General features: G+C 36.4%; 2 protein-coding genes and 1 non-coding gene across 3 annotated transcripts; 1 reads left to right on the top strand and 2 right to left on the bottom strand.

The window, feature by feature from the left end:
• Nucleotides 1–40,751: 40,751 nt before the first annotated feature.
• Nucleotides 40,752–40,823, top strand: TRNAH-GUG (transfer RNA histidin (anticodon GUG)). Its single transcript has one exon. It is a non-coding gene; the product is annotated as a tRNA-His (tRNA).
• An 869-nt stretch (nucleotides 40,824–41,692) lies between these two features.
• On the bottom strand, nucleotides 41,693–46,273 carry LOC145087204 (auxin response factor 8-like). The gene is made up of 14 exons (XM_079025112.1): nucleotides 45,678–46,273; nucleotides 45,395–45,507; nucleotides 45,159–45,257; nucleotides 45,008–45,064; nucleotides 44,766–44,921; nucleotides 44,595–44,679; nucleotides 44,416–44,506; nucleotides 44,168–44,332; nucleotides 43,969–44,091; nucleotides 43,816–43,891; nucleotides 43,582–43,729; nucleotides 42,540–43,507; nucleotides 42,276–42,466; nucleotides 41,693–42,177 (listed from the first exon to the last, which is right to left on the bottom strand). Exons 1-14 carry the CDS (start codon nucleotides 45,718–45,720, stop codon nucleotides 41,985–41,987), a joined length of 2,508 nt encoding a protein of 835 aa, XP_078881238.1. The 5' UTR covers nucleotides 45,721–46,273; the 3' UTR covers nucleotides 41,693–41,984.
• An 8,245-nt stretch (nucleotides 46,274–54,518) lies between these two features.
• Nucleotides 54,519–55,007, bottom strand: LOC145089722 (uncharacterized). Its single transcript, XM_079028120.1, has one exon. The coding sequence runs from the start codon at nucleotides 55,005–55,007 to the stop codon at nucleotides 54,519–54,521; it is 489 nt and encodes a 162-aa protein (XP_078884246.1).
• Between the last annotated feature and the right edge of the window lie 17,082 nt (nucleotides 55,008–72,089).

Raw genomic sequence — 72,089 nt, 5'->3', positions numbered from 1 at the left:
AGGTCCATAGCGTGTCAAATCACAAGATGCAGTCAATATATTATCACACAATTACCACAACATTAGAAAAATAAACAATATCCTAATTTCCATCAACAATCCACTAAAGAGATGTAGTATTCGATTATGTATTATATTAAGAATACTATCGAGTCCCGATAGGTTTTTAATAAGAAGTGAATCAATCCCCCAACACAAATACATAACACCCTAAACAAAACGATATTCCAATGAGAAAACAAGCATCAAACAATAAAAGGACACCACATTGTGATGAAGACGCGACACATGCACGAGAAGGGGGCGTCGCCTCGTGTCGATATGGGACAGGACCAAACCAACATATGTGTCGTTTTCATGATTTCATTTCACAAATTCCAGTCGCGATCGAACAGTTAGATGCATTGTATATATTGGATGGACGTTTCACATTCATGCAACAATGTATAGGCCAATCACGAAAAGCCCATCAACGCATCACATCCGAGGCATTGACGCTCTGAGTTAACCGTTACATTTCATGTGTAGGAATTATGAACCATAGTCATTCCAAATCTCAACCAAACCCTCTTTAGCGTATTTTTAATCATAAGGAACAATCCATAGAGGTCTAGATCGTTCATGCACTAAAATTGAACACAATTACACTAAAAACGTCTTATTTGTGTATAAGCTTACTATTTACTAGTTTTTACTGAACTAAATCAGAAATATAATGGTTAGAGAATAAATACTAACATTGTGTAACTTTAGATGATGCTAAGGAAACAAGATGATGAGAGATGAACCAATCACCATATCACCAAAATCTACAAAAATGCAACATTTCCTTCACTTGAATCACCATTTAATTTCAAAAATGGAAACCTCACTTGGAACACTCTCTCTCTCTCTCTCTCTCTCTCTCTCTCTCTCTCTCTCTCTCTCTCTCTCTCTCTTTCTCTGTGTGTGTGTGTGTGTGTTTGGCTGCAAATAGAGTAATAAACTCGAATTCTAGGGTTAGCATCCATTAAATAGGTCTTAAGTTCCATTTTAGCCCCTCAAAGTATGCCAAAATTCCCCTTAGACCCATATATAGGTTCAAGGTTCATTTAATAAACTTTTAGCCCCCTAAGAACCCTTTAACATAGAGCAAAGTTCAATTTACATAAAAGACACTTAAAACTAATTTTGAAAACAAAAAGAAATATGGGTCGTTAGAAGATCAATTTGAGTAAGTCCAATCTATCTATCTATATATCTTATAAAGCAAGCATTTTTCCTTGAACTTCATGCATTTGAAATTTCCAAGACTATTACAAATTAATTTATGACTAGTTGAAATATTATGATTTGTAACTCCCAAAACTCTTCGAATCATGCTATTTAATTGATGAGTTAAATTAAATATTTAGCCTATATAAGAAATTTGTAGATTACATATTGTATGTAGGTCAATACAAAATGATGGATCATATTCGTAGGGTTTGAAAAATTATGTGAGTGGTTCCATGGATGTAAGAAAACAATTGCAACTTTTCCAAATATAAATTCATGTAAACTCAAAGTAGGTGTATGTAAAGTTTTAGATATTAACCCAACTTCAAATTTAGGTATGTTTGTAAATGTATATTTGAGATCATTTTTTAAATTTATGTGTTATGCATCTTTCTATAATTACATGATGATGAAGTGGGACTGATAATTACTTCTCATGAGCTTTTCGGAAATCGACCTTCAAGTTATTTATCAGTTAGAGCAATTAACTGTGTTAACATGTATATATCTTTATATTGTCTCTCTTTTTAATGTTAAGAAAATACATTTTATGTCCAAGAGAACATTATCCAACATGTATTTTATGCTATTATAAGTTATATATTATGTTAGTTTCTATCGCTTATTTTGTTGTAAATAACATTGATATATTTTTTTATAATTGATTTTGATGAAAGGAGTTTACAATAATTATTCCAAATAGTTTGTGATAATGACGAATTAGAATAATTGATTTTTAATATGATATGACTTTCTTGTTGAAAACCAATGATTATGTGTGTTATAAAAATGAATTCTTTATGTTCTATCAAAACTTATATGGATGTATCCATTTTAAATGTTTTTATAGTAATAAAAATAAATTATTATCTTATTAGATTTGTTATATTCTGTTTTCCCTATTCGTTCTTTATCGTAAAGGAAAAGTAAAATAAATAAAATATTAATATTTTCATAAGAAAATATAAGTGATAAAAATATATCTCAAGTGTAACACTCCTCCTCCCCTAACCCACTCTTATCATTTTTTTTTAAGATTTGTCGCAGTACATAACAATTACTATAGTTTTAAATTCAAATCACCATTTTATTTAGACCGTTTATTCTCTTCCAATATTTCATAATGACATTTTTTTTTAAATATAATAATGAAAATTTTTCAAATAAGTAGTTTTTAATTAAGTAAACAATAACAATTGTTTAAAATAATGTAAAACTAAAGAGTAGATTATATTATATTAAAACAATATTTTTATTTGAAATAATAATAATAATAATAATAATAATAATAATAATAATAATAATAATAATAATAATAATAATAAGAGTAAATTACTCGAATGGTCCCAATGGTTTGTGATAATTTGCACGTTTGGTCTCTAACTTATTTTTTTAACTCAGAAGGTCCTTTCTTTTTATTTTTGTTACGCATTTGGTGTCACACCCCCAAACTAGAATGGCGGAAACGTTCGGGGGCGGAGGACGTCATATTCAGTATCATAACAATTGCATAGTAAGGAAAGTACACACCACCATAATATATATATTTGAAAAGTTTACATGATTGAATGTATTACATGTTTGAATATCAAATACGATATGGTGATCCAAAATATGTTACTAACGCCAACGCGGTAGTCTTCAAAAGTAGATGCTACCTGGTTTTGCGGTTTCCTGAGAATACAAGTCATTTCAAGAAAAAGTGTCAACAATTAAGTTGGTGAGTTCATAAGTAGTGTTGTGAGAAAATGTATGCCATTGAAAGTTCGTGCTTGTTTTCCAAAAAATTCCTTATTTTCTTATAGATGTATGCAATGAGTATGAAAGATCGTTGTATGAATTGTAAATAGTTGAACCAGGAAAATCCCTTATTTTCCAATTGTGAATAGCAGTCTTAAATGTCTAAGACCGTAAAATGTAAGCAACTATAACATGCTTAAAAAGATAGAGGTATAGTTTTATATAATAAAACTATATGAAGATCGAGCTTGAAAAATATGAAAAATAACATTAATACTTACTTTCCACCGAAATCATAATACCATAATAATTATCTATCCGGTGAGTTGTTATAGCCATACTATCATAGTTTTGCCTGTGGCGACGTTCTTCAGGTGTCGAAATGTTATGACACTTGCCACCCAAAGGACTGTAGCTAACTGTCAGGATGTGGGATCATTAGTCCCGTATAGATCTATACACACTTATCACATTCCCCAAACGGGAGATTCTGGTTATAAACATGACTTTTGTTGGTACCTTTAACAAAAGGTAGAGTGAAGGTGAATCGTTTCACGGATTCTCAACTAAGTCGCATATTGAAAATGATGAGTTTGCATGCAATGATTATCCTTTTTAACAATGTTAACAAAGGCATAATTTGTGTTTCCTTGAATGCATAAAATAGTTTAACAAGAGTGGTTACCCTTGATATAATGCATTTGTATAGATGAGATTCGTAATAGTATAGTTTTGTTTCTGTTGGATTAGTGTCTAAGTCCATAACTATTTTGGTATGTACTTGACCCGATGGTGCATGGTCCTTTTGGGTTGCCTTCACCAAAGCAACTTGATAGGATGAATTATGGAGAGAAAGGATTAAATATGATATATTAATATATTATGAGAATAATATATTAAAGGAGAAATCATATTTTTTAATTAATATTAGTCAAGAATTAATAAGAAGTAAGTTTGTGACTAAAAGAGATTAATTAAACTTAAGGGACTAGAATTGTAATTATAAGATAATTGCAATTGGGCCATGGATTGCCTTATATTATAAGGTTAGACGAATTCTATGGGGAAATCCATTAGAAATCGTCCAAGGCCTTTAAGGAAAGGAGTCCATGGGTTGCTTAGAGCTTAAGCATCCAAATTAGGGTTTCCTTATTAGATAACCCTAATGGCCTCACTATATATAGAACCCTTATGCCCCAAAAACGTGGTGAACTTGTTCTCTAGGGTTTCCACACGTTTTTGGGCAGCCTCCTTCTCTTCTCTTCTTCATCCTCTTGCTCTTGGTGTTTGTGAACCATTAGAGGAGTGACATTTGTGACTCTAAGCTTTCTAAAGTCATTACAAGGAGGAATTGTGATTGTTGTTGCTACATAACAATCAAGGTAATATCTTAAACCCATTCTTATGTTAATATGATTACTTGTATGCTAGAATTAGGGTTTATAGACTTGGATAACTTGCATGTACAATAGAGAAACCTAGATCCAAGCATTAGGGTTTGTATGAGCACATAGGATGTTCTTATAGCTAAAACCCATCAGTGGTATCAGAGCTTTGATTGGTTTCTATTGTATTGATGCCTTGTATGTTTGTTCAAGTTGAAAAAATTCGATTTTTGTAAAACTGCCTGATGAACTCGGCGAGTCCCATTGTGGACTCGGCGAGTAGGCCCCTACTCGGCGAGTCCATATGGGTACTCGGCGAGTTCGAGCGTCAGAAAGAGGGGATTTCGGGATTTCTTGCTGTTTTTCTCATGGATACTTGTCTTATCTGTTTTAGATCATTAAAATCCGATTTTATTCATATTTTTTAGTATATCCTTGATTAAACAAAAGATAATTACCAATTGATTAGATAATAACTTCCTTATATGATAAAGATTGGATTATTTGTATTAATTGGGTAACTTATTTTGCAAGAAATGGAAAATTAGGTCAAATATAGATAATTATGAAATTAATTGTATAATTTATATTATTTGTTATTTGATCCTTGTGTTAAGAAAAGTTTCAATTTTCCCCTTTAGGTTTTATACTTTAAATTTAAACTCAAATGTTTTGTTTTGAAATTTAAATAGTTGAAACCCTAATGTTTTGAAAAGGTTTCAAAACTTGCCCTCAAGTTTTGGAATTTAAATTTTGATTGAAAGTTTAATTTTGATGTATATTTAAATTCTAAACCCTAATGTTTTGAAATGTTTCAAAATTTGCCCTCAAGTTTTGGAATTTAAAAGTTGATTAAAAGTTTAATTTAGGAATGTTAAATTCTAAAACCCTAGTATTGTTTTGAAAAGTTCAAATCACACCCTTATGGTTTTATTAATTAATTAAGGTGTATAATTAAAAGAGGTTTAATAAATCCATAAAAGTTTAGGTTCACAATATAATTGAATTAAAAGTATAATAGTTAAATTTGACCTCCTAGTATTTTAAAAGTGTAAAATACACCCTATACTATATATAACATTAAAAGTCTAACATTATATATATGTATGAGTAAAAGTCAGTCTTACCGTTAGTAGGCCTCATTCACGAAGCTAGTCTATAAGGGGTGTTTAAGGACATTGCCTATAAAATGGCGATTGAATGGGTATCCACTCTTACCCACCGCACTCTTGACTAGTGGAGGGTCGTTAGCCGAACAGGTAGGATAGGACAGAAACCTCCATTATAAGTATAATGAAGTACAAAAGTAACTAAATGTTTTACAAATTCCCAATCTTAGTTACTTAGGCAATAGTGAATTGATGCAATTCCATGAAATTACACTTTGTGCCCTTGCGAAGATGTTATTGGAGCGTGTGTGGTTAACCGGCACACTAAATGGTTCTAAGAAAAGGTAGCAAAGGGTGACTCAATGTTTGTCATAGTTCGGTGGAGCGTGTGTGGTTTACCGACACATCGAATAGGTGACTGTAACATGTGAGGGCACCATGTAAGTTTGCATGGTTATTCACACCCGCTTTGTGATCATCGGCATCCCAGTCACAAACTAGAGGGGCATATCGAGATTTAAACATGCCATTGAAAATTTCAATGAATCTCAAAGGATCTAGGAGTTTTCATAGGTTTAAAACTTAAATTTCTTTTTCGTTTTTCATGGTGGAAATTAGTGAATCGTCATTCACTTACCTTCAAATATTCTGCAATTAGATTACGACATCCCTTTTCTAGGTTGTAGCATATTGTGTTGGGTCCTAGCCTTAGTATCTCATTTGGGTGATTTACTAAGGACTCAATCAATCAACTAACTTGAATTCATTTTCTCCCGTTTTGTAGATGTCAAAGTACGACAACTATGGTCTTCCCAAATCCCGTGGAACAAGCATTCCACATGAAGATGATATTCCACGATTCGATCGAGGAACAAGAGATCATGCTTCACTTCCTCCACCTCCTCCAATTATTCTCCCTAACCCACAAGTTCGAAGACTTGAAAAGTTCAAGCTCACTCAAGCCCTTTTGGCAAGTAAACATAAAGAAGGAAAGTTAGTGTGTGCACACATCCTAGGGATGAAGTCACACGTTGATAGGTTAAGGATGTTGGGATCCGTTGTCTATGAGGAGATGGTTGTTGATTGGGTTCGTCAGTCATTTCCTAACTCATATAGTGAGTTCGTAAGAGAGTACTATATGATGAACTGCGACGTGACCCTTATAGATCTCACCTATATGTTTATTGTCGCTGAATCAGCAATGGTTTGGCGCAATAGAAAAGCAAAGTTGATTGGTGAATCTGCCTTCAAGACCTCTATGGATATAGACAATGGCAACGAAAGACATGCCATGATCGAAAAGTTTGATCATAAGAGAAAGGCAATGTCTGAAGTAGTTCCATGTCCTGTTCCAAAAGAGTCAATTTGCTTTTATTGCCAAGAGAAGGGGCATTGGAGACGAAGCTGCCCTATTTACCTAAGAGATCTAAGAGATGGGAGAGTCAAAACGTATGGCTCTGTTTTAGGTAAAATCCATTGACTAACTCTTTTAAGCTTCTATTCTAGATTCTTAATACATAATGTGATAAGATTACAATTGATGTTTTGTAGGATCGAAGAAAAGAAAGGAAGCTTAAGGGAAGAAGTGAGCAAAAATTGCTAAGAAAGATGTATTAGCATAGTTTTTCAAAGAATTGCATTGTAAGGACAAATTTTTCCGCAATAAAATAAATTTTGATTTTATATTATTTATTTATCCTTGCAATGGCGTGTATAAAAATTGATGTTAGAATGTTTCTATTATTAGCAATAATGGATTTGATTCTTAGTTATGTTATTTGTGGAAATGTCGAAAATTTACCGAATATGAAATGTTTCTCATCGCCCAAGTTTCAATTGGACAGAAACTTGGAATCATGCAACTTGGTTGCACGATGAATGAGAAATTTCATATTTGGAAATTAGACTAATTCATTGACAAAGTGTCGAGTGAAGGACGAGTAGATCGAGTACACAAAGTTGTGTGCTGATCAAGTCCACCACAAAAATAATAAAGATATTCGTCATGATTTACTAAAAGTTTAGTAAATGTGATTATACTTACAAGATTAAGTGTAATTCTGAATTGATTAAAGGGTTTAGATCAATAGCATAACGAATAAGAAGAATCAAGTAGGCAGAAAGATAAAAGTTTCTCTATTCTGAGAAGAAGGGAGAGTGCCTTTTATGTTTTATGATATGTCTGAATGATTAAGAACCATATCTCAATTGATTCTCTATGTGAGTCTTAGTACAATTGTATGTCTGAGAATAGAAATCAAGAATTGAAGAAATGGTTAAATCAGAAAGTCAATCATACTTCGTTCCAAAACAAGTCTTAGAGTTAAGATGGTGAAATTGAGTGATAAGTATTAAGAAGGTTTATAACATTCATCAAATATGGAAATTTGTGATGTCTTGGATAAGACAAATACCAACTAGGACCAATTTATGAAGTGTTTTGTTAAAAACTACACTAACTCTTGAATATTTGTTTGTCAAGAAATGTTTATTGACAAGAGAATCTTATATGTCAAGGAGTCAGTGGGAGTCTTAATGGTCTTGAAAGGTTTCAAGAACAAATCAAAATAGACCATATCGATCATCACTAGCACACGAGTTGAGGTTTACAACATATCGTGTTGACATTATTTTGTTTCTGTGGCGTTCCAATTAAGTTAATTATGCATGTGAGTTCTATGAGTTCTCATTTGAATGCATAAAAGGCAAGGACCTTGATCAATGAAAAGTACATTGATAGGAAAAGGTGAGCTGCTTAACTACTTGGAAGACATGGTGGGCAGCTGTGTTACCATAAGGCAAAGAAATCAAGATTGAGAAAGTTCGGTCCATATGAGTTTGAATTTGTCGTAAACTTTGGTTTTAACAAATTCACATGGATAGGAACACATACACCATTAAAATCTAAGTGTCATAAGATTCCCTCCTTCATGAAAATGACTGTGAGGAAATGCTTTCACTAATAGAGATTTTAAGAAGATAGTGATTGTGAAATTGTATTCTCGAATTCGATTATGGTTACGGTATCCCTTTCCATGATTCGAATTGTGAGATTTGGCAATTAGTCTGAATTGTTTAGACACACATATGAGCTATCTAAGGGAAAGGTGTATAATCTTAGATAAAGGATTATCAAAGCATTAAGTATTAGAAACATGAACTTAAGAAATTCAATAAGTATTGTTTTTCTGGAAGTTAAGTTGGCTTCTGAATACATGTCAAAGCTAGTGGGAGCATAAGTGTTATGTTTATAATAATCATCATGATAGTGGGAGCATAAATGTTGTGATTGTATGATTATTAAGGCAAGTATTGCAAGTTAGCAATATTAATTATAGAAAAACAAGAGTTACACCTTGCAAAGTCGGTAGGGTTGTAAAGTTGTTTTGCTATAATTAAGGGAGAGAATATTATGCTTCATTTCAAATCTAAAGGCTTAGGTTGTGGAATGTTAATAATTTAGTCAAGGAAACATAGTGCGTTCTTAAAAATCCGATTATGATTACAGCATTCCTCTTCATAGTTCGAATTTTGAGAACGTAGAACATAAAATATTATGGGAGGAGATTGATAAAGTATCGAATCTTCGTGTAAGACATTATGCATCGTGTCCCATACGCTTTAGGTATAGGATTGATTGCAAATGCTATAATATTTAACCATTCTAAAATTTTCCAAATGTCTAGCGCATTTAGAGGGAAAAAGGACAAGAATCGGTTTTGACTAAGATAATTAAACAACTATCAAAGGACAATCCAAAGTTCGCCTAGGATTGGTCGCTTGTGAGTAGTTGGAAGTATAGTATTGGATGGACCATATCGACATTATTATGAATAGATAAGATTCTATTGAGAATGAGTTGTCATATGGTAAGTATGGAAAGGTTTCCATATTGGGAGTTGGATATTGAGAATCAATGTCTAGATTAGAAATTTTATGCAAAATGATGTTCAAAGGAATGTGCTTTGAGTGAGAGACATCACATCTAAGGAATTGTATTGTAACAATCTCCAATAGAGGACTTTGTGATTTCATTGCAATAGTCATTGTGACTTTAGTGCAGTGACATTACAAAAGGATCGTTGCATAAAATGTTAGAATCTAGCATATTCAATAAGTGGCAAGAATTTGATACTCTTTCACTTGTGAAAAGGATTGGGAGTTGTGAAATGAGTATAATTGAAAATGTGTTCATTTGATCTATTTCACAAAGTAAGAACCATAGGTAAACATTGTGTGCATTCTAAGAGCATGGGACAAGTGTTGTAATAATTCAAGTAAAAAGTTGATTACCCGAAACAACAAATAATGAGTAATCGATATGGTGATAAATAAAAGGTGTTTTATTTATGCTCAAAGGTTTGAGGCCATATGGGATTAGTACTATTCTTGTGTTTCACTTTGCATGTTTTGACTTCCTGAATAATTTAATTGGTTGAGAACAGTCAAATTATTCAAACAGGCCACAGTCGTTCATATGTTGGAAGTAGGTATGAATAAAGACTGTCGTGAATTGGTGTGTGGATTGTCTAAAGAGTATTAGACATAAGCAAATTTTTGCTGAAACGTTCATGAGTGCTTATGAATATGATTTGAGCATTGGATTAAACCCATGCTCACTTAGATCACTCCATGAATTGTATCACGAGTGATTGGTGAGACGATAACATCTTATATTCTTGAAACCGAGATGTGTGAGTTGTATCTTGTAAATCGGTTGCACATTGATAATATGTAAGCGCACCAGTAACTTGGTGTCATAAAACATATTGTTGTGTGTGATTCGGTGAGTGAGTGCAAGCGAGCATTGAATCAAAGTTTATCCGTTCCTTTTATCCAAAGTAGGATAAAAGCGATATCTTTGGGCCCCTCGATGATTTAGTGATGACAAACGTAAATGCTCGGCCGGGCTAGGGCTAATTTGATTTGTTCAATTAGTCAGTCGTCATAAATCGGAAGTCGAGAAATAGTACAGAGAGAATGATTAGAAATCATGTCTTATACGATATCTAGAATGGAGGAATATATTGATGGGTTTTAGGCATAAGAACAGTCATATGTGCTCATACAAACCCTAATGCTTGGATCTAGGTTTCTTTATTGTACATGCTTTGAATCCAAGACTAATAAACTTAGATCTAACATATTATAAACTGAATTAGGGTTTATAGACTTACCTTTGATTGTTATATTGCAATAACAATCAATTCCTTGCTTGGATTGGCCTTAGAAAGCTTAGTGCCTCAAGTGTTGCACCTCTAATGGAGTCACAAACACCTTATGCAACTTGGATGAAGAGGAGAAGAAAGGAGGCTGACCAAAAACGACTAGAAACCCTAGAGAATCAGTTCCACACGTTTTTGGGGCCTAAGGGGTCCTTTATATACTTGTGTAGGCTGCTAGGGTTTCAGTCAAAACCCTAATGGACAGCTTAAACTCTAAGCAGCCCATGGAACCTTCTGGATAAGGCTATGGACGAAAATATGATGGGATCCCATCATAATTTCGTTCACCCCTTATTCCTTTAGCATTCCTTAGCCCAATAACTCAATTATCCAATAATTGCAGTCCAGTCCCCTAAATTTAATTAATCTCTTTTAGCCACAAAATTAATTCATAATTAATTATTGATTAATATTAATTAAACAATATGATTTCTCCATTAATATATTATTCTCATAATATATATTAATAAATCATATTTAAACCTCTCTCTTCTTAATTCATCCTACATATTGCTATGGTGAAGGCAACCCAAAAGGACCATGCTCATAATCGGGTCAAGTACATACCAAAATAGTTATGGACTTAGACACTAATCCAACAGTCTCCCACTTGGATAAGTCTAATAACTATTTTCCGTATGACTTCAGAACCTGATCAGCAATCGTAGCTTTCAAAAGCCGCTGTCAACTCTGATCTTATCAGATAGCGTGTCCTCTAGATAAGGGATCATATATTCCTCCATTCTCAAGATATCATATAGACATAAGACATGAATTTTAATCATTCTCTCTATACCGTTTCCCGACTTCTGAATTTTTAACGACTGATAACAGACTATAATTGAACACATCAACTTAGTCCCGGCTTGGCCAAGCGCTTAGGTGTCATCACTAAATCATCGAGAGGCCCACAGATATCGCTTTTATCCCACTTTTAGTAAAAGGAATGGATAAACTTTGACTCATATGCTTGCTTGCATTTACTGATCGAATCATATACAACAATAAGTTTTATAACACCAAGTTACTGGTGCGTTTACTTATTATCAATGTGCAACCGATCAACAAATAACAACTCACATGTCTCGATTTCAAGAATATACAATATTATCGTCTCACTAATCACTCGTGATAAATCTATGAAGTGATCCAAGTGAGCGTGGGTTTAATCCAATACTCTAATCTTATCAAAGCACTCATGAACTCTGCAGCAAACTTGTGCTATGTCTAAACACTTCAGACAATCTACAGACAGATTCATGACAGCCTTTATTCATACCTACTCCCAACGTATGACCGACTGTGGATGTTTGAATAACCTAGTTATTATGGAAGTCAAAACATGCAAATTGAAACATAACAATAATACTTAATCTTATATGGCCTCAAACTTGTGAGAGTAAATAAAACACTTCTATTTAACCACCATATTGATTACTCATTATTATCGTTTACTGTTTCAGAAAATCAACTTATTACTCAAATTACAACAATAGCTATCCCATGCATAAAGCATGCACACTATGTTTCCTATGGTCCTTACTTTGTGAAATAGATTAATTGAAAAACCTTTTCAATGATGCTCATTTCACAATTCCTTAATCCTTATCATTAGTGTAAGAACACAAGCTTCTTGCCACTACTAGAATATGCTAGATTCTAACATTTTACGCAACGATCCTTTCGCAAAGTCATAGCACAAAAGTCACCAAGACTTGGCCAATGAAATTACAAAGTACTCTATCGCAAATTGTTACAAGACAATTCTATAGATGTGAAGTCTCACATTCATAAGTACATTCCTTTGAACATCCTTCTTGCATAAAAGTTTCTAATCTAGACATAGATTCTTAATATGCAACTCCCAATATGGAAACATTTCCACATTTGCCATATGACAACTCATTGTTAATAGTATCTTATCTATTCATAATAATGTCGATATGGTCCATTCAATACCATACTTCCAACTACTCACAAGCGACCAATCCTTAGTGAACTTTGGATCGTCCTTTGATAGTTGTTTAATTATTTTAGTCAAAACCAATTCTAGTCCTTTTTCCCTCTTAATGCGCTAGACATTTGGAAAATTTTAGAATGGTAAAATATTATAACATTTGCAATCGATCCTATACCCGAAGCATATGGGACACGATGCATAATGTCTTACATAAAGATATGATACTTTACCAATCTTTTTCCATAATATTTTATGTGTAATGTTCTCACAATTCGAACTATGAAGAAGGATGCCGTAATCATAATCGAATTTTAAGAACACACAATGTATCCTTTGACTGAAAATATTAAAATTTCTCAATCTAAGCTTTAGATTTTGAAACGAAGTATAATATTCTCTCCCTTAATTATATCAAAACAACATTTCCACCCATGCAACTTTGCAAATGGAATCTTGTTTTTTTTCTATAATTAATATTGCTAACTTGCAATACTCGCCATAGTAATTATACAAGCATAACACTTATGCTCCCACTATCATGATGATTATCATATAAGCATAACCCTTATGCTCCCACTAGCTTTGACATCTATTCAGAAAACAAATGAACTTTTAGAAAACAATGCCTATTGAATTTCTGAAATTCATATTTCTAATACCAGATGCTTCGATAAGCCTTTATCTAGGCTTCTTAACCTTATACACCTTTGTCTTAGATAGCTCATATGTGTGTTTAAACAATTCAGAACTTATGTTACTAAGTTCCAAATGTTGAAACTAATTGCCAAATCTCATAATTCGAATTATGGAAAGGGATGCCGTAACCATAATCGAATTTTGAGAATGCAATTTTCACAATCGCTATCTTCTTAAAATCTCTTTTAGTGAAAGCATTTCCTCACAGTCATTTTCATGAAGGATGGAATCTTATGACACTTAGATTTTATGGTGTATGAGTTCCTATCCATGTGAATTTGCCAAAACCAAGGTTTGTGACAAATCCAAACTCATATGGACTGAACTTTCTTAATCTTGATTTCTTGCCTTATGGTAACACAAGTGCCTACCATGTCTTCCAAGTAGTTTAGTAACTTGTCCTTACATATCAATGTACTTTCCATCGACTAAGGCTCTAGTATGTATTCAAATGAGAACTCATAGAACTCACATACACAATTAACTCAATTAGAATGGCACAGAAACAAAATAATGTCAACACGATAGGTTGTAAACCTCAAGTCGTGTGCTAATGATGATCGATAAGGTTTATTCTTGGTTTGTTCTTGAAACCTTTCAAGACCATTAAGACTCCCACTGACTCCTTGACATATAAGATTCTCTTGTCAAGAAACATTTCTTGACAAAGCAAATATTCAAGAGTTAGTGTAGTTCTTATCAAGACAAAACACTTCACAAATTGGTCCTAGTTGGTCTTTGTCTTATCCAAGACATCACAACTTACCAATTTCTAATGTGCAAGAATAAGAAAACTTTTCCAAATTCCACATTTGATGAGTGTTATAAACCTACTTAACACTTGTCACTCAATGTCACAATCTTGGAGTATGACTCTAAGACTTGATATTGGAACGAAGTATGATTGACTCTTTGATTTAACCATTTTTACAATTCTCGATTCCTCTTCTTAGACATGCAAATGCACTAAGACTCACTTAGAGGATCAATTGAGATATGGTTCTTAATCATTAAGACTTCATCATAAAACACAATAAAAGGTACTCTCCCTTCTTCTTAGAATGGAGAAACTTTTATCTTTCTGCCTTCTTGATTCTTCTTATTCGTTCTGCTATTGATTGAAACTATTTCAGTTAACTCAGAATTATACTCAATCTTATAAGTATAACCATATTTACTAAACTTTAGTAAATCATGACGAATATCTTTGTCACTCTTGTGGTAGACTTGATCAACGTACGACCTAGTGTACTCGATCTCCTAGTCCTTCAATTGACACTTTGTCAAAGAATTAGTCTAAATTTCCCAAATGTGAAAGTTTTTCATTCATCATACAATACACGTTGCATGATTCCAAGTTTCTGTCCAATTGAAACTTGGGCGATGAGAAACTCTCCCTATTTGGTAAACGTTTGACATTTCCACAAATAACATAATTAAGAATCAAATCCATTGTTGCTAATAATAGAAACATTCAAACATCAATTTTTTTCATACATGCCATCGCAAGGATAAATAAATAAGATAAAATCAAAATTCATTTTATTGCGGAAAAATTTTGTCCTTACAATGCAATTCAATTGAAAAAACTATGTTATTACATATTTCTTAACAATCTATTCTAACTCCAAGTAGTAGCTCAAGAATCCATTCTTCAAGTAATGCGATCGAAATCCATTTCTTCATGATTAGATTCAGCTCACTTCTTCCCTCAAGCTTCCTCTCTTTTTTTCGATCCTACAAAACATCAAAATTTAATCTTATCACATCATGTATTAAGAATCTAGAATAGGAACTCAAAAGAGTTAGATAATGGATTTTACCTGAAGCAGAGCCATACGTCTTGACTCTCCCATCTCTTAGATCTCTCAGGTAGTTAGGGCAGCTTCGTATCCAATGCCCCTTCTCTTGGCAATAAAAGCAAATGGACTCCTTTGGCACAGCACATCAGACAATCACAGACTTAGTTCTTTCTGCACTTCGAATGTTGCCAGTGTCCATTGAAGTTTGGGAGTTTGATTCACCAGACAAGTTTGCTTGACCAGCACGCCAAATCATTGTTGATTCAGCAGCTATAAGCAAATAGGTGAGATTAATGAGGGTCACGTCGTGATCCATCATATAGTACTCTCTAATGAACTCACTATATGATTCAGGAAGTGACTGAAGCACCCAGTCAGCAGCCAACTCGCTTGAAATCTCGACACCCAACATGCTTAACCTATCAATGTGTGACTTCATCTCTAAGACGTGTGCACACACAGGTTTCCCATCTTCGTGTTTACTTGCCAAAAGGGCTTGAGTGAGCTTGAACTTTTCAAGCCTTTGAACTTGTGGGTCAGGGAGAACGATTGGAGGAGGTGGAGGAAGTGAAGCATGACTCTCATTTCCTTGATCGTATCTCAGAACGTCATCTTCATTTGGAACGCTTGTTCCAAAGGATTTAGGAAGACCATTGTAAGATTCAGACATCTACAAAACGGGAGAAAATTCAAGTTATGTTGATTAGAATTATCGATGTAACACCCAAATGAAACATCAAGCTAGGATCCAACACAATATTCTACAACCTAGAAAAGGGATGTCGTAATCTAGTTGCAAAATATTTGAAGGTAGGTAAATGACGATTTACCAATTTCCACCATGAAAAACGAAAAGGAATATTAAGTTTTAAATGAATTGAAACTCCTAGATCTTTTGAGATTCATTGAACTTTTCAATGGCATGTTTAATCTCGATTATGCCCTACTATTTGTGACTGGGATGCCGAGGATCACAAACAAGGTGTGAATAACCATACGAATCACGTGGTGCACCCAATGCTACTATCACCTAATCAATGTGCCGGTTAGCCACACATGCTCCATTGATCTATGACAAACATCGAGTCACCCTTCGCTACCAATGTCATCCCCAAATTAGTGTGTCGGTTAACCACACACGCTCCACTAACGTTTGACAGGGGTACGAAGTGTAATTCTATGGATTAGCATACAATTTCACATTTTTTCTAAAGTAACTATGATTTGGGAATTTGAAAAAGCATTTAGTTACTTTGTACTTCATTATACTTATAATGGAAGGTTTCTGTCCTATCCTACCCGTTCGGCTAACGACCCTCCACTAGTCGAGAGTGCGGTGGGTAAGAGTGGATACCCATTCAATCTCCATTTTATAGGCAATTTCCTTAAACACCCCTTATAGACCAGCTTCGTGAATGAGGCCTACTAACGGTAAGACTGACTGTTTACTCATACATATATAATACTAGACTTTTAATGTTATATATAGTATAGGGTGTATTTTACACTTTTAAAATACTAGGTGGTTTAACTTAGTAAATTATACTTTTAATCTAATTAAATGTAAACCAAAAACTTTATGGGTTTATTAAATCACTTTTAATTATACACTTTAAAAAATTAATAAGACCATAAGGGTGTGATTTGAACTTTTCAAATTACTAGGGTTTTAGAATTCAACATTTCAAAATTAAACTTTTAATCAACTTTTAAATTCCAAAACTTGAGGGCAAGTTTTGAAACATTTCAAAACATTAGGGATCAAATAACAAATAATTCAAATTAAACAATTAATTTTATAATTATCTACATTTGACCTAATCTTATTTTAGTCATTAGATAATTACCAAATAACTTTAAATAATCCATATTTATCACATAAACAACCAATATTTAAAAGATTTGAAATTATCTATTGTTTTGGCAAGGATAAACATTAATTTAAGATAAAAATCGGATTTTAACTTTAAAAAACGAATTAAGCATCAAGTCCAAGTCAAAACAGCAGCCAAAACCTGAAAATCCCTCTGTCTGACCCCTGGACTCGCCGAGTCAGGGACTGGACTCGCCGAGTTCATCCACTGACTCTCCGAGTCAGGTCGGGCAGAGGCCAAAAACTCAATTTTCAGTAAATAATTTAACAGATAAGCATCAAATACAACTGAAACCAATCAATGCTCTGATACCACGATGACTGATGGGTTTTAGGCATAAGAACAGTCCTATGTGCTCATACAAACCCTAATGCTTGGATCTAGGTTTCTCTATTGTACATGCTTTGAATCCAAGACTAATAAACTTAGATCTAACATATTATAAATTGAATTAGGGTTTATAGAATTACCTTTGATTGTTATATAGCAATAACAATCAATTCCTTGCTTGGATTGGCCTTAGAAAGCTTAGTGCCTCAAGTGTTGCACCTCTAATGGAGTCACAAACACCTTATGCAACTTGGATGAAGAGGAGAAGAAAGGAGGCTGCCCAAAAAGGACTAGAAACCCTAGAGAATCAGTTCCACACGTTTTTGGGGCCTAAGGGGTCCTTTATATACTTGTGTGGGCTGCTAGGGTTTCAGTCAAAACCCTAATGGACAGCTTAAACTCTAAGCAGCCCATGGAACCTTCTGGATAAGGCTATGGACGAAAATATGATGGGATCCCATCATAATTTCGTTCACCCCTTATTCCTTTAGCATTCCTTAGCCCAATAACTCAATTATCCAATAATTGCAGTCCAGTCCCCTAAATTTAATTAATCTCTTTTAGCCACAAAATTAATTCATAATTAATTATTGACTAATATTAATTAAACAATATGATTTCTCCTTTAATATATTATTCTCATAATATATATTAATAAATCATATTTAAACCTCTCTCTTCTTAATTCATCCTACATATTGCTATGGTGAAGGCAACCCAAAAGGACCATGCTCATAATCGGGTCAAGTACATACCAAAATAGTTATGGACTTAGACACTAATCCAACATATATGATCCCTTATCTAAAAGGACACGCGCATCTGATAGGATCAGAGTTAACAGCGGCTTTGGAAAGCTACGATTGCAGATCAGGATCTGAAGTCATACGCATAATAGTTATTAGAATTATCCAAGTGGGAGACTGTTGGATTAGTGTCTAAGTCCATAACTATTTTGGTATGTACTTGACCCGATGGTGCATGGTCCTTTTGGGTTGCCTTCACCAAATCAACTTGATAGGATGAATTATGGAGAGAAAGGATTAAATATGATTTATTAATATATTATGAGAATAATATATTAAAAGAGAAATCATATTGTTTAATTAATATTAGTCAAGAATTAATAAGAATTAAGTTTGTGACTAAAAGAGATTAATTAAACTTAAGGGACTAGAATTGTAATTATAAGATAATTGCAAGTGGGCCATGGATTGCCTTATATTATAAGGTTGGACGAATTCTATGGGGAAACCCATTAGAAATCGTCCAAGGCCTTTAAGGAAAGGAGTCCATGGTTTGCTTAGGGCTTAAGCATCCAAATTAGGGTTTCCTTGTTAGATAACCCTAATGGCCTCACTATATATAGAACCCTTATGCCCCAAAAACGTGGTGAACTTGTTCTCTAGGGTTTCCACATGTTTTTGGGCAGCCTCCTTCTCTTCTCTTCTTCATCCTCTTGCTCTTGGTGTTTCTGAACCATTAGAGGAGTGACATTTGTGACTCTAAGCTTTCTAAAGTCATTACAAGGAGGAATTGTGATTGTTGTTGCTACATAACAATCAAGGTAATATCTTAAACCCATTCTTATGTTAATATGTTTACTTGTATGCTAGAATTAGGGTTTATAGACTTGGATAACTTGCATGTACAATAGAGAAACCTAGATCCAAGCATTAGGGTTTGTATGAGCACATAGGATGTTCTTATAGCTAAAACCCATCAGTTTCATCCTATAAGGATAAGACCATGTAAAATGTGTTTTGCATGCTTAACAATTCCATTATTATAGATAAGATAATCACATGCAAAGCATAGCAAAAGTTTCCATATTTGCACTCGGAATTAACCGGGTGTTTACTTGTATTCTCCCCCGTAATATGTTCAAAACATTTATAAAACATTTAAAAGCGTAGGAATGGGGGTATGAACTCACTTGATAAGTGGTGAATCGAGCAGCGTTTCGTTTCTAAGAAGGATCATTCTTGACGTAACCGCGAGTCTCGGGTGAAGAAACGAGCTTCACGCGGGCAATACTTCAACTGGAAAGAAGTTAGTCTCTCGGGAGATTCGGAGCGATGGGACTCACGTTGTGGGTGAGAGGTGTTACCGGGGCTTCGGGGTGGTTTAGAAGGGCTTAATAGCATGTAGAAGTAGGAGAAAAGATGGAAATGAGCAGCCAAACTTGGAAGGCTTCGATTTCTATTTATAGACAAGATTTCGACTCTCACGTTGTGAGTTTTCATAACTCACATCGTGAGTTTGGTCCCAATTCGCTCATGGCATGCGTCACTCGTCAACTTGCTCTGGAAGGGTCATTCAGACTACTCACGTCGTGAGTCTTATACATAGACTTGACTTCGGCATTCTAGGCCTGAAAAGTGGTGATTTGACTCCTCACGTTGTGAGAAATGATGATCACGTCGTGAGTTCAGTTAAATTAGGGTTTCTGACACGCGTCCTGCTCTCAAACAGTTGTATCTTCGGAAAGCCATAACTTTTGCATACGACCTCCGTTTTCGACGTTCTTTATATCCACGTGAAGGTGGAGACATACTCTACAACTTTCATTAAGATAATTAAGGCTAAAAAGTAGTCTATCTTTGTAACGACCATAAAATTCGATCCAAATTAAAACATTTTAATTCATTCAAAAATTGTTAAGTTCATACATTCGTTTTCAAAATAGTTTAAACATCAGAGTATTCCCCAAAACCATATCACATAAATCATAAAACATGAGGAGCGGTACGATCACGCCTTCGCCTTGCCACAATCTCCTGAAGTACCTGAAACAAAACACTGAACTGTAAGCCCGAAAGCTTAGTGAGTTACCCCCAAAATACCAACCACACATAAACATACTCATAACATATCGCAAATAGAACAGCCATGCACATCAGGTCTACTGTGTGACTGGTCCGCCCACATCGGGCCTTCAGTCCACCTGGTCCACCCTCCGAGTCTAGCCATGTACTTCGAGTCTACAGTGTGATTGGTCCGCCCGCACCGGGCCTTCAATCCACCTGGTCCACTCTCTGAGTCTACAGTATGACTGGTCTGCCCACACCGGGCCTTCAGTCGGCCTGGTCCACTCTCCGAGCCTCGGCACGTCTGGTCCGCCCTCTTGGGGCCTTCAGCCTATCCAGACCGCTCGCTGGGCCTTCGGAATCTCCGGTCCGCCCTGGGTATGTTGGCCTACAGCACAAAGCAGGACCCGCCTCAACCCAACCCCCGTTAAACAACCATGTGCACATAAAACAATTAATCACATAACAAATCTTTAACCAGACAACAGTCTAACAGATCACATAGCATATCAACATCCTAACCAGGATTCCGACCTAACCGGTCACTAGCATAACATTACCCTATATCCCGGGTACCGACATTAACCAGGTCACTAACATAGCATTACCCTAAATATCGGGTACCGACCTTAACCACGTCACTAACATAACCCCATCCTAAATACCAGGATGCAAATCTAACAAGCAATACCATAACAAACTATACCCGGATTTCCATCCGATAAAGGGCCGGCCTTGGTGCCCTAGACCCTGTCGATATAGTGAGGATAACTTACCTGCAATTGCCGACTGAAGAGATAAGACCAAGCTGCTCCGACCACCGACACGAACTTCACCGCAGAACACTACCAAAAAACCAATTCCATGAATACCAAATTACCAAATTACCAAAATACCCGTGGAAGTCAAACTGGTCAACTCTTGTCAAAGTCAAAGTCCTCAGTCAAAGTTAACCTTCCTGGTTGATTCTACTCGTCGAGTCAACCCGTCGACTCGTCGAGTTCCCATACCCAGAAACTCACACGACACGACTCAACTCGTCGAGTTCAACAATCTCGGAAATCCACCCTGTCTAACTCACTGATTCGCCAACCGACTCACTAATCCAAAGCTTTAACCAAAAGAGATTGGGGTTCTGCGACTTGACTCGCCGAGTCCAAGAACAGACTCGCCGAGTCCAAGGCAATCTTCAACAGATTCGCCGAGTTGTTCTTCCAACTCGTCGAGTCCATGCTCATGTTCATAAAACTCGTCGAGTACACCCATGTGACTCGCCGAGTATCTCCAGTTCTCAATCCATTCAGAGGATTTTCGAGCCATGCAGGGGCTCCAAACCATATATCCACTCTTCTACAACCCAATCCACACATAAAGTTGCAAACTTTACGTGAGACCAAGGAGATATAGGCCCAAAACACACTATGGCTAGGTTTAAGGACTAAGGGGCATTACCAACAACTCTTAAATAGAGACTTTATGACATTATGGACCATCACAAGCCTAGATCTGGAGTAGCCACGTCATATCTAAACTACAAACCCGAAATAGATCTCAAATAAGCTAAGGAACTCCCAAAACTGATGGGTTTTGGACATAAGAACATCCTATGTGCTCATACAAACCCTAATGCTTGGATCTAGGTTTCTCTATTGTACATCCAAGTTATCCAAGACTATAAACCCTAATTCTAGCATTCAAGTAATCATATTAACATGAGAATAGGTTTAAGATATTACCTTGATTGTTATGTAGCAATACCAATCCCAAATCCTTCTTGTATTGACTTTAGAAAGCTTAGAGTCACAAATGTCACTCCTCTAATGGTTCACAAACACCAAGAGCAAGAGGATGAAGAGTAGAGGTGAAGGAGGCTGCCCTAAAACGTGTGAAGCCCAAGGAGAAGTCTTAGCCATGTTTTTGGGTCATAAGGGATGTATATATAGTTAGGCTATTCGGGTTATCTAACAAGGAAACCCTAATTTGGATGCTTAAGCCCTAAGCAACCCATAGATCCCTTTCCTTAAGGCCTTGGACGATTTCTTCATGGGTTTCCCCATAGAATTCGTCCACTCCTTAATATAAGGCAATCCATGTCCCAAATTGCAATTATCTTATAATTACAATTCCAGTCCCTTAAGTTTAATTAATCTCTTTTAGTCACAAAACTAATTACCAATTAATTATTGACTAATATTAATTAAACAATATGATTTCTCCTTTAATATATTATTCTCATAATATATTAATAAATAATATTTAATCCTTTCTCTCCATAATTCATCCTATCAAGTTGCTTTGGTGAAGGCAACCCAAAAGGACCATGCACCATCGGGTCAAGTACATACCAAAATACTTATGGACTTAGACACTAATCCAACAGTCTCCCACTTGGATAAGTCTAATAACTATTATGTGTATGACTTCAGATCCTGATCTACAATCATAGCTTTCCAAAGCCGCTGTCAACTCTGATCCTATCAGATACGCGTGTCCTTAGATAAGGGATCATATATTCCTCCATTCTAGATATCGTATGAGACATGATTTTTAATCATTCTCTTTGTACTATTTCTCGATTTCCGATTTATGACGACTAACTAATTGAACAAATCAAATTAGCCCTAGCTCGGCCGAGCATTTATGTTTGTCATCACTAAATCATCGAGGGGCCCAAAGATATCGCTTTTATCCTACTTTGGATAAAAGGAACGGATAAACTTTGATTCAATGCTCGCTTGCACTCACTCACCAAATCACACACAACAATATGTTTTATAACACCAAGTTACTGGTGCGTTTACATATTATCAATGTGCAACCGATTCGCAAGATACAACTCACACATCTCGGTTTCAAGAATATAAGATGTTATCGTCTCACCAATCACTTGTGATACAATTCATGGAGTGATCCAAGTGAGCGTGGGTTTAATCCAATGCTCAAATTCATATTCATAAGCACTCATGAACGTTGCAGCAAACATTTGCTTATGTCTAATACTCTTTTAGACATTCCACACACCAATTCATGACGGTCTTCATTCATACCTACTTCCAACATATGAACGACTGTGGCCCGTTCGAATAATTTGACTGTTCTTAACCAATTAAATTATTCAGGAAGTCAAAACATGCAAAGTGAAATACAAGAATAATACTAATCCCATACGGCCTCAAACCTTTGAGCATAAATAAAACACCTTTTATTTATCACCATATCGATTACTTATTATTTGTTGTTTTGGGTAATCAACTTCTTTTTTGAATTATTACACTTGTCCCATGCTCTTAGCATGCACACAATGTTTACCTATGGTTCTTACTTTGTGAAATAGATCAAATGAACACATTTTCAATCATACTCGTTTCACAACTCCCAATCCTTTTCACAAGTGAAAGAGTATCAAATTCTTGCCACTTATTGAATATGCTAGATTCTAACATTTTATGCAACGATCCTTTTGTAATGTCACTGCACTAAAGTCACAATGACTATTGCCAATGAAATCACAAAGTCCTCTATCGGAGATTGTTACAATACAATTCCTTAGATGTGATGTCTCTCACTCAAAGTACATTCCTTTGAACATCAAGACACTACTAGAAAAACAGCCTTTTACGACGCTCATTGCGCGTCGTAAAAGGCTCAGACGACGCGTAAATGCGCGTCAAGGAAGGCCCTGTCATAAAGATAGACGACGCGCTTTTGCGCGTCGTATATAGACGACGCGCATTTACGACGCTCATTTACGACGCGCAATTACGACGCGCAATTACGACGCGCGTTTACGACACACAATGCGTATCAAGAAAGGCCCTGTCGTAAAGGAAGACGACACGCGCGTGTTAATGACACGCATTGCGTATCAAGAAAGCCCCTGTCAAGAAAGGTCATGTCATTAATGAAGATGACACACATTTTTGCGTATCATAATTTTAATGTTTAAAAAAAATATTATTTATAGATTTACTTATTTTCAAATTAAATTTGTATTTAATGTTTCATAATAGAAAATAAAATATCATATACAAAAAATAGAATCCATTGCATAAATTTAATGTCATACAAATAATCGTTCGAACGACTAAGGGGATCCGATTGTACATTGTTATTAAGAAAATGGAAGTATATTGTTATAGTTAGAAAATAAATAAGAGTAGAATGTGCTACGTTTGGTTCCTCTCATAAAGTTTCCATCTTCAAGATTGCTATCCAATAAGCTTTTAGTATTCGCATGTAGAAATTCCATTGCAAAATGCACACCTGAGAGCTCACATCCAGGAACAGGGAGGTCCCGTGGCTTTGTTGCCCCCACTGCTAAAATAACCGCATCATTCTCTTCGCGAAGGCGTTCAATTGAGTACACCGGATCGCTTCCTATTTCCAGGACAGAGGAACTGCAAATATTATTACAACTCATTGATTACCAATGAAACAAACTATATGATTATGATTACCTACCTAGAAAAGTGGGCCCTAGCAATCCGGAATTGGGATTTTGTTCTTTCTCCAATTAGATTTAAGTCAAGTGTGGGACTACTGCTTGAAAGAATGAAATGTTGAGGGCAATAATGCTCAAGATCAACATAAACTTGCTGCTTTAACTGGATGCTTCCCTCCACTGCCTGCCAACCAAAACTTTTTAACTTAATTACTACATTTTGATTCAACTCATTTATAACATAAATAATGGGCCTAGCTTCCACCATAATTTCACCTCAATCAATGTGCTCTAAGAAAAGGATTTTGACCTATAATATACTTTCACACTTTTTTCATACACAAATCCCTGAATATGTTTTTATTCGAAAACTATACGTATTTATTCAATAATTTGATTGGTAGCCAAGTCTTGAGGTTATTTTACACGGTTTTAATTAAAAAAATACAAAAGAGAGACAATACATGACAGCACATACCAAGTAGCAAAATAAATAAATATGAAATTAATTAAAATAAGTGAAAAATTATTTTGTCATGAGAGCAACAAATATATGAGAGAAAAGCCTGATTACTTTTTATTAAAAGTAGCTTTTTTTAGTTATTAATTTCACATCAATAACTTTTTAATTTAAGTGAACTTTTAACGTAAAAAAAATTGATTGATTGAATTATACACCATATGAAAGCATTTTTATCAAGTAGAACATAGATATAGACACAAACTCCAGGAACTTTAAGACATCATTATCCAGGTAGCCTTTTATCAGTGCAGCACTTATTTAAAAAAGAAAAGAATGGTTATGTAAGGAACACTAAACAACTTTTTTTTTCCTAAAATCAGTTGGATATGCTAACACATCAGATGTTGTAAGAAATATTTAAAGTACAGATTCAAGAACCTGGATAGAAATCTATTAAGGAAAAAGGCAGAATATTTTGGGAGCTACAAGGGGGCATTTTTAGAGGCCGCTGGGCCAACTGTTGACCAAATTTTTGACTTTGAGTATTTGATCATGACCATCAAAAACCCCTGACCAATTCTGAATAACTTTTCTTCTATTTTTAAGTAGCAATACTAATAATTTGTCCCACATAGCATAGGAGACGAATTCTAGCCTGAAAGATTCAATAATATCACACAGAATATATTCTTTAAAGTGTCGAAAACTAAAAGTGTTGAAGAAAGTTCTGTAAATTGTTACCTTTAATTAGTTCTTGCCTCTTTACATTGTTAAACAGTCTTTCTCTCATACCACCAGATGACTTCACTGCATTTTGAACACTGCAATAACCACACACTAATAGAACATCAACAAGCCTTACTTATTGAAAAATACATAGATTTATCATATACCCTTTATATACTCTATTATGTAATCATGGAACACGGTAGGTCACAATTCCGCCATGTCCTCCAACAATTTCAAGTTCTCCTACACAAATGAAAATACAGTGTAAAGTTTCGTCCTCTATAAAGTCAAACTTAATTTGGAAAAAGAACATATGCATAACTGAAATGAGCATGGGCAGCATTAGAACAAAATAATGGTGAAACAATTAGCATTTTATAAAACCAAGTTGAGACTGCTTATACTTACACATCCAATAGATAGAAGTTAATTTGAAGACTTCCAACAGCAACATTTACAATCAGGTTTTCATAGGAAACTGCTATATCCCCTTACTATGTAGGAAAAGGAATAAGTAGAAAGAAAAGATTCAACTTTGGTATACTTGAAAAGAAAAGGCATAAGTGAATAAAAAGTAGAAACCTTTCGTGTCCCATTATACTTCACTGCATCCGAAGCTGCAAGATTGGGCATTAACTACAGTTTAATGCATTTGAAGCATAAAGAAAGATGATTTAAAAACTTTGACAATATAATAGGGGACAAACCAAGGGTGTCATATAAAGGGACAAGGATGTATGAATATGCATGCATGATCAACAACTAGCCACTCTGGTCTGTTGATAAAGTATATAGACTAATAAGGGATCTTGCTGCAATGTTATACAATTGAACTTATAAGACACAATATAACAACAAGGAGAAATTGTACCCTTGTTCTACAACTACCACAGCAACATGGTGAATAAATGTAGAGCAAAAACAAGAGGGTTTATATAGAATTAAAATCTAGAGTTGATAAAAAAATGTACACTGGGTTAGGTATATAATTTTCTCCTGAGTTGATGATTGAACAAACTATTATCAAATCCTAACCTTCGTGGGTGTCCTTCAAAACATAATCCCCAATAACCCCATGCGTGCAACGTATCAACCACTCATGTCTCTAATTTCACAATCTTCTCATATTAAACTAATTTCGTTTAGAGGGTTTAGAAAGCTGACTACATAGATGCATACTCACATTTAATCATAAACTTGATAGCCAAACCACAATAACTCCCCTATGGATATGCATTTTAGAGAGAGAGTTACCAGTAAAAAAACGCCCTAACTGAGAAGGTGATGTGGTGTTGCACCTTTTTATTTTTCAAAGAGACTTTCAAACAATGAAAAAAAGAAAAAATAGCAGTAAAATTTGTCAAATAATGAAAAAAAATTACCTCGCCAGGAATTTCCTTGTGTCTATCACAGTACACATTCATCAACTTCTTTAGTTGAATGTTGTGCATAATTCTATCCTACAAAATGCAACAAAACTCTTGCATTGGCTTTGATTGATGACTACAAGTCAAAATTTCTTAATAGCAAAATAAATAATATATATTACAGATAGGCCCCTTCATGGGACACTAATATAGCAACGCTTTTTTCATTATTACACTATTAGAGAATTTGCATCCATATTAATATAAGTTTAAGTCAGATTTCTACAGAGAAAGGGCAAACCACAAGTCACTACAAAAATATATTATAATGAAAATTCTTTTAATATAATCATTAAAAAAACTGAACGTCATACCAGGCATACCTTGGAAAAACCATCAAAGAAACAAAAACATTTTACAGAATTCAAAATCCCTAATTTACAGAATCTTAAAGATCCTTAATTAAACAGAAAACATACCAAGGATTCCTGTATAATAGGAAAAAGTGACATCCGTATGTTGAATCTTTAATAGGGTATCAGGAGCAGTGATAATGATGTATTCTTTCCATCTGGTGAATCGCCAAACTAGGTCACCTTTCTTGAAGTTTGAATGCCCAGATTCTACAACTTTAGCTACTCCATATCCTGTTATTAGTTGCAAGTGACAAAAGCTAAATGATAATTTGATCATCAAAAAGATTTTCCATAAAAAAGAAGAGAATTTATATGCTGGATTTGAAATGAAAGATATTGGACAACGTAAACCCTTCTTTTAAAATGCTTCATTGCAAGCCAATACACTAAGGAAGGTAAAGATTTGTAAGAATATTGAGTTCTCTGATTCAATTGAAAAGATTGAGAGCTCCAATTCAAATTTTAAACTTGAAATATACAAATGATTGGGAAGAGACTAGATAACATGAAAAAGAGAGAAAGGACTATGAGAAACAAATATACATACCTTCTGCCTCCTGAGTCTTTCATTTTCCTCTTCCAAACGTGAGATTTTCTTCATCGACTGTCTTCTTGGTTAAATCCTTGGTGAATGTAAGGCTCAATTGTCTAGGCAAAGATGAAGCAGAAGCAAGTTGGGTGAGTTCGGAGTAATCAGGGGAAGAGCCATTGTTGATTCCTTGATTAGCTTCGACACACCAAACATTATTTAGAAACTCATCAAGGTTCATACTACTGAAAGGTTTCCCTAAATCGACTAATTGTTGCTGAACCTCATCTAAAGTTAGGTTATGCAGAGATTCTTGCCTTGAGAATCCATCGAACACAGGTTTTTGTGTTCCACCGTTCGATCCCATTGTTTGAGTCCCCATACACGGATCACCTGTCAAATGAAGTCATGCCACTGTCAGTTTGATAGGAGTCAGAATTGCAGGCATCATGACGTCATCGATTGGCGGTACTCATGGATGCTCTGTTGGTCGGACGGAGAGAATAGAGATGAAGGGTAGGAAGCAAGATCTAGGGTTCGAGTGTGAGAGAGAACCGTTATTGCATCGCCGATGATTTCATTAGACGCACTCCAAACTCAACCGGAATTCGGATCCTTCGGAGGCACCAGTGGGAGGTACATGTTTGCCCTACATCTTGAACTCCCACCGGATTTCTTCTCGGAATTCATGCTCTTCCATGGGTCGAATTTCTTCCCTTTGCCAATCTGATTACGCAGACGTACCTGTGAGAGTCGGTCCTCGAAAATTTCAACATCGAGTGATTCGGAGGTGGGACCATCGGTAGAGGAAGAATCATCGAGCGTTTCTTTCGTTTTGAAGGAGAAGGTTAGGGGTAGCGGTGCGTAGGATCTGAGTGGGGATAGAGGGATTGGCGTTCCGATCTTGAACCGGTATCTTGAGATGGCGGAATTGTGTGCTTAGGTTTCTAGATGCACTCCAAACTCTTAAAGCTTATCGGGTTCGATGTTGGTGGTGGCAGCTTAGGGCTTAGAGAGAGAGAGAAAAAGAGAGAGAGAGAGAGAGTACAGAGGTAAAGGAAGACGAGTCGATTCAAAAGGATGTGCTGATTCAAAAGGATTATTAGGGTTCTATTGTAGGATTCTAGTGTGGATCGAGTTTTTAAGGCTCAATGGTGGTGGCAGTGGCAGTGGCGATGGCTTAGGGTTTATAGAGAGAAGGAAGGAGTGAATGAAAAGGGAGATACTGAGGAGAGAGGGTAGAAGCGGGGTTCTTCAAAATTTTAGAATTTCAGACAATTTCGTTTTCTCCCTTTAAAAACGCGCGTTTAGGCAAAAAAATATAAAGCGACACATTTAGAGGACGCACACTTTATGAAAGGCGCCCTCCGCATTTCTTTTTTTTTATTTTCTTACACTAATTTAGGGCACGCACAAATGCGTGTCCACTATCCTTCAAATTTTGCAAAATTGACATTATTTTTTAGGGCACACACCAATGCGCGTCCTCTATCAGCGAGTGTCATTGTTTGCGCGTCATTAAAGGCTGTTTTTCTAGTAGTGCTTTTGCATAAAATTTCTAATCTAGACATTGATTCTCAATATCCAACTCCCAATATGGAAACCTTTCCATACTTACCATATGACAACTCATTCTCAAAAGAATCTTATCTATTCATAATAATGTCGATATGGTCCATCCAATACTATACATCCAACTACTCACAAGCGACCAATCCTAGGCGAACTTTGGATTGTCCTTTGATAGTTGTTTATCTTAGTCAAAACCGATTCTTGTCCTTTTTCCCTCTAAATGCGCTAGACATTTGGAAAATTTTAGAATGGTCAAATATCCAAACATTTGCAATCAATCCTATACCCGAAGCATATGGGACACGATGCATAATGTCTTACATAAAGATTTGATACTTTATCAATCTTCTGCCATAATATTTTATTTGCTATGTTCTCAAAATTCGAATTGTGAAGAGGAATGCCGTAATCATAATCGAAGTTTTAAGAACACACTATGTACCTTTGACTAAATTTATTAACATTCCACAACCTAAGCCTTTATATTTGAAATGAAGCATAATATTCTCTCCCTTAATTATAGCAAAACAACTTTACAACCCTTACGACTTTGCAAGGTATAACTCTTGTTTTCTATAATTAATATTGCCAACTTGCAATACGTGCCTTAATAATCATACAATCATAACATTTATGCTCCCACTATCATGATGATTATTATAAACATAACATGTATGCTCCTACTAGCTTCGACATGTATTCATAAACATCTTAACTTTCAGAAAAACAATACCTATTGAATTTCATAAGTCCATGTTTCTAATACTTAATGCTTTGATATCCTTTTATCAAGGCCTTTTGAACTTATACACCTTTGCCTTAGATAGTTCATATGTGTGTCTAAACAATTAAGACTAATTGCCAAACCTCACAATTCAAATCATGGAAAGGGATACCGTAACCATGATCGAATTCGAGAATGCAATTTTACAATCACTATCTTCTTAAAATCTTTCTTAGTGAAAGCATTTCCTCACAATCATTTTCATGAAGGAGGAAATCTTATGACACTTAGATTTAAACGGTGTATGTGTTCCTATCCATGTGAATTTGCTAAAACCAAAGTTTACGACAAATTCAAACTCATATGGATCGAACTTTCTTAATCTCGATTTCTTGCCTTATGGTAGCACAGCTGCCCACCATGTCTTCCAAGTAGTTAAGCAGCTCACCTTTTCTTATCAATGTACTTTCCATTGATCAAGGTCCTTGCCTTTTATGCATTCAAATGAGAACTCATAGGACTCACATGCATAATTAACTCGATTGGATTGGCACAGAAACAAAATAATGTCAACACGATAGGTTGTAAACCTCAACTCGTGTGCTAGTGATGATCGATAAGGTTTATTTGATTTGTTCTTGAAACCTTTCAAGACCATTAAGACTCCCACTTACTCCTTGACATATAAGATTCTCTTGTCAATAACCATTTCTTGACAAACAAATATTCAAGAGTTAGCGTAGTTTTTATCAAAACATTTCATAAATTGGTCCTAGTTGGTCTTTGTCTTATCCAAGACATCACAACTTACCAATTTCAAATGTGCGAGAACAAGAAAACCTTTTTCCATATTCGACATTTTATGAATTTTATAAACCTTCTTAATACTTATCACTCAGTTGTTACAATCTTAACTCTAAGACTTGTTACTAGAACGAAGTATGATTGACTTCTTGATTTAACCATTTCTTCAATTCTTGATTCCTCTTCTTAGACATACAATTGTACTAAGACTCACTTAGAGGATCAATTGAGATATGGTTCTTAATCATTAAGACTTATCATAAAGCATAAAAGGTACTCTCCCTTCTTCTTAGAATGGAGAAACTTTTATCTTTCTGCCTATTTGATTCTTCTTATTCGTTCTGCTATTGATTTAAACCTTTTCAATCAATTCAGAATTACACTTAATCTTATAAGTATAATCATATTCACTAAACCTTTAGTAAATCATGACGAATATCTTTGTTACTCTTGTGGTGGACTTGATCAACACGCAACTTTGTGTACTCGATCTCCTAGTCCTTCACTTGACACTTTGTCAATCAATTAGTCTAATTTCCAAATATGAAATTTCTCATTCATCATGCAACCAAGTTGTGTGATTCCAAATTTCTGTCCAATTGAAACTTGGGCGATGAGAAACTTTCCTTATTCGGTAAATTCTTCGACATTTCCACAAATAACATAATTAAGAATCAAATCCATTATTGCCAATAATAGAAACATTCAAACATCAATTTTTCATATACGTCATTGCAAGGATAAATAAATAATATAAAATCAAAATTTATTTTATTGCGGAAAAATTTGTCCTTACAATGCAATTCTTTGAAAAACTATGCTAATACATATTTCTAATTCTAACTCTAAGTAGTAGCTCAAGAATCTAATCTTCAAGTAATGCGATCGAAATCCATTTCTTCACGGTTAGATTCTGCTCACTTTTTCCCTTAAGCTTCCTTTCTTTTCTTCGATCCTACAAAACATCAATGGTAATCTTATCACATTATGTATTAAGAATCTAGAATAGGAGCTTAAAAGAGTTAGTCAATGGATTTTACCTAAAGCAGAGCCATGCGTTTTGACTCTCCCATCTCTTAGATCTCTTAGGTAAATTGGGCAGCTTCGTCTCCAATGCCCCTTCTCTTGGTAATAAAAGCAAATCGACTCTTTTGGAACAGCACATGGAACTACTTCAGATATTGTCTTTCTCTTATGATCAAACTTTTCGATCATGGCATGTCTTTTGTTGCCATTGCCTATATCCATAGAGGTCTGGAAGGCAGATTCACCAATCAACTTTGCTTTTCCATTGCGCCAAACCATTGCTGATTCAGCAGCATTAAGCATATAAGTGAGATCTGTCGTGGTTCATCATATAGTACTCTCTTACGAACTCACTATATGAGTTAGGAAGTGACTGAAGAACCCAGTCAACAGCCATCTCCTCACAGACAACGGATCCCAACATTCTTATCTTATCAATGTGTGACTTCATCTCTAGGACGTATGCACACACCGACTTTCCTTCTTTATGTTTACTTGCCAAAAGGGCTTGAGTGAGCTTGAACTTTTCAAGCCTTCGAACTTGTGGGTTAGGGAGAATAATTGGAGGAGGTGGAGGAAGTGAAGCATGATTTCTTGTTCCTCGATCGAATCGTGGAATACCATCTTCATGTGGAATGCTTGTTCCACGGGATTTGGGAAGACCATAGTTGTCGAACTTTGACATCTACAAAACGGGAGAAAAACAAATTCAAGTTAGTTGGTTGATTGAGTCCTTAGTAAATCACCCAAATGAGATACTAAGGCTAGGACCCAACACAATATTCTACAACTCGGGAGAGGGATGTCGTAACCCAAATTGCAAAACATTTGAAGGTAAGTGAATGACGATTCACTAATTTCCACCATGAAAAACGAAAAGAAATTTAAGTTTTAAATCTATGAAAACTCCTAGATCCTATGAGATTCATTGAACATTTCAATGGCATGTTTAAATCTCGATATTCCCCTCTTGTTTGTGACTGGGATGCCGAGGATCACAAAGCGGGTGTGAATAACCATGCAAACTACATGGTGCCCCCACATGTTACAGTCACCTATTCGGTGTGACGGTAAACCACACACGCTTCACTAATGTCTTCGCAAGGGCACAAAGTGTAATTTCATGGAATTGCATCAATTCACTTTTGCCTAAGTAACTAAGATTGGGAATTTGAAAAACATTTAGTTACTTTTGTACTACATTATACTTATAATGGAAGGTTTCGTCCTATCCTACCCGTTCGGCTAACGACCCTCCACTAGTCAAGAGTGCGGTGGGTAAGAGTGGATACCCATTCAATCGTCATTTTATAGGCAATTTCCTTAAACACCCCTCATAGACCAGCTTTGTGAATGAGGCTTACTAACGGTAAGACTGACTTTTACTCATACATATATATAATGTTAGACTTTTAATGTTATATATAGCATAGGGTATATTTTACACTTTTAAAATACTAGGTGGTCAAATTTAATAATTATACCTTTAATTCAATTAAATTGTAAACCAAAACTTTTATGGATTTATTAAACCACTTTTAATTATACACCTTAATTAATTAATAAAACCATAAGGGTGTGATTTGAACTTTTTCAAAACAATATTAGGGTTTTAGAATTTAACATTCCTAATTAAACTTTTAATCAACTTTTAAATTCCAAAACTTGAGGGCAAGTTTTGAAACATTTCAAAATATTAGGGTTTGGAATTTAAATATACATCAAAATTAAACTATTAATCAAAATTTAAATTCCAAAACTTGAGGGCAAGTTTTGAAACCTTTTTCAAAACATTAGGGTTTCAACTATTTAAATTTCAAAACAACAAAACTTTTGAGGTCAAATTTAAACTATAAAACCTAAAGGGGAAAATGTGAAACTTTTCATAACACAAGGATCAAATAACAAATAATCTTAATTAACAATTAATCACATAATTATCCATATTTGATTTATTTAAGGATTTCTTGCAAAACAATTTACCAATTTAATCAAAATAATTAATCAATTATCACATAAGGAAACAAATATTTTATTAATTGATAAATATCTTCAATTAGATCAAGAATATAGTCATATATATCAAAAAAATTGGGTTTATATTGATCTAATATGATAAGGCAAGTATCCTCAAGCAAAAACAGCAAGAAATCCCGGTTTTCCCTCATTCTGACCAGCCGACTCGTCGAGTCAGGCATGGACTCGGCGAGTTCAGCAAGCAGAACCACAAAAAAACGAATTTTTTTTAACATGCAAGGCATCAATACAATAGAAACCAATCTAAGCTCTGATACCACTGATGGGTTTTGGACATAAGAACATCATATGTGCTCATACAAGCCCTAATGCTTGGATCTAGGTTTCTCTATTGTACATGCAAGTTATCCAAGACTATAAACCCTAATTCTAGCATTCAAGTAATCATATTAACATGAGAATAGTTTTAAGATATTACCTTGATTGTTATGTAGCAATAACAATCCCAAATCCTTCTTGTATTGACTTTAGAAAGCTTAGAGTCACAAATATCACTCCTCTAATGGTTCACAAACACCAAGAGCAAGAGGATGAAGAGTAGAGGTGAAGGAGGCTGCCCTAAAACGTGTGAATCCCTAGGAGAAGTCTTAGCCACGTTTTTGGGTCATAAGGGATGTATATATAGTTAGGCTATTAGGGTTATCTAATAAGGAAACCCTAATTTGGATGCTTAAGCCCTAAGCAACCCATAGATCCCTTTCCTTAAGGCCTTGGACGATTTCTTCATGGGTTTCCCCATAGAATTCGTCCACTCCTTAATATAAGGAAATCCATGGCCCAAATTGAAATTATCTTATAATTACAATTCCAGTCCCTTAAGTTTAATTAATCTCTTTTAGTCACAAAACTAATTACCAATTAATTATTGACTAATTTTAATTAAACAATATGATTTCTCCTTTAATATATTATTCTCATAATATATTAATAAATCATATTTAATCCTTTCTCTCCATAATTCATCCTATCAAGTTGCTTTGGTGAAGGCAACCCAAAAGGACCATGCACCATCGGGTCAAGTACATACCAAAATACATATGGACTTAGACACTAATCCAACAAAAACAACCACCAAGGATGAACCAAAAAGGAAATAGCTCAAGACAAAGGCTCCTTACCTATGAGATGTGCCCAAACTGATGTAGATCCCAGATCTATACAAGCCCCTTGATGCTAGCTTCTAATTTCTCAAGCTCCTTCCACCAATTTCCTCTTCCAAGCTCCAATCTCCTCAACAAAGAAGCCTCACATGAGATTAGGGTTTTCTGGAACTCTCTGGGGGGAATAAGAGGCTAGGAGAAGGACATAAAGTCCTTTAAATAGGGTGCAAACCCTAAGATTAGGGTTTTCTCATTTCAGCACCAACTCGTCGAGTCCAGCTTCCGACTCGGCGAGTTGGTCACTTAATTCGCGACCTAAACCCACTCCAACTCGGCGAGTAAGCGTACCTACTCGTCGAGTCCCTTCTTCGAAATTACACTTTAAACCCTTAAATCATACTTCTGAAATCGAGGATGTTACAATCTTAAACTCACTTCTTACACTAAACTACGTTTTGTCGGTTTTGTCGCGGATCTTTGATTGGTCATAACTTCTTCGTTATAACTCGGATTTTAGTGTTCTCTATAGTTCCGAAAACCTTGTTATGTTATCTACCACTTGGTATATCCTAATTATGGTTTTATAGAAGTTAAATTTTGACCCTAATTTCGTTGGTGTTACATTTGGTCCATACTGTTTGTGTTTGTTATGCGTTTGGTCCCTGTCTTAACTAAAAACACTATTATTTAAATAGGGAAAAATGGTGGGTTAGGTAAGGTAAAGTGAATGGGGTGAGGTTGGGAGTGTGTTTATTTAAATAAATTAAAAAATCAAGGGCAAAATAGTCTTTTTAGATAAGACATGGACCAAGCACATAACAGAAACAAACAATAGGGACTTTTCGAGTTAAAAAAATAAGTTAGGGACCAAATACGAAAATTAACCTAAACCATAGGGACCATTCATGTAATTTACTCTAATAATTATATAGGAAATACAAAATATTCAAATAAATTAATTAAAAATACCTATAGATTAAAATAATTTTAAATCAATTTAATTCAAACACAATTGTTTATATTTTTCTTATGATCTTATCGTAAACTTAAAATTATTATAATATTAGTTACAACTTAGTATAAAAATTATTATTTCAATGATAAATGCTTATAATATTGTTTTTATAACATATAATTGTTAATATTTATATTACATTATTGGACACAACTCAAGAGTTTAAAACTCCCACTACAACTTAATAGTTTTTTAATTTAAATGTAATTATGATTTCAAATTTAATGTAATTAGCCATGTCTTTATATTTTTCACTACATTCAAAAAAAAATTTAAACTTATGTTTATTAATGTGCAATGTCTTTTTGTTTTCCACTTATTTATTATACACATTATAGCTATATTAGTAGTATATAAGTAAGTTTTGATTAAAAATGATGTGTTTGAAAATATTTTTTTATTCAAAATGAAAGAGTTGAAAAAAAAAATTTGTCTCATCAATGGTTATTTCAACACGGATTTTTTATAACAATATTTTTATATATCAAATGTATGTTGATTTTTAAATATTCATTTTGAATGATTTGTAAGTGTTTAATAAGTTTTCTTTGGTGTAAATATTATAATAGATGTTGTAGTGTTTTTATTTTATTAATAGATATAGCATATTCCATATTATTTGATATTTGTTTTATATACAAATCGGCATATGTTTTATATATAATTTCCACAACTTAAAACGTTCTATAAAATCATCAAAAGTTATAGTATTTATTTTTTTCATACGACATTGTATTTGTTATATATAGAAATCAATATATTTTTGATATATAATTTACACAACATAAAACGATCTATAAAATTATAAAATAATAGTGGAAATAACTATTGATATAATTTTTTACAATTAATAAAATTAATATGTTAACTCTAGAGTTTGTTTTGCTACTGACATTTGTTTTTCATGTATAAATATTAAATTACAATTTGTTAAATGTTATTATTTTAATTAAATAATTATATTAACGCGCAATGTGTGGTGATTCAACTAGTATACTTATAAAAGAAACATTTTTACTTGCACACATGCATTTGAAACCTCTGTAACTTTTTAATTTCTTTCTAATAGTTATTATAAATTGGTTAATAATGTTAAATTAATGCAAAAACTAAATTCTAATCATAAATTAACTATACTACAATGTGAAAATATCATACTTTACTTCTATTGATAAAATTATGACTAACTTTTTAACATATTATAGTTAATTTATTAGTTTAGATATATTGTCGTATGTGAGCAATTGTCATGTTAAAATCATAATTTTTGTATAATTTATGATTTTATGCAAAATAGTTAAATTTTTAATTTTAATATAATTTTAAACGGTTAACTTAAATCAAAGTTTCAGTTATAAAATTATTACTTTAACTTTTTAACATATTATAATTAACTTAATAGTTTAGATATGTTGACGTATGTGAGCAATTGTCATTTTAAAGTCACAACTTCTATATAATTTATGATTTTGTGCAAAATAGTTAAATTATTAATTTTAATATAATGTAAAAGTGTCAACTTAAATCAAAATTTCAGTTACACTTGAAAAAAAAATCGAGAAACTATTTTATAAATAGTTAAAAGTTATAAATTATAGTGTTAAACCTAAATTGTAATCCTAAATTAACAAAAAAAACCATCGAACTAATTTTTATAATCATTAAGAGTTTTAAATTTAGTAGCTTAAAAATAACTTATAATAAGAATAGTTAAAAGTAATATTATATAAAAAATAATAATGTTATCTTTAAAAACAAAAACAATATTTGTTGTTTTAAATAATTACAATCGAAGAAACTAATAATATTCATCAAATAAATTTTTTTTAAAAAATAAACTTTTGAAACTAAATTAAGATAATTAAGAGTTTCCAAATACGTTATTTTAAATAACTTACACCAAAAAAGTTAAAAGTAACATTAAATACAAAAATTATATTGTTACCTTTAAAAACAAAAACAATGTTCGATGTTTTAAATAATTACAATGATAGAAATTAAAATCTTAAACAAATAAACTTTTTAAAATGAATTAATTATAACAACAACTATAAATATCATTAAACCATATATTATATTTAAATTTATTCATGAGTAACTCGTAGATAGAGGCCAATTAGACAATTTATATTATATAATTTTTATAGATGTCTACATTATCATATAATTCAAAACAAACAATTATTATACCAACTTATTATAAGATTTATTATATAAGAGATAACATCAACGTCATTGATATATTTAAAAAACTTATATTTTTAAATATTTTAAATATATTTATGCATTTTGCACAACGAGCGGGTATTCGTTTAGTATGTTTAGTATTGGTGTAACCGATGAATGTTGATCAATATGCTTCTTTAAGTGGTTGTAAATCTGCACAACTTCCTATTTCTTACATGGGTCTTCCGATTGGAGCCTATATCTCTCGATTGATCGGTTGGAACTCTATAATTGAGAAATTTATTAAAAAAAAACTCTTAGAAAATTAGTTTATTGTCGGTTGGAGGCCAATCTACATTATAGAAATCGGTTTTGGGTTCCTTGGGGATATACTTCACGTCTTGATTTCGGATGGCGGGGTTGTCGATACATATTTGGAATCTCTGATAGCTAGCTTATTATGGGGAGGCGATGCAATTTAAAGGAAAATATATGTAGCATAATGGGATGCAAATTATGGCTTGGGGGTTGGTTTCCTTGATGCTTTTAATAGAGCTTTGATTTATAAATGGAAATGGAGTTACGATAATAAGTCATTTGGTGTAAAGTCGTAAAATCCATTGTCTTGGATACCTTTAAACCTTGGCTTCGAAAAAAAGGTTTTGGGGGAAGATGGTTGGCACGATTAATGATCTTCAGGAAATAATATTATTTCGGTTAATGTAATTTGGAAATTGGTGGGCAATGGTTCGAGTACTCGTTTTTGGAAAGATATATGGATCTATGACAATCCGTTAATGATTACTTTTCCTAGCCTTTTCTTGTTGGAAATGAAAAAGGACAAATTGGATTACCTCATAAAAGACAAATGAAATGGTGAAAATTGGAGTTGGAACTTGAGACATGCGATTAGGGGTGGATTGGAAACAAGCTCAAAAGAATGGAATGTTGGAGACCATTCACAAATTTGTGGAATTTTTTTGAAGAAGTGTGTGACATTCATAACTTTGCAAGGGTTGCTAAACTCCTAAATGGATAGAGATGTGTTATTTATCTCACAACAAATGTAGAGAGCCAGTCTAGACAGTGAGCAACTCGGGTGACCGTCCAGGGCCCACGTCTCCAGAGGGGGCCAAAATTTATGGGTTATGTAGCGTATATATAAAAAAAAATTATTACCTAAATGATTTTTAGAGCCTAAAGTTGTTTAAACTCAAAGTAACTCAAAAGATAAACAATTTTGTTTGCTTGTTATTGGTAATTGAACGCATTTATAGTGAAGAATAAATGATATTTTTTTAATCTTTATTACATTTGTAATTAAGGGGCCTTTTTTTTCTTTTCGCCCCGGGCCCATTTATGTTTGGACCGGCCCTGCAAACGTATAAACGTATAATTCTCGAGGCGATCATCGTGACTATGTGGTGGGTGGTATGGAAGTTTAGAAACAACATTTTTTTAGTAACAGGGTAGAAGAGATTCTTTAAAAGATTCGATCGTTGATTTCTCTTGCTTATGGTATTGTCAATAGGAATAAAAAGGCAAGTGTTACATGAGCGGATTGGTTGAAAACACACTTTTTTTCCTTTTGCTTTGTAATTTCTTTATTAATTCTAAACGTACAATATCTTCGATTGTGGTTTCTTCCAAGAGATGTTGTTATTGACAATTGTTATTATTGTTCTGTAAAATGAATGTTTTATTTTAATGAAAGTTTAGGTGACTGTCTATGTTAACTTTATGGGTTAATCAAATTGTCTTAGGTTAAAAGTTCTATTATATATTTATATATTTAGTCAAACTTTGTTCAGTCTAATATGTTGAAAGGTAGACAATGCATTTCAACATTTACATTAGTTTAATTATTTTTGCGTGCATACTTAAAAATATATTTAAGATGTTTTTCATTTAAACACCAAACAACCTCTAAATTGTAGATTGAATATTTTTCATATGTTTCTTGCAAATTTGGTATTTTAAATGTCTAAGGTGAGTTAAACGAATCAATTAAGTAATTTTCAATAAGTTAAAAACAGTTTTTAAATATTATTATAAAAAATATATTGTTTAATTAACAAAGAATTTTTTATTTTACTTTTTTAAAAACAATTCAAATGTTAAGTATGTTAAACTAGTTAGTTTATAAACTATAAAGTTTATTACTATTTCATCATGTGGCTGTAGTTTAGTGGTAAGAATTCCACGTTGTGGCCGTGGAGACCTGGGCTCGAATCCCAGCAGCCACACGTTTTTTTGCTGATTGATCGCCTATTGGTTTTTAGGTAGGCAATTAACTACAAGGAATAATCTTCAAAATTTTGTTGTTAAATTTGAGTTATGATTCCAAATTTAAGCTTTTAATATCCTGAAAAATTCCATGGATTACAAAAATATCCTCATATAGTAAAATGCATATTAAATACAATATTAACATTATCATGTAAAAAGTTTAAAGTCGTATTTAATAATGCAGATTATATTAACACTATAAAAAAAATTAATATGATATTGATTATTCAAGATAAATTACACATGTTACAAAAACTGCAATTTGGGTTCTCCATGACATGTTTAGAAGATATTGCTCTATCATGCGGCAAATTGTCTAAACCATGACTTGCAATGAATTAATAAATAACATCAGTTTGAATACTCAAATCCTTAGAACTTAGTAGAAATAATAATAAACAATATCGAAACTAAGAATCTCATACAGCAGCAAAATGATATATTGTAATCACAAATACACAAAGGTGAAATGATGTCAAGTTACATACTTAAAGTATAGCTTTCATGAGGTTTCTTCACAAATGGATTTTTTCACAAAGACGTGTTGATTAAAGAAAGTCTTTACTAGCTTCAGATAATAAATGGATCTGAAAATCTCCATTGTTAAGAAGACCACACAAGTTATATCCACAATGTTTTGTTACATGACCAATTTTTTCGTTCTTATATGTCAGCATATGTATTGTCAATTTTGTTGTCAAAAGCCCCAATGATTGGAATTTATTTGTTTGCTACTTGTTTTTAAATAAAAAAACACTTAACTCATTCAATCATTTTATCAAACACTTCATACGCATGTAAAAACACAAAACATTCGCAAACACAATAGTCAATAACTTTGTTGCATGCATTGATGATTGATTGATTGATTGATATAACGTTCTAAAGTTTCCTTGGAATCACAATAATAGTAGAGTCTTGTCTTGTCTAAACATTTTACTAAATAACCAACCAGGATACACAAAACTAATAACAACCGACCTAGAAAATAAATAAATAGGAGTGTCAATCTTCATAAACATAAAGTAGAGTAGAGTAGAGTAGAGTAGAGAGAGCGCATCAAATAGAAGACGACAAATACAAAGTCTTGGTTTTGGATTTGGGTTTGGGTTTTTTTCTCAAAAATCAAGCGAACCCATGGAAGGAGGCAATCCAGAAAGCTCTCTCCCCCCATGTCCATGCCCATGCCCATCATTCCCAATTCTTTCTCCTCCTGAGTTTTGAGTGAAGGACTCCAACTCTTGCTTCCCAAGTTTCAACACGTCTTCAGGAGAAAGTATCTTGATATACCACACACTATTTACAAATGCCCTACAACACACAAACAAACAATAATCAAATAAATAATTGATAATTGATGATGGATGATGGATGATGGATGATGGATGATGGATGAAACATAAACATACTCCCAGGGTCCGTCTCCAAGGAGAAGAACATCATTCTCCCTGTCAACGAATACAAGCTGCCAGCCTGATCTTTGAGGGTCTTGAAGCAGCCCCTCAACATTGAACATCTGTTCCAGTTCCTCCTTCAGCTCTGGGTAGCTGTGAAACCGGCTGATGTCCAGTGACCTCCCCACCGAACCTGATTTGTATACCTACACTCACCATATTACCCTTTATCCAACTTTTTTAATCATTCATTTACTTTATATGTAAAATTGTGTTTACCTTGACAAACGTACGATTAGGGTTTGATGGGTCAATTTGTGCTCCTGTCGTCGCATGCAGCAGCTCAGAAGAGTCCTGCATGTACCCAAAGTAAGAAGAATTATTCTGAAAACCAGAAGCCGGTGATGCCATCGCCATGGTCATGGTGGTGGTGGTGGTGGCTATGTCAGTTTCCTGTAAAAGCCCTACTGAAGAATCAATATTCGTTCCACCAAACAACCCCTGTGTCTGTGTATCCAAACTTGAAGCTTCTTCAACATTCTTCTCTTGATATGACAATGATGGAGCAGGTGAAGAAGACGACAAATTTGGTTGTGACTGAGCAAACCTCGAAACCCAAGACTGTTGGTTTTGGTTCTGGTTCGATGGATGCTGCTCAGTCAAAGTGGGCCCCGCCCTAGAAAAACTCAAAAGATTCCCACTTCCTTCAGATGTTATTAAAGAACCCAACATGTTTTGCATTGAAGGAGGGGCAAATTTGGTATTCGGGTCCATAAAAGCATGGGATTGTGGCCTCTCATGGTGTTGAAGCAAGTAAGATTCCGGATACGAACTCTGTTGTTGTTGTTGTTGTTGTGGTTGTGGGTGTTCTTCTGGTTGAGTGTTGACTTGTTGGATTTGGGTTTGACCATGGACGAATTGTTGAGGGATTAGTTGTTGTGATTGTTGGAAAAGTGGATTAGAAGTGCCTGAAGGACTATACTGGATTTGTTGTTGTTGCTGTTGCTGTTGTTGTTGGAATTGGAGTATTTGTTGCTTCAAAGCATCTCCACTTCCAAGATTCTGTAAACCTGCAGCTAATGCAGCTTGGTATTGCTGATTCAGATTACTTTGAAGAAAAGACGGATCTACCCTTTGTTGCATCCATGGAAACATGCCAACAGATTGGAAGTTTAGAGAATTCAATCCTTGTTCCCCTGGTTCCCCTCTCAGCCATGTCATCCCATTAACCCCATCATCTCTACTATCTGTGCCAAAAATAATATATAAATATTAAATATATTAAGTTAATATAGTGTTACCTATTGTTTGCAAGTTATACCTTGAAAAGATGAAGCTCCAGGATACCAGGGGCGTTTTAGGCGAAGTGGAAAAAGTGATGGATACATGGGAAAAGTAGTTAGTGGTTCAATTTCCCATAATGAGACACGTGGCTGCCTCTCACCTGCAGTTGATTCATCCCATCCAACCTATAAAAAAAGATTATATTAATTAAAAAATGAAGAAAAAAAATGGTTAATAAATAATATTGACTAAAGTAAACTAATTTAATTACCTTTACAGATCTCCAATGAGAATTCTGCCAACGAACAGGATCCAAATCACCAATTCCAGTAATTGTACCCATGTATCTACACAACATTAAGAATCATCAAATAAGATTTACTTTTATATTTTTCTTTTTTTTGAATTTTATTTTTGGTTTTACCTTCGAACACTTGATTCTTCAGTTTCAAAAAGCATGCGGAAACGCATCCCAACAGAAACACGAGTATGATACACAGCTTTCACGTATTTCGAAAGAGGAATAACAAATTCACATGGACTTGCCCTAAATACAATAATATTTATTTAAATTAAGTAACAAAATAATAACATAAAAACTTTTGAATATTATTATTTGTTACCTTGGGTTATAAAAAATTGTGAAACAACTATTTGTAGCAGCTGCATGAGCAGCAGCAGCAAGGAGCCCAATGTGCATACTATCACTTGATAGAACTGATGATGGCATTACAGTTTGTGGACGTGTTGCTCTACGTATCCCCAAAAGTAGTTGATTTTTTTCATTCCTGGTTCACAAAAAGTAAAAAATAAAACATTTTGATACGTGGATTTTCATTTTAATATATAATAAATAATAAATGAATAATACCAAATGAAAAGAACAGAGTCCCCTGCAACAAGTCTTTTTGCACTAACAAATACACTCCACCCTGTGGTAAGAAGGTGACGTTTTGGTTGCCCTGTAACGTCAATCAAAAAAAAATCAGATAATTAGATTCATGTTAGAGAATGAAGCTTGAAATGATGTGAAATGACTAAACTACCCACCGCGAAAAATATGTCTGAACTTCCATTCAACATCATGGAGATCTCTTGCGATGAGTTCTTGGGCGGGTGGTTGTTGAGAGAAGTCCTGGAAACGAAAACAGAGTGAAGGTGTGAGTTTTTTTTTCTATTTGGGTGTTGGGGATATAGAAGGGTAGAAGCGTAATTTCACACCAATGGAGGGAAGACTTTTTCAGCTGCACGACGAGGAACAGAGAATCCTCCATGGGTACTGGTATCACTTGCTGTTAATGTCTTGCAAAAGTAATTAGTTGGCTGTCTGCTTGGTGTGCCCAACTCAACAGGTAGAAATGTGTCCTTTTGTTCTTGCTAACAAATAAATATAAAAAAAAAAAAAAAATTAACTTTTTGAAACTGTGAATTACAAATTTGAAAAGTTTTTAACACAAGATTACCGGGGTCAAGGGCTGCAATGTCATTTGGGCGTAAACCTCATCTGTTTCAACATCCGCCTGAATTTAAGAAATCAACAATGTTTTTGATAAGTTTTGAGTTGTATGAATGGATAAAGTATAACAAGTTAGAAAATCGAACTGAGAAACTCACATGCATTGTGACATTGTGGAGTTGACAGATCAATTGGGGAGGCAAGCTTGGGTAATTGGGTATATGAGCATCGATTTCTTTATTTGTAGTGGCAGCAACCTGGCTTTTTCGGTTTCAATTAAGATCAATTAATAGACGATTGATTGATTAAGTAGAAAATTCGGGAAGAAAATTGAAAATTGAAACGATTGTGAAATTGAAATGGAGATGAAGTGTTGAAAGTTGAAAGTTGAAACCTGTTCGCTATGGCCTTGAGGGAAGTAAACGACTCGACTGCCAACTATAGGTAGGGAGACAAGGGGGCCAGCACAAGCGTGCCATAGCTCTGAATTCAAGCATTTCTTTTCTCCTTTCATGGGAAATGAGAAATAAATTAACCCTAATTAATCGAGAAACATCGACAAAAAAGAATGTCTACAAAGATATGGAATGTAGAAGAAGAATAAATGAAAAGGAGACACACATGTAAAGTCAGATTAAAAAAAGGGAAAATCAAGAAGAAAGATTTGAAGGAGATACCTTCATGAGGCTGCTGACCCAACCCTGATGTTGAAAGCTTCATATTTTATCTAAACCCTTTGGATTATTATATAGATATATTTAATAATGATAGTATACAATCTTCGAATTCTAAATCATAACTCGACAAATCACGATTGATCAAGCAAAAACCCCACCCCCCACCCCCGAAATCCAAATTTCCCCCTTTAACTTTCAGCTTAACCTCTTCTTCCTCACTCTGAAACATGTAATTTTGACATGCATTATTCCGCAATTAAACCTCCCCCACATAACTAAAATCGCAGACATACAAACCCAAACTCAAAACCCTAACCCTAACCCAGCTCAGTAAACCACTGATTCTTCTTCTTCTTCCCACACACCGCCATGAAAAACCCTTCTCTTTCCAACTTTTTCCCCAATCGCTATCGAGCTGATAAAAAACAAACAGAAAAAAACGGAAAAGAAAGATGGAGGGTGACGCAGTGGAAGCTTTTATACACGGCACCCGGCCCGACCGTAGGCGACCTGAAGAGCAGTAGAGAGAGAGAGAGAGAGAGAGAGAGAGAAATAAAAACGATGAGAGAGAAATAGGTGATGAAACGATATATATGAGAGTGTATGTATGTATGAATCTATAGCAATCAGAAGCATACTACGAGAGAGAGAGAGGAAAGAGAAGAAGAGGGAAAAAGATGTGATCATGGCCGTAGGGAAGACCGTACCTGGAGATCGTAACCGTTGATTTTGGAGTGACATGACAGTAGGCATGTGCGACCATCCTTCAGTGGTCGTTGTCAGAGTACGAACCTTTGAATTTTATATAAAATAAAAATGAAATTTTTTGCAGAGAGAGAGAGAAAGAAAGAGAAAGCGTGTAATGAATGGAGAGAGAGAAGGTGAATGAGGGCGTGAGGATCGAAGAGAGAGAGAGAGAGAGAGAGAAGAGAGATATTTTTGTTTAATAATTGGATTTGAATTTTTGCTTTTGGGGCCATACCGAAATTATTAATCTCTTCCGAGCTTTTCCATTGCAAATTTGCATTTCATCCTCCGCCACCGTTAATACCACCGCCACAATCCTCGTCTTCAACTCAAATAATGAAATATACCACTCCATTCTTCCTATTGAATGCAACCAATTCTACTTATTTCAAACAATTTGATATATTGATTTTCTTTATCTGTCTTCGTATTAAAATAATACTTTTGTTGATCATAAAAAAATACATAAAAATAAAAGAGATTGTATAGATGGTGTTAGAATTATGGAGTCATTAGAATATCAATATATTTAGATATTTTTTGGATCGCAATTATTTTTCAAATTTTGTGATTTCACTCTACAGCATGGAGTATCACGAAATCAGATTTAGGATAATCCAAATAATTTCAATTTAGAAGTTAGATCATATCTAAATCATAAACATATAATGTACTTTGTTGTTTTTGTGTTACGGAGAGATAGCATAAATCAATATATAATTTTCGTGTATGAAAGTTTCAACCCCTTTTCTGGAACCAGAGAAGGATTCTTATACTAGAGGGAAAAGTAGTTAAACAGAAGTTGCATCCTTTTGACGCCAAAAATCGTTGGTTATTAAGACATAACCAACGCCAAGGGCACTGCACCTAGACCCCGCCAAGGGGCTTTAGCCCTTTTGAACCCTGCACACAGGAGAGGCGTCCCCGTATTCCCGATTTCACAATTGTCACACCGAGTGTGCACCCCGCACCTCCAAATTCGGTTAGTAAATAAAGCTCAACCTATCTTATTATTGATAATAATTACACCAAAATATGTCGATAACACTACAATTACCAACAGACGGCTTAGAGGATTGTTCAAAAGTTGTATTATTTTTAAGGGCAGTGGGAGTGGAAGTGTGTTGGACTCCTGCACGGGTTGAGTTGACAGTAAGTTGGCATTCTAGCATCGATGGGAACATCGCCCTCACCTTTCTGGCAATGGAAAAAAGGAAGTCGGTATGGATTTACAAATTGAATATGATTGGACGCAAATATGAAAAACGAAGTGGGAGGGTAGGGAGGTTACATTAGTGAGAACACGGAGCTCACTTCAAATTGTCGACATCGAAGGGAGGCATGAACAGACTCCGTCTACCCTAAGAATTGTATTTGTTTCAATTTTGGTTGAAAAGTTTATATGTAAGTTATATTCTTATTTCTTGGAATATGTGTTAGAAATGTATTTGATAATATACGATATACGATATATATATATATATATATATATATATATATATATATATATATATATATATATATATATATATATATGAATGATGGAACCTTGTCCCGGATAAGACCTTGCTTCTGCTTCACGGCTGAACTCTTCTTGGTTGCCTGGTTATCACTGCAAGATCACAAAGAACAAGGGTCGTCAGCTGCTTTCCGGGAGGGGCTCCCGGAAGAACGCTCTGACGGTCAAGTTAGGAGATGATTTAGGGTTTGTGTATGCGTTCTCTAGAAGGGCCGGAGAACTTACCTCGCTAGTCTGAGAATGCATCCTTTTATACCTAGCGCTCCTGCCTGGTCCGTACCAGACAGGATCGCTTTTTGGGGAGACAGGATCAGAGGCGTTGATTGGAGGGTCGTGTGCCCTCAACCGCTAGAGCGCTCTCATTGGCTCCGACGGTAATGCTCTGATCCTGCTGTTTGTCTCCTGACCGTACCTTTTGTCTTGGAGCAAGGAGCGTCATTTGGCGGGTGCGAGCCTTCCGCCTGGGCGTTTCGCTCCCGGGGACGCCAGCGGGCGCTGAGCCTGCTGGGCTGGGTCGGGATGGTGTTCCCGGCTCTAGGGCTCGGACGCGGCTCTGTTGTGCTGCCCTAGGCACACCATCAAGTCCCCCACTCCAGTAGCCGTAGCGTTGCAGCGCTAGTTACAGCGTTCTAGACTTAATTGATTGACGTGTGTTCGTTTTCCTCTACCCGCCACTCCGTTTTTAGTGGCGACGTGACTGCGCATGACTGCTGGCAGTTACATCATTATGTCAGACATTTAAATGTCCTGCCACATCCCCTTCTTTAAGAGGGTATTTGCACAGTTTCTTTCGCCTCATCTATTCTTCCCTTTCTTTTTCGTGCTCAATCTTCTTTCTCTTTCATGGCTAACCTTCCCAAAACCGTCCCTTTTGCTGCCGAGTATCGACAATTGGAGGCCACGTATGGCTTATCTTCCTTAGAAGGTGTGGAATTTCCTTCCCCTGGCTCTAGTATCTCTTCCCCTCCTCCTGGCAAAATTGGGGTTTTCCTGAAAACCTTGGACGTCGGTAACGATTTTGGTAAAGCAATTAGGGTTCATGCTAGTATTATGTTGATGATTGCATGAAAACTCAAATGTTTAGTTGAGCCTAAACACGTTCTAGTGCATTTGTGGCTTCCTTATTCTAGTGAAATCATGGAACAAAAACACAACCTCGCTTAGTTTGAAGGATGTAATATGTTTAGCATCGTGTACCAGAAATGTATCCAGGAAAATTATTATCGTTAACCAATAAAGGTTGAAGTTGAGCGCCCCTGCTTAAGCATGTAGGGTTTTGAGTGGAAAAAGTGAGTTACATATAAAATAAAAAATAAATAAATATAAAAAAAAAGAGAATTACAAGAAAAAGTTTGAAGAATTTTTGGAGCATCAAAATTAAAGTATGAAGTTCAAAGATCAAAAATTATGAAGAAATTCAAAAGTTGAAGATACCCAAAAATTAAAGATCAAATGTCAAAGAAGTGAAGAATTCCAAAGAGCTCCAATGTGGTATCATAAATTGTAATTGTCTAGATTATGTATGCTTGGGTTGCTCAACCAAAAATACCTTGAGGTTAAGAGGTTTTCTAAGGATGGATTCGGAGGGATGCATAAAATGAGCATTGTTCGGAAAAAGTGGGCGAATGTTTATGAGGATTGTGAGTATTTGGAGTATGGGAGGTTATTAGGAAAATTTTAGACACAAATGCATGCGTTGCGGTCTTGGCATAATGGCTGGGTTCGATTGGGATTGTCTTATGTAATATTAGTGTACTAAAATTCAGTTTTTCTTGGGGGCAAGCAAAAGTCAAGTGTGGGGTATTTTGATATGGGCATATTTAGTTATAAAATTCATGCATTATCTTAATACTTTATGTTGATTTTATCTCATTTAATGAACAAAAGGTGCTTAATTAGTTTATAATTTCAATTTTCAGCAACAATTACATGCTCGAAAGGAAAATGAAGCAGAACTAGCGATTGGAGGCTTGGATCTTGGATTTTGAAGAAGGAAGGATGTTGCTGGACAGCTTGACCCCTTGTCAATGTTTTGGCCATATCTCATGAACCGTAACTCCAATTGACGAGATTCAAAATGTTCTGAAATGTAGACACAATTTCGGACGACTTTCGTGTTTTAGAAAATGCTGATTCGAAACGTGATCGGCGAGTAGGGTCGATTACTCGGAGAGTTGTATCGAACTTTCGCGATTCTGGACGCGCTGACTTGCTGTACACGAGTTTTAAGTGACGGACTCGCCGAGTAGGTCACTGGACTCGCCGAGTAGCCTCTGTTTTGTGAAAATCTATATAAAGAGACTTTCATATCGATACCCTAGCATGGAGAGAAACCCTAGGAGGCTGAGAAACGATTGGAAGTGTTGCTAGGTCGTGAGGAACTGAAGAATCAACCCTACATTCAATTGTGAAGAGAATCAAGACAATTTTGGTTTATTCTTAGTAACTTTTTGATTTGAATCATGTTTACATACTTTGATTTCGTTTTTGAGTTTATGTTTACTGCAATCATGAGCTAAAAACTTATTCTTCTGTTAGGGTAGACAATTTTGTGAACATGGATTGATTATTTGAGTAGGATTAATTTTAATTGGTAATTATGTTTTGTTAAGCTTGTTAAAGAACCTTATGTGTTGACAATAACTATTCTTCTATTAATAAATCAGTAATTAAGTTGTATGAACATCTCTTAGTTATTAATTTCATATGATTTATTGTGACCACATAGTTGTATGTCTAGGAATAACGAACGTGAAACTAGAATTAACTAGAAGATAGGTAAGTTAATGTGTAAGCTTGTTGGATGAACATCGACAAGAGGTTAATTGAAGGGCAAATTTAGTTAACCACTACAACTCTTACTTAACCCGAATCAATAATCTAGGAAACCCGTTAATTTAGACAACTGGCCATTGCTTGAGTTAATTTGTTTTCTAAGAATTAGGAATAGCGAACGTGAACCTAATTATCTTAATCGGTAGCCAATGAAGAATTAATCCGATACATTAAAATCATCAATGGGAACAAATGAGTCGTACCTAAACAGAAGTCCTCTTTACTATTGAATTTAGTTGGTAATTAATTGTTTTAGTTGCTAGTTATTCTAATTAAGTTTCTAGTCTTGTAAAACTAGAGAAAACCCCCTTTTTTATTTGTTTTATTTAGATAATATTAGCATTTATTTAAATTGTTTACCGTTCCCTGTGTTCGATACCCTACTTACTTGAACAACGTTACTAATCGATAATATTTGCATTTATTTTAATTGTTTACCATTCCCTGTGTTCGATACCCTACTTGCTTGAACTATATTACTAATCGATAGGTACATTGTCTTTTGTGTGTTTATTTTGTGTCTAAGTTAGTAGGATTAAAACTAGTTGGTTTCACACACATCAAGGGCAAGCCGGTTACTGGTGCTCATCATGCCCCCAAGAGATTGCATACTAGGCGCAACTTTTCTCGCCTGCTGAGTTCGATGAGTTCCACACCAGTGGGTTCCATGTCCACTGGCGTGGTTGTGATTCCCGATGATGACGCGCAACAGTCTGAGGGAATCAACAGGGCGACTGAACAGCCCGTTATTTCAAATTTTTCTTCCATTCCTTCTCCAACTATTCTGTTTGCTCCCTCCAAGCTTTCCCCGGCGAAGGGCTTTGGCCCTATGGGCCGGTTACAGTTTCCAAAGACGGTGGCCCTGGTGATGGTGCTTCTGGGTCTGCGGTTTTTGTGCCATCTTGGGATCTTCGCGATGATTCTCGTCTTTCTGTTCATGTCAATGCTTTGGAATTCTCGCGCCACGCCTTCCATCCAACTGCAGTTGAGGATATGGAGGCGATGGGTAATCCTGCCCTTGCTCACAAGATGGCTTACGCTGCTGCACATGCCATGTTTTATCTTGTTGCAGGTTCCCGGAGTATCCATACCCTTGGCGAGGTGGAGGCCACACATGCCACCTGTGGATCGCGTGTAGCTAGTTTGGAGCATCGTCTGAGTGAACTTGGTGATGATCTTCGCTCTTCTGAGAAGAAATGTGAGTTGCTAGCATCCGAGAAGAACATTCTTGACAAGGCTATGGCTGCATTGGAAACCAAGGTTGACTCTCTCACCCAAATGAATGAAGGTTTAATGATCCAGGTTGAAAGTCTTGAGTGTGATGTTGTCGATCGTGACAAGCTTGTATCGTCACTGCAGTCATATGTGGATGTTGCTCGACGAGACTTGGATTGGTTGTTGCACGTCGGCGTTGTTCATATTGTTGATAAACTGATAGAGCACCCTGACTTTACCAACGCCATCAGTCTTATCCGCCATGGTGCGTACATGGCTGGGTTTGAGTCTGTTCAAAAGACTTCAGGTGGCGGTGGGAGTGGGGAGGCGGTTGTTGGTCCCGTGGTTAATGTGAATGATGCTCTTTTGTCCTTCGCCAGTATGGATCACGCGAGTCTGTTAGGTTTGGGGGAGGTGGGTATTGAAGGTTTGCGGGAGTTATGCTCCTTTGGTGGTTCAGAGGGTACGTCTGAGAGTATTGTGGGTCATAAGATGGTGTTGGTGACGGATGCTGACATGGAAGGTGATGGTAAGGATCATGGGTCTGGTGGTGGTGGTGAGCCTGATTTTGGGACGAGTGTTGGTGACGGCAACATTAGTGAAGTAGTTGTGGGTGATGGAGAAGGCGATGGTAGGGCGGTTGGGGAAAATGCTGGAAAGAGTGTTGGGGAGGAGGTTGTGGTAGGTGAGAAGGATGTTCGTGGGGATGGTCTGGAGTCGTAAGGTTTCTTTCTTTCTGTTGGTTTAGTATGTGATGTTTTTCCGTGTAATGTTTGAACTTCTAAAATAGTTTTTCGCTTTCTTGGATGTACGTTTGGCCTGTTTTAGGCATTATCTATTGCCTACTTGTTTTGTTTTGTGTTTGGCTTGCTCGTTTACTGCGCACTATTCAGGATATACAGCGCCTTGATGCGCCGGGCACTTTGCTTTGCCCTTGCTACTATTGACACACTAAGTGTCCATATTGGACGCACTTAGCATCCATGATTGGGTTTCACATGTAATCATTCAATCATTAGACTAATAGGGTAAGTATATAAAAATCACCAATTGCATTATCATTTCATTAACCGCGGGTTTTTTGAATACACTAAGTGTTGAACTCATGACGCTTAGCATGATACTTTTAAATACATTAAGTATTGGACTCATGTCTCTTAGCATGGAATTATATATACACTAAGTATTGAACACATGTCTCTTAGCATGGAATTTTAAATACACTAAGTATCAGGTTCATGTCTCTTAGCATGGAATTTTAAATACACTAAGTATCAGGTTCATGTCTCTTAGCATGGAATTTTAAATACACTAAGTATCAGGTTCATGTCTCTTAGCATGGAATTTTAAATACACTAAGTATTGAACTCATGTCTCTTAGCATGAACAAATATACTCTAAGTATTCGGGGTGCGATACACTCAATGAGACATCAACCAACTGGGGTTTCCTCCCTTTCCTTCCTTTCCTTGCCTTAGAAAAAATATTTCTTTAAGTTCCTAGCATTCCATGTTCTTGGAATGTGACTTCCTTCCATTGTCTCTAACACGTATGCACCGCTCCTATTTGCCTCCATGACTCTGTATGGGCCTTCCCATGTTGGGCCCAACTTACCTTGACGTTGGGCTCGGCTTGCCTCGTTTTTCCTCAAAACATATTCGCCGACTTTGAAGGCCTTCTCCTTTGCCCTTTGGTTGTAATATCTTTCTGTTGCATGTTTATACGCGGCTTGGCGTACACCCGATTCTTCATGCTTCTCCTCTAGGATATCTAGGTTTATCCTTAGGTCTTTTATGTTGCTTTCCTCATCCTTGTTGGTCACTCTCAATGTGTTCACTGCCACCTCCATGGGAAGCATGGCTTCGGTTCCATACGTCAAGTTGAAAGGGGTTTCCTTTGTGCTTTTCCGTGGTGTAGTTATGTATGACCACAACACCATTGGTATATCTTCTGCCCAATTCCCCTTTGCTTTGCCCAACCTCTTCTTAATCCCATTGACAATGGTTCGGTTAGACACCTCCGTTTGGCCGTTCGCTTGAGGGTGTGCCACTGATGTGAAGTGTTGGCTTATCCCTTTGGCGGTGCACCATTCTCTGAACGAGTTCTCAGCAAACTGCAAGCCATTATCGCTGATGAGAACCTTAGGTGTTCCGAATCCTGTCATGATGTTTTTCCATACGAATTTTATCATGTGCCTCCCAGATATGCACGCCAGAGGCTCAGCTTCAATCCACTTTGTGAAGTAGTCCACAGCTACCACCATATACTTTAGTTTCCCTGGTGCTTCTGGGAATGGACCCATTATATCTATGCCCTACTGGTAGAAAGGCCATGGGCTGGATATGTTGCTTAGCGGGGCCGAGGGGTTCACCTGGATTGGGGTGTAAGACTGACATTCCCCACATTTCCTGGTTACTTCTATCGCATCCTGTTGTATCGATGGCCAGTATATCCCTCATTCGTAACATCTTGCCTGTCAAGGCCCTCGCCCCTTCGTGTGCACCCACCTGTCCTGAGTGTGCCTCCTACAATATATCTACCCCCTTGGCCTGATCCACGCATTTTAACCATGGAGACGTGAACCCCTTCTTGTACAATTCTCCATTCACCATTGCGTATGAAGGCGCTTTTATACGTATTTTCCTGGCCTCATCATGATCGTCCGGCAACACTCCTCTTTGGAGGTATTCCCGGAACGGTGTCATCCATGTGGGCCCAGCGGGGGTTAGGGTGTTCACTTGTTGCTCATCTATACTCCTTTCTCGAAGTACCTCTACTAAAACTTTCTTTGATAGGTGGTCAAAGCATGTGGACGCCAGCTTACTCAAAGCGTCTTCCCTCTTGTTTTCGCTTCTGGGTATCTGCTTGATTGTAAACCGTCCGAATGATCCTACTAGCTGTTTCACCATCTTTACATATTTTCCCATTCTTTGATCTCTTACCTCGAAACTTCCATTGACTTGGTTTGCTGCTAACCTCGAGTCGGTTAAGGCTGTTACAGCTTTCACACCCATCTGCTTGGCTAACCGTAATCCTGCAAGAAGTGCTTTGTACTCCACCTCATTGTTTGACGTATGGAAGTCGAAGCGGAGGGCATAGGTTACCTCCTCTCCTTCTGGGCTAGTCAGGATTAGCCCCGCCCCCAGGCCTTCCCTGCTGGATGCTCCATCCGTATACAAGGTCCATGAACCATGGTCAGTCGGGGCCTCTTCAACTACTCACACCTTCTCTTTCTCCGGGTTCCCTCTATCTGGAATCTCTAGTAAGAAGTCGGCCAGCGCCTGCCCTTTGATGCTTGTTCTTGGGCGGTAGTTTATGTCGTGTTCTCCCAGCTCAATTGCCCACTTGGCCAGCCAGCCTGACGTCTCTGGCTTGAGCAAGATCTGTTTAATGGGGTAGCTCGTGAGTACCTCGATTTGATGTGCCTGGAAGTATCTCCTTAGTCATCTCGCGACGTAGATGAGTGCTAATACCAACTTTTCCAGCGTGGGATAGTTGAGTTCTGGTCCTTGCAGCGCTCTACTAACAAAGTACACCGGCCTCTGTTCCCCCTCCCTTTCCACATCCGATACCAAGGATATCGCTTCGCCTGATGTTGAAAGATACACTTGTAATGTTTCTCCAGGGATAGGGGTGGCCAGAGTTGGCAACTCGTGTAGCGCTTCCTTGATTTTCTGGAGCGCCTTTTCTGCCTCATTCGTCCACTGGAAGTTGTTATTCTCGATGCACCCCTTTAAGGTGTGGAACAATGGCATGGCCTTGTCAGCGGATTTTGAAATGAACCTGCTTAGAGCTGTAAGCTTCCCGTTCAGACTCTTGGGTACCGAACAGTTAACCGTATCATGCGTCTTACTTTTGTGGTATTCACAGTACCGACTCTTGGGTGACTTGGCCGGCTGCTGTTTCTTAGACACCACGTACACTTCTGGGCGGTGACCCCGTCTGTCGTCTTTAACAAATGGTCGAAAACGCATCGGTGGTCTTCTTGCCTGGCCATAGTATCTTCCTCCCCCTCGGAAGTTCGTATGACTCGGGTGGTGATGCTTGGTCGTCATGGCATTCAAGTAGGCTTGCTTGGTTGCTTCACCATCCTCCTACCGTAGATATCGCTATACCCTTTCTTTCAACTCGACTTGTGTTAAGGGCTTCTTTCCCATGAGTTTTTGTAACAAAGGGCCTGGAAGGAGTACCCATGTGAAGGCTCCGGCTATAAGGCCTTCGTCATGCCCTGGTACATCCAGCGTGGCATTTGTGAATCTAGTAAAGTATTCTCGCACGGTTTCCCCCTCTCTTTGTTTACAGCCTATAATGGAATGAGAGTCTCCCTTGTATGTGCGTAACTGCATGAAGTTGGTGAGGAAAAGGTACTTGAGTTGAGCAAAGTTTGAAATGCTGCCCGGTTGTAACGTTTTAAACCACGTGTCGGCGTTTCCCTCGAGTGTCGTCGGGAAGTATGTGCACCAGAACTTCTCGTTAAGCTTTAGCGACGTCATCGTCCATTCATATGTGTCGATGTGACTGTCCGGGTCGGTGGTTCCATTGTACGTTTTGAGTGTCGGGAGCTTTGCGGTATTTGGTATCTCATAATCCAACAGCTCTTTGACGAACAAAGATGTTACGATTCGGGAAAAACCATCCTGGCCTGGGATAGTCGACGTCCCCTGCTGGTATTGGGAGTTCATACCATGCGGCGGTGGCGTGAGGTAGCCCGAACTTGGTCCATAAAAGGGGTATGGCTGGAATGGTAACTGGAGGGGATAACTAGTGGAGAAAGGGTGTATGGATGTAGCGGGGCTGATCATTACCAGTTGTTGCAGGTTGTTGTTGGCAGGGATAGTTGGTCCGGTCCATGTACCGATCGTCGGGTAAATAGGTGGTGAGTGGTTCATCATGGTTTGCGCCAATGGTGGTAATAGGGTTGTGGAACTCTGTCCACCCATCATCTGAAATGGCGATGGTGTTGCAAACGACGGCGAAATGTTGAAAATGTGGCTCGACGGGGGTGTTGTCGTGTGGATTTCTCGTGCCTGTTGCAGCGGCGGCGCGAAGAACGGCGGTATCTGAAGCTGTTTAGACGGAAGTAGCTCCACCGAAGTTGTTTCTTGTTGAGGAAATGACGGTTGTGAAACGTTTCCGGCGGCTGTTGTAGAACTTCCTTCGCCCAAAACGGCCCTGTTGGTCGTTGTATGCGGTGGTGTTTCGTCCAACGTCGTCATGGGACGTATGGGACTAGTTGGTTGTCCCTCGCTACCGTTGGACGCCATTAATGTTTGTTTTCATGCTTTTGCTTGTGTTCTTCGTCTCACAAACGGATGACACCAAATGATGGAACCTTGTCCCGGATAAGACCTTGCTTCTGCTTCACGGCTGAACTCTTCTTGGTTGCCTGGTTATCACTGCAAGATCACAGAGAATGCATCCTTTTATACCTAGCGCTCCTGCCTGGTCCGTACCAGACAGGATTACTTTTTTGGGGAGACAGGATCAGAGGCGCTGATTGGAGGGTCGTGCGCCCTCAACCGCTAGAGCGCTCTCACTGGCTCCGACGGTAATGCTCTGATCCTGTTGTTTGTCTCCTGACCGTACCTTTTGTCTTGGAGCAAGGAGCGTCACTTGGCGGGCGCGAGCCTTCTGCCTGGGCGTTTCGCTCCCGGGGGCGCCAGCCGGCGCTGAGCCTGTTGGGCTGGGCCTGGCTGGTGTGCCCGACTGTATTCTAACTAATTATTGTATGGATGTAAGATTGATTGTATACCAATCATTTTACTTATTTTAAGAAAGTGATTAATACATATTATTAAATTAAACATAATTAAAAAATATCATCTAATTTGATTCTAAGGGTATTTTAGTCAATTAACATAAATTTAAAAAAGAAAAATTGCAGATTTTAAGGAATAATTAATTCTCTGAACTTTAAAAATATGATTTTTTGGATAATAAATATATTAATTCGGACATTCTAAAAGAATGTGTTTATGATTATTTTGAAAACAAAAACATTAAATTCTAACAGAATACTATAAACATATATTATCAAGATTAATAATTTTTAATAAATACAAATTTTATATGAAAAGATTTTTAGTATCATAAAATCAATAATTACTTTTATTATTAACAAATACAACTATGAACATACATAAATGACACTCATTCTAAAAGAATACAAGTAATAATGGTTAACAGTTACATTTACTTTTGAAGAATAAAACTGAGAATGGTTAAAAATCAAATAAAAACATTGAAATATAAGTAAAAGACTAATAGATTCTGATTGAATATTGTTGCTAATCATTCTGATAGAAAAAAAATGTTAATCCATTATGAATGAATATTGTTGCCTTACTTTTCATTCTTCACCAGGCTTCAAACCGAGTTTCCATTCTTCACTAAGCTTTTTTTATTTACTTGATGTTATTTCTTTCAAAATTTATAGTTTCATAAGAATTTATAACATTCTTAAACCTTGCTTCATTGTTGTACATACAAAAAAACACTACAATTTGCTTAAACATTAGAATTTCTAGCCGGAAGCATAAGAATTTTGTTGATACAATTAATATGCAAACCAAAATAAAACAATGTAATGTTCAATTTCAATAATCATTGTTCTATGATCAACATACTTTTAGATATTTCAAATCACCTGGCATGTTATTATTTATCATCTTACGGTTGGGATTTTTCAACCACTAATAAATTGAAATTAAAAGTGAATTGATTTTTAAGCCTAAAAATTAACAGTTCATGTAGAAATTAAACTCGAAAGCATATCAATTCAAACTTCAAAGACACCAATTTAAAATTTAAGCTTACATATTTTGTAAATAAGGGAGCTTGGATGTCATCAGGTAACAATCACAGTTAGATTGTGTTAAGCACTACAACGTGTGATTCGGAGATCTGTAATAAAGTAAAACTAATTACACCTTTATCCTATGGTCTCCACCAACATCCTCATCGTCATCCATAAGTTCCAACCTTTATGTGTTGATAGTCGCGGGAAGACCTGATTTCATCTTTACATCTCTAACACTTCCTATACTCACAACATCCCTTGCTACACCGCCATCATCAGCCAATCCCATGTTCTCTATTCAAACAAAATCGCATAACCACACCTCCAAACTTCAGCCACTATGTTCTAATCACCACAAGAACACCAACATCGATTCTCATACCCAACACCACCACCAAATCAGAATCGAGGAATCAAAAGAAAGGTAGGATTTGGAGGGTTTTAAACAGAATGGAAAAAAGGGGTAGTAGAACTTCTTATCGATTTTTGTAGTCGATTCCAATTTTGCAGATGATTGTGGTCGGCGGCCAAGATTTGGTTTTTAGAGAAAGAGGTGAACAGTTGTAGATATAAATGGGGAGAAATTAGGTTAAAAGTCAATCTACCAATACCATGATTATAGGGAGTATTTTTGGAAGTTATTAATCAAATTACCAAATTACCCTTATTAATTTATTTAATTATTTATTTAATTTTGATTGGTCCATAATCATTCCTACATCCACACAATAATTAGTTACAATACGTGAACCTACCTCTCTCTCTCTCTCTCTCTCTATATATATATATATATATATATATATATATATATATATATATATATATTACGTGATAATAATAATATAAATATTATTAGAGAGAAAGATAAAAGTATATTAATACCTAAATAATCTGTGTTAAATATATATCATGAGTTATGATAGTGTTGCCTAAACAGAGATGGTATTCGAAGCCTAGTAGTTTTGTCCGTCAATGAGATAAGACTTTTTATAGATGCCTAGCTTAATTAAGTTTGATATTGGATAGTCTCATTCGGAGAATGTGTGTAAGTTAGGAACGAATAATAGAGTTCTACTCCGTAACACTTTCAGGTGTCGATGGTACGAAATACGTACCGGAGTACAAATAATATTCATTTTTGGATGCCCAGAAATGGTGGTTCCAGATCAGGCAACTATAATGTTATGTTTGGTCATCTCTCAGAGTAGGATGACAACACTTGATCATTCTAGACGGTCTTGTGAATTACGTTGCTAGTGTGCGTTCAAAACCCACATACATAGATAAAATGGGATACCATATTCATCATATGCTCTGATGGTTCGAATGCCTTTATGAATTACACCAGGCCAAGGAAGCCCTTAGTTGCGTAGTCAAATCCTTGATCTAAATGATTCACTAAGGATATAATTATCCCTGGTAATCATGGACTTGGATCTTTGAGGATCGATTGGGAGGGTATGTATACGATTAAGTTTTTATAGATATCCAAGTTGGATATATATATATATATATATATATATATATATATATATTGTTTGGTAATAGTTGGTTTTGCAGGATTAAGTTATATATATATATATATATATATATATATATATATATATATATATATGATAACATTATAGGATTGAAAAATGTATGTATCTCACCGGGTTTCCTAACCTGACCCACTCAGTTTGTATGAATCACTGGTATCAAAACTTAGGCTACTGGAACTTGATTAGGGTATTGGTTATTAAAAGACAGCATGCTATGGTGTTCAGGACCATTAAGTCTTTACATTGTAACTTATGTATCTGGATTGATTACGACATCCTTAGGATTTGATATGAGATAATATTTGTTCTCAAAAAGATTTTATATACTAGGATTTTCTACAAAAGAAGTATCATGATTTTTAAAGCGCAAAGAAAGTTCTTTTTGGTTCTGAAAATTAGAGGATGTCACAGTTGGTATCAAATAATTAGTTTAAGCGAACTAAAAGTTTTGAGGGTTTCTAGACTTAAACTTAGAAGCTAAGTGTAATCGGCGAGATATGTGATAACATGCTTTAGGATAGATGCCTAATTGCTATAGACATAAGAATTAGCATACTATAGGAAGATGCCTTAGTTTCTAAAATGCCTTAATTGCTATTAGGTGCTAAGTAGGTAATTTTGTATATTAAGTATAATACTACTATAATAAGCTAATCATATCTACGGGTATAGAGCAAAATGACTATTATGATGAGCGATAGAGTCGTCAATAACCCAGGAGGACCAACACCTCAGAATGTCAGAGCAGGAGCTGCTCAGTTCACGATAGATGTGACAACCCGAAGTTTGCTCCATCGCCGTAACCCGTTCCGTTATTAAAATTCGTCTTTCTCGAATCGTTTCCATTTACATTTTTAAATTAAGTCATTTATTTCGAGACTTCTATTATGATTTAATGGGTGTCCAAACACGTTAGAAACCCATGAAAACACCCCAATTTAGTAATTGGAATTTTTTTAGTTTCGACCATATCGGGTTACGACAACTTTTATCGGGGCGACCAAAAGCCCCGTTTAACATCAGTATCGGGTAGAATTCCACGGTGTGCCAAACTTTAACTATATGTAAAGTGGAATGAGCCTTATTTGAAGCCTTTTTCCACTCTCTCTCTCTCTCTACTCTCTCTCCTCCAATCCAAGCTCTAGGTCCAAAATCATCAAATTAAAGCTCCAAATCATCAAGGTAACAATCCTAGCTCATAGTATAACATCTTTAGACTTCAAATTCGTGTTTAATCTATGAAATAGGACCATTATCATGATTTTACGGCCCTAGAACAGTCCTAGGCCATGAACTCACATAAAATGGGTTTTGGAGCCCAAAAACCCTCCCAAATCACTCTTGGAGCTTGAAAATGACTTAAGGACTTATTGGAATGGACTTGGAACACCTTAAACTCAATATTTAGCGAGTAAATAAGAGTTTACGGCCCAAGAGCATGCTTGGACCGTAAACTCCATTTCTTGGGCAGTAAACTCCTTTTAAGGTGTTAAGAAGCCCCTTAAACACCTCCTAAGCCTTGGATTAAAGTCTAGAAGCAACCACAAACGATTTAGAGGCCTTAAAATTGATGAAAAACACCCCCATAGGAGCTTACGGCCATAAACCCCCCAAGGATACGTTCATGGGCCGTAAAATCCTATATCTTAGTCAAATGATGCCCTAAATTCATCCCAAGGCTTGTATAATGACTTAGAATCACATGTGATTGACCTAGGACCACCAAAACACACTTTGAATGGGAACATAAGAGTTTACGGCTGTAAACTCCTAGTTTACTACCGTAAACTCCTCAAATGGTCCCTATGATGTTCAAAACCCATTCCAATGCCTTAAAACCAAGCCTAACATTAACCCTCAAGAGTTGTAAGACCATTTAGCACCCTAGAACACCCCACCATGAGTTTACGGCTGTAAAATCATGGGGATATGGTCATTAGGTCCGTAAACTCCCTTAGGAGTTTACTCTTGAAGAGTAAACTCCATATCCAAGCCATACACATCCATAGATGCCACCCGGGTCACTCCAAGCATTTGTAATGAAGTGTTTTCGCGTCTCGAAGTGCATATTCATATTTTATTAGTAGTCCAAAGCCTAATTAGATACAAATGTGTATCTCTTCATATTACATAGGAACCTCGCGTGTTTTAAAGTCCCGAACTGACGTTTAGCTTCCAAACCGACACGTTCCTCGACCGGTGAGTTCATACCCCTACTCTTTTTCCGCGTTTTTCAAATGTTATCAGGGGGAATACAAGCAAAAGTACAAGGAAATATTGTACTCAAACTTATTATTTCAGTTCAAATGTTTATATTCTGTATGCTTTTAATATCGAAAATCGTATTAACCAATAGTTCGAATTGCAGAGTTAGATTTCAGACTAATTGTAGAATTCTTTATAAAGTGTTATAAACTAGGTTATATTTTACAATTTGCGAAGGATTCATACTAATCATAAATTAGGATTAATACTAATAAGATACGCTCTCGGATAGTAACAGAAAGACAAAAGTATAGTTAGGAACAGAACGACGAAAGTACAACTAGGAACAGAACGAATACAAAAGTACGCCTTTGGATGACACCAAGACTTCGGAAATACAGCTAGTGTACGCCTTGAGTGTCACCAGAGTTTCGGAAATAACTCGAAAGTATGCCTTTGGATATCGACAGAGTTTTGAAAACATACGCCTTTGGATGTCGACAGAGCTTCGGAAATACGTCTAAAGTACGCTTTTGGAAGTCACCAGAACATCGAATATACAATTAGTGTACATTTCTGAGTGTATCCAAATATTCAAAAATACGGCTAAGTATAGTAGATATTCGACATTCGCGTGTAGGATAACTAGAATATCAGAATACCTAACTAATACTACAAGTATGGTAGATACTAGTACATTGCATTCCGAATCAAGAACTAACCACGAATAATAGGAAAAGAAGGGTTTTTCTTGGGATAACATAACTGCTCTTAACTAAATTTTGTAACGAATGGATAACTAAACTTTCTTATAAGAAAATATGGGATTTACTTGGATAACGACCTTTTCAGAAAACCAAAGGAAACTTATTCTTTTTAAAAAATAAACCACTTATGAACTCACCAGCTTTATGCTGGTTTTCAAACTGCTTGTATTCTTAGGTCCGCATTAGACAGGTACACAATGATCTTTTGGAGAAGACGGAGTGTATAGAAGACTCGTCTTATCTTTTATTCATATGATATATATGTATAACACATGCAACTCTTTGATTTCAAACAAATGTAATAATTCTATGTAATGTAATGTTTTGTGTTTACTACGCTTACTATGTACATTGGTTGCGATATACATGATGTCCTCCGCCCCGGAACGTTTCCGCCATCGGTTTCGAGGTGTGACAGATTGGTATCAGAGTCCTTGTTTATAGTGAACTAGTAACCCTACATGGTATAAGACTATAAACACTAAGGGGCCTACGTGCTCTGAACTAAAAGTATACTTTAAAATATAAGTATTTTCAAAAGTATACAAGTATACCTAACCGTTGAAATCCGTAACTACAAGTAGAACAAAACATAAGTAAATGGGTGTTGTACGCTGCGGTCAAACCTGGGCAGTGACTGTAGTGTTCAGCATGCCTAAAACTTACCCAAAACCCAATCAACGAGCTGTCGTCGCAGCGAAACATGAAATACTATGAGAGTATTTCTCAATCCAAATCCGTTATAGAAATCCTCATCCCAACGTTTCTCCTCAATCATTCCTTAGCGATGGTTTATCTGCTTTGATAACTCTTTCCTGCTTTATCGCTTAATAGAATTCTATATCTGTCGTAATGAGATATCCCTTGTATCATATCTCTTGATTCAATTCAGAGGACTTACTCTCCTCTCTTTCCTGATCTTTTTAGATCAAGATGCCTCCAAGAAAGAGACCCAGCTCAAAGAACAACAACCCTCCACCACCGCCTCCTCCCCAATTTGATCCCGTAATGTTCCAGGCAGCTGTTACTGCCGTAGTGGCCGCCTCCATGTCTCAAATGAACCCCGGTGGTTCAGGAGGTGGTCCCTAGCCCTAAAACCAAGAAGGTAGCCAAGGACACCGGAATGAGTGTTCCTATAAGGACTTTATGAATCAAAACCCACATTCTTCGATGGCACAGGAGGTGTCATTGTCCTAACTCGGTGGTTAGAGAAAATCGAATCTATCTTCGAGATCTGTGCCTGTTCAGAATCCGACAAAGTGAAATTCACCGCCTGCACGTTCACCGATAAAGCCCTGACTTGGTGGAACGGCTGAGTCAAATCTCTAACCTTACCTGTAGCCAATGCTATGGGCTGGAAAGTCATGAAGGAACTTCTGTTCGTGGAATACTGCCCTCGGGGCGAAATGCAGAAGCTGGAGCATGAACTCTGGAACCTGAAGATGAAGGGTTCCGATATCGCTGCCTACACTTGCAGATTCAATGACTTGGCATTACTCTGTCCGGGAATGGTTACCCCGGAGAGTAAGAAGATTGAGAGGTTCATATGGGGGTTGACCCAGCCAACCAAAGGGAACGTTTTAGCCGCGAAGCCGGATACCTACGATAGCACCAAATGCCTAGCGCAAACCCTGATCGACCATACCGATGACCTAGAGGAAGCAACCACCTCTCCTGAGCCGACAGAGAGAAGTGGTGAGAAAAGAAAGTTTTGGAAGAAGAATAAGAAGAAGAGTCAGCCTTCACAGGAGTCCTCAAAGAAACAGCAGATAGTGGTAGTCCATGCTGCCACTACCCCTGCTGCTGTTTCTATCGTCGGTTCCTCAGCCCAAGCACCTATCACTGGATATGCTGGTATTCTTCCGTGGTGCAACCGGTTCGGTTACCACCACGGTATCCCAGGTCAATGTCGTGAGAAGTTTTGCAAAAGCTATGGCCAAGAGGGTCACCTTGCGCGAAGCTGCAGAACACCAACCAGCCAAGCTTCCGGAGCAGGTATCAGTCATTCCTGCTACGGTTGCGGTGAAGTTGGGATATACAAGCGAAACTGCCCCAAGGCAGCAACAACTGGCAACACCGGTAGAGTCCTAGCTATTGGACAAGATGAGGCAGCCGCCGACCCCACCGTTGCCACAGGTATATTCCTCCTCGATAAATCTTATGCCTGTAATCCTTTTCGATTCAAGTGTTGAAAGAAAATTTGTTAGTTATTCATTCAAACACCTTCCTAAACTTAGTTCTTCGTTAGTAACCGAATTGTTTACCGTCGAAATGGCTAACAGTGAGAAAGAGAACGTTGATGACATATCCATAGGTTGTATCCTTACTCTGGGCGACTATTCCTTTCCATTCGACCTAATGCCAATTTTTCATGAAGATCTTTGATATTATCATTGGTATGGATTGACTGAGTCCAATCATACTGATATTCTTGGTTTCGAAAAGGCCATCCGTCTCAATCTCCCCTCTGACCCGACTCTCATGAATCTACGACGACAAACCTAATTCCAATTTTCGTATCGATCAAATTCATGGAGCTAACCCTGTATCTAAATCCCAGTATTGATTAGGGCCATCAAAAATATAGGAGCATTCCAGTCAGCTTAATGAGCTACTCAACAAAGGGTTCATCAGGCCAAGTTCCTCACCCCGAGGAGCCCCGACATTGCTATTCCTTTCGAATGTGTATCGACTACCGTTAGCTGAATAAGTTGACCGTCAAAAACCGATATCCTTTTCTTCGAATAGATGACCTCTTTGACCAACTTCAGAGAGCCAGCTACTTCTCATAGATAGACCATAGGTCAAGGGACCATCAACTACGAGTTCACAGGAATGATGTTTCCAAAACAGCATTCAGGACTCGATATGGTCACTACGAAGAAGTAGTGATGACCATTCGGTCTATACAATAGCCAAAGTAAATGGCTTATCTTTGGTTAAGTCCGTTCTAGGAGCAGAAAAAGTCTCCGATAAAGATTAAGTTTGTAACTCGAAAGTTAGGAGTGAAGGTTCAACATTGAATGAAGAACGAATGAAAGTTTGAGCACCAGCAACAGCTAAGAACTCCAGGAGCTTGATGAGGAAGGCATAAGAGTTACGGCTATACCTTAGGATGGTAAAGTGACTTGCGGGGTCATAATCCAACCCTGTTTTGTTGATGATTCCATGACGTAATCATCCTAAGGGGGAGATAATTGCAATCCCCACAACTTCGGGCTAGAAAATCAAGATATAATTAGTGATAATTATTATAATTTGAACCCTCAAATAGGGAAATCGCTAGTATCGCGCGTCGCAAACTACATATTATAAGTCATTAAGGGAATTTATCAATAAGCGATAAAACAACATTTTCATTGTAACACCGTAAATTTTCAAACAAAAAATTTCATTTCAAAACCCAATTATCTCATCTCAAAATCACAAAATTCCACAAACATCAAGTTGTCAAATCACATGTCCCAAAACTGTTTATAACACAAATCCAGGATCCTCCAAAAACATATCTCCAACTCGGGTGTGTGTACAATCAAGTCGGTGCCTTCCCGTGATCCTGAGAGGTACCTGAAACACATAACACATAACACGGTAAGCACGAAGCTTAGTGAGTTCCCCAAAATACCACACACATCACATTAGCCACTCGAGGCTAACTCAATACGACCCTCCGGTCAATGTGTCTCAGTGGAGACCCTCCGGTCCCACAACTCGGGTGGACCCTCCGGTCCTAACTCAATAAGCTCATAATAATAATACTCAACATAAATCACAAAGACATAATGCAGAATATCACAATACACAGGTAAGCACATAAGACATCTCAGTTACAATAAGATACCACTCATGGTAAGTATAGTGATAATCTCGTATACGAAATAAACTAGGTTAATCTCTCTCTCAAACTCATGGAATGGGTAAAATACCATTTTACCCATCCACGGTCCCCATACTCCCTTCCTTGACCAAACCCTAAAGTCAACAAAAGTCAACACTCGAGCCAACTGTCCATGTTGACCCGACTCGCCGAGTGCATCTATGTGACTCGCTGAGTCCCCCTGGTCCCTTTAGAACCTCACGAAAACCCAACTCAACTCGTCGAGTTTTCCCGTTAACTCGCTGAGTTTCCCATGTCCAGACTCATCGGGGAAAACCCTAGCCGACTAGTCGAGCCAGCTCTTTGACTCGTCGAGTCCCTTAAGTTAAAATCTTATCAGACGTTTTAAGGCATATCAATCACTCCAAACTCTAGATCTAGCCTCCCAAGGGGCGAATGTCACGTAAAGCTTCGATATTTACGTTCATACATGGTATGTTTGCTCCATAATACCAAATAAAAGCTCTAACCAAGGTGTTTAAGCATAATAACTCTTTATGGTTGGATAAAGTTGTGACATTTGGACTCTATGGACCTCACAAGGTCCATATTTGATGTCTCAATGCTTGGCAAGCACAAGTTATACCAAATCTCAAGGAAATATGGAAAAATACCCAAATGTTTCTCATTAACAAGATAAACAACATGATGAGCAAGGTGATGACTTTTACCTTCCAACAGAAGCTCCAAGTGAATGAATATTGGATCTCACAGCCTTTCCTCGTTCCTTGCTTGAATCTCACTTCGTCTTCTTCCAATGCTTCACTAAAACACTCAAATATTAGCTCTAACAATATCTCTTAGCTCAAAGGCCGATTAGGGTTTCACTCAGGGGAGTAGGGTAGCTGGTGAGGCGGAAATGAGGACATAAGTTTCCTTAAATAGGCCCCAAACTCGAGGATTTAGGGTTTCCTCACACAGCGCCAACTCGGCAAGTCGGCATCTCTGACTCGTCGATTCAGTTATTTAACCCGCGTGCTCAAATCCAACTATACTCGGCGAGTCGAACACAAAATTCGCTGAGTCACTCATTAATTCCGAAAAATAAATAAATAAATGCAATACCTTGGAGTCAGGATGTTACGTTCATAGAAGGTTATTTAGGATAAATAATCTTAACCAAAGTTATAGTAGATGTGACAAGGATTACGTACATCTTAAGAACTTTGAAATCCGACTTCATATGAAGAAGTTATGATTCTTCGAAGTTTCACAATTAAACCGACACAACTATGCACGTAATAAAAAGTGAATTTTAGATAGGCTACTTGTTATCCTAAGTAATCTAAACGAAAGTCATAGTGATCGTAAAATTGAGAACATGCATATAGAGAACGTCTAAATCTGACTTCTTATGACGAAGTTATGATTTTTCGAAGTTTCAGTGCAACAATACGGACACATAAATTGAAATCCAAATCAATTGATTGTTGGCCAAAGCAATCTAAATGAGATTTGAAGATCTCGTGAATATGAGTCGGTCGATATAAGACAGTAAAGAACGGAGTTCGTATGAACGAGTTCTTAATTTCGCACAGACTTTAACAGTCTAAACTGGTCTAAATATGAATTTTAGCTAGAGTGGGAACTAGTTGTTGCGACCGTAAGGAAAGTTGTAGAGCTCTTCAAGAGGATTCTAGGGGTATAAACAACATAAAAAACGGAGCTAGTATGCAAAAGTTATGTCTATCCAAAGATCTACGAGAATTTACCTGACCTGATGACGTGGCACCACCTGGTGGCTCCACGTGGTGTGGTCCGACAGCCGAATCCTCCAAGTCACATGATGATATCACACCACTAGAATAAGACATATGGTTCCACAAAAAGATGACATGTGGCATGTTCTATAAACAAGGGATGCAAAGCAATGAGTCAGCAATACATGGCAGGCGATGAAGGCAACTTCGTTACGCATAGGTGCGACATGCCTCTTGTCTGAGTGCGGCATGCCCCCTTGATTCCTATAAAATGCTGCGAATTCCTTCATATTCCTTACAAATTTTCAATCTTTCTCTCTCAAACATTTTTCTTTCCTTAAGTCCGACTATTCTAAATTTATGAGTATTTTTAGTTAGGCTATAGAGTATCTAGGAGTCCAACAAAAAGAAGTGTTCGGGTCGGAGTTCTGCCCGCGTAATTTCTCGGTTTTCACTAAAAAAATTTGTAAGTTAAGGTACACTTATTTTATTACACGTGTAACTTATATTTATGTTCTTATTCATTATTATGAACCTATAAATAAGATTTATCAGTGATTCCAAATCATTATATTGATTGATCTACTTACGAGAATGATGCCTAGGTTGGATTTAGTGAGGTGTTTAAAGTGGGATTTCCTAGCAGTATACTTTGTATACTAAACAGACCCTACCTCCGATATGATCATACCTGGTTGTTCCTTACTTGATAGATCTTGATGTAGACATTGGGATTAGTGAGGAATCTAGACTATTATTAGTCACCAGAAACATTAGACTAAGACTCAATATTAAGCGTACTTAGGTCACGTCAAAGGAAAAGATAAGGTGTTAGGCGAAACTCTACCCAAATCACCAGTCATCCACCTAATTCATGAGAGTGCATAGTCCATTTCATGAACATGATTTTAATATAATTATTAATTAAAATATTAAACATCTATCGAAAAGTTTATATGTGAGATATATGCATATTGCCTGGAATATGTGTTAGAAATGTATTTGATGACATACGATATGCGAACCAGATATGGTTCTATACGTGTTAAGATATATATATTCCGTGAAACTTTTAGGTGTCGATGGTACAAAATACGTACCAGAGTATAAGCAATATTCCTTTTTGGATGACCATAAATGGTGGGTCTAGATCAAACAAACGTAATGGTATGTATGGTCATCTATAAGAGTAAGATGACAACACTTGGTCATTGTAGACGGTATTGTGAATTACATTGCTAGTGTGGGTTCATAATCCACAGACGTAGATGAAGTGCATATTCATCAAATACTCTAATGGCTCAAGTGCCTTTGTGACTAACACCAACCAAGGAAGCCCCTAGTTGTGTAGTCAAACTCTTGCTCTAAACAATTCACTAGGGAGATAATTCTCCCTAATACTCGTGGACTATGATTTGTGAGGATTGATTGGGATGGGTATGTATAGGATTAAGGTTTTATAGATATCCAAGTCAGAGATATATCTATATATTGCTTGGTAACAGTTGGTTTTGCAGGATTAAGTTATATATATATATATATATATATATATATATATATATATATAGTAATGTCCCAAAAATTATGAGGTAAAAATTTCATTTTTAAGTCAACTAAAACACTAATTATCTTTTAGTCAAACATCCATTATCCTTTTACTAAATATTCAAAAGTACTTTATAAGAAAACAGTTATCAGAGTACAATCCCAAAATTATCATAATACGGAGACATGGGTGGATGTGTTGTGATCCTGTCGGGCCCTTCCCTTTCGAACCGGAAGTACTTGAAACCATAACCATAAAAATTTTAAGCACAAAGCTTAGTGAGATCCCTAAAATACCACATACGGTACATACCATTGGGCCTAGCCCTCACATTGGACCCAACCACTACATTGGGCCTAACCCAACACAATAGGCCTAGCCCTATCAAACTAATGGGCCAAGACTAATCATACACATGCAAAAGTCATAAAGACATTTAGCACCTACATAGCATACAATGGGCTTAGCCCTTCCCAATCCATGGGCCTAGCCCAACATACAAATGGGCCTAGCCCGTAATAAAGTGGGCCTAACCCCGACATATTTATAGGCCTAGCCCAACATACCATGCAAGAGTCAAAAAGACATCTAACATATCAGAACCTAGTGGGCTGGCATTGGTACTTTTGACCCACGAGAACAGTGAGGCGACTCACCTCTAGCTGCTGAAACACTCGAATAAATCTCTGACCATTGGTCCGAAGAATCCCTACGCTATCATCATCAAATGACATCCAATTATTAATTGGGTTCCGACCCATAACCAAGAGTCTAAACTACTTAGCCCATAAGCAGGGGAAAAGACCATTCCCAACTCAACTACTCCCAAGGCCCAATCCTAAATGATATTCCAAAGCCCAATATGGCCCAATCTTCCGAATTAGGCCCAAAATCCATCATGGGCCTAAATCCATATGAGCCCAAAAGTACAAACCAAAAGCCCAAAAATAGAGTCTAATAGACCAACAAGGCCCAAACTAAGAAAACCCAAACAATGGCCTAAACCGAGAATACCAAACCCAAACGTCCATCTATTGAGTACGCAAGGCGTACTCAGCTCGTACGTTAGGCGTACTCCATACGGGGTCAATACGTGCAGCGTACCAGTTGGGTACGCCCAATGTATTCCCCAGACCACCTTTTCACTCCAATAAGCACTTAATCGGTTGAGACCTCATAGATATCGAATTTAAGATCGGATGTAAGATCGGTTGATTGTTAGCCTCAACAATCTAAACGAGAGTTGAAGTTCTCGTCAATAGGATCCCGTCAATATAAAGAACATCGAGAACGGAGTCCATATGTAGGAGTTATGCTTTCTGCAGCGATCTCCAACAGTCTAAGCCTATCAAAAAGTATATATTTTGATAGAGTAAGAATTAGGTGTTGGGATATAAAGTTGTAGATATTGTCGAGAGCTTTCCAAAAATATAAAGAAAGTCAAAAATGGAGTTTGTATGAAGAAGTTACATCATTTTGAAAATATGGAAAAACCGCGAGCGCGAAGTTTGTGGTGCGCGTGATGACGTGGCACTCTCCGGAGGCGAAACATGGTGATAACGGGCGGCCGAACTCTCCGAGAAACACATCGATGTGGCTCCAAAAAATCTCGACATGTGGCTCCATAGGAATTTGATACGTGTCACATTCTAGAAGGACGT

This window comes from Lactuca serriola, chromosome 2, assembly GCF_051521515.1.
Source record: "Lactuca serriola cultivar US96UC23 chromosome 2, Lser_US96UC23_V15, whole genome shotgun sequence".
NCBI lineage: Eukaryota > Viridiplantae > Streptophyta > Magnoliopsida > Asterales > Asteraceae > Lactuca > Lactuca serriola.
This window is presented reverse-complemented; position numbering and strand designations above follow the sequence as displayed.

Coding starts and splice junctions, on each gene's coding strand:
- LOC145089722 (XM_079028120.1), bottom strand. CDS start 55,007: ATGGGTGTGAAAGCTGTAACAGCCTTAACCGACTCGAGGTTAGCAGCA.
- LOC145087204 (XM_079025112.1), bottom strand. CDS start 45,720: ATGAAGCTTTCAACATCAGGGTTGGGTCAGCAGCCTCATGAAG. Junction 44,507..44,594: donor GTTCAGACATATTTTTCGCG/GTGGGTAGTTTA, acceptor TTGACGTTACAG/GGCAACCAAAACGTCACCTT. Junction 44,092..44,167: donor ACAATTTTTTATAACCCAAG/GTAACAAATAAT, acceptor TATTGTATTTAG/GGCAAGTCCATGTGAATTTG.